Source organism: Schistocerca serialis, chromosome 9 (assembly GCF_023864345.2).
Source record: "Schistocerca serialis cubense isolate TAMUIC-IGC-003099 chromosome 9, iqSchSeri2.2, whole genome shotgun sequence".
Classification (NCBI taxonomy): domain Eukaryota; kingdom Metazoa; phylum Arthropoda; class Insecta; order Orthoptera; family Acrididae; genus Schistocerca; species Schistocerca serialis.
The window spans coordinates 394,340,927-394,413,015 of NC_064646.1; the positions used below are offsets into that span (position 1 = coordinate 394,340,927).

At 41.8% G+C, this 72,089-nt stretch overlaps 1 protein-coding gene across 1 annotated transcript; it reads right to left on the reverse strand.

Moving 5' to 3' along the window:
- Nucleotides 1-4,386: 4,386 nt before the first annotated feature.
- On the reverse strand, nt 4,387-42,088 carry LOC126418912 (aldo-keto reductase family 1 member B1-like). The gene is made up of 7 exons (XM_050085934.1): nt 41,930-42,088; nt 18,850-19,017; nt 11,275-11,391; nt 10,143-10,334; nt 8,850-9,053; nt 7,611-7,759; nt 4,387-4,668 (listed from the first exon to the last, which is right to left on the reverse strand). The coding sequence occupies exons 1-7, from the start codon at nt 42,002-42,004 to the stop codon at nt 4,626-4,628; spliced, it is 948 nt and encodes a 315-aa protein (XP_049941891.1). The 5' UTR covers nt 42,005-42,088; the 3' UTR covers nt 4,387-4,625.
- Between the last annotated feature and the right edge of the window lie 30,001 nt (nt 42,089-72,089).

The window sequence follows — 72,089 nt, forward strand, 5'->3', positions numbered from 1 at the left end:
GTCGCAGGTTCGAATCCTATCTCGAGCATGGATGCGTATGATGTCCTTAGGTTAGTTAGGTTTAAGTAGTTCTATGTCTAGAGGACTGATAACCTCAGATGTTAAGTCCCATAGCGCTCAGAACCATTTGAACCATTTGACCTTCATTTTCTAGTGTTCACAGCGCAACTCGCTGTCTCCAAATGACAAAACGACAATATGTAAACTCAAACAGAAACAGTGGACTACGAGTAAACAATGGAAATCGATAAATAAACCCGTAGCAACCGGAATACCAACAAGCAAACCAAAAACTCTACAAATTTATGCACCAAACAAATAATTTTTTATGAAGGTTATTTCAAAAATAATTAGCATAACGTTTTTGATTTTCAGTACCTACATGTTCTTGTCCCCACGCTTTGGCTTCTCAGTCTCAACGATATAGATAACAGTACAGTGGATGGAACCACACCATAGTGGTAATTATACAGAGTCCAGACCAACATGTGGCTTCTGAAGAGAGGCAGCAACTTTTCCAGTAAATGCAAGGGCAACAGGCCAGCTGATCTGGACTTCCAACACCAACAAACATGGTCTTACAATGTTGGGATTGCAAACAACTTGAAAGGTGTCGCCACTATACACTGATTAGCCAAAACATTATGACTACTGCCCATCGCGACGCTGGGTGCCGTCTGCTGGTTTTGTGGAACGTCACGCGATAAAAAAAATAAAAATAAAAAAATTTAAAAAGATATGGTAGCGGAGCAGACAGGAACGGAGGATCACCCTAGCGAAGATATGGACTGCAAATGGGGAAATCCATTGAGATAAGAAACATTGACAAAGGGCACATTATTATTACGCAGAGCCTGTGAATTAGTATTTCGAAAACGGCGAAGCTAGTCGAATGTTCACGAGCCACGATGAGCCACAAAACACCACTGTTTCCTGCGCATATACCGCGACATCAATATGCGATATGATTATCATGCATACGTACACAGGCCGCACAACGGATTGGCATACTGTGGATCAGGAGGTCGATCAGCTGCTCGGGTATAATCTCCCATTCTTGCACCAGTGCCTCTCGGAGCTCCTGAAGTGTCCTAGGGGTCTGAAGACGTGCAGCGATGCGTCGAACGAGAGCATCCCAGACGTGCTCGATGGGGTTTAGGTCTGGAGAACAGGCAGGCCACTCCATTCGCCTGATATCTTCTGTTTCAAGGTACCCCTCCACGATGGCAACTCGGTGGGGCCGTGCGTTATCATCCATCAGGAGGAAGGTGGGACCCACTGCATCCATGAAAAGGCGGACATACTGGTGCAAAATGACGTCCCGATACATCTGACCTGTTATAGTTCCTCTGTCAAAGACATGTAGAGGTGTACGTGCACCAATCATAATCCCACCCCACACCATCAAACCAAGACCTCGATACAGGTCCCTTTCAAAGACGTAAAGGCGTTGGTATCTGCTTCCTGGCTCACGCTAGATGAAAACCCGGCGAAAATCACTCGTCCGTGAACATAACCTGGGACCACTGTTCCAATGACCATGTACTGTGTTCTTGACACCAGACTTTAAGGGCTCTCCTGTGACCAGGGGTCAGTGGAATGTACTTTGCAGGTCTCCGGGTGAGTAAACCATGTCTGTTCAGTCGTCTTTAGACTGTGTGTCTGGAGACAACTGTTCCAGTGGCTGCGGTAATGTCTCGAGCAGGGCTACCTGCAGTACTCCGTGGCCATCTGCGGGCACTGATGGTGAGATATTGGTCGTCTTGTGGTGTTGTACACTGTGGACGTCCCGTACTGTAGCGCCTGGACACGTTTCCTGTCTGCTGGAATCGTTGCCGTAATCTTGAGATCACACTTTGTGGCACACAGAGGGCCCGTGCTACGACCTGCTCTGTTTCACTAGCTTCCAGTCGCCCTAGTATTCTACCCCTCATAACCTCATCAATATGTGTTCTTTGAGCCAATTTCAACATACAGTCACCATTAGCACGCCTGAAAACGTCTGCACACTTACTCGCTGCATCGTACTCTGACATGCACCAACACACCTCTGCGTATGTGGACTGCTGCCAGCGCCACCGTGCGACGACCGCAGATCAAATGCACCGCACGGTTATACCCCGAGGTGATATAAAGCCGCAAACCGCTCACCAGAGCGTTGTTTCACCATGTATCAGCATTATTCTTGATTTATGAGCATGAGTGTATAAAAACATTCTCTTCCGCATCCGAGCCGTTCTCTTTGTTCTTTATTGGTTTTTGTCCACCCTGGGTATTTTATTTCCCCGGTATCCACCATATCTGGTGAGCACTCCCCTATCCGCCACTTGGGGATGCGCCCGATGGGGGACCAGCAACCCCTCACGTTTGCCTGCGCAGAGTTGGACCATTTCTAACTGCCTATTTTCTTCAGATTAAAATTAAAGAATTTGTAGAAAGATATGAACTTAAGCAGGTATGACGTGATCAAATTGAAAGACAGACGTTGTTGAGTATTCCAAAGAGAACAATAGACAAAGATGAACTGAAATAATGGGAAGAAATACAACAGAGACGAATAGGGAGCTTTGAACGAGCGATGGTAGCAAAGAAACAACTAAACAAAAAGACAAACCTAAGGAGAAATTCGTAAAAAGCACACGAGATACATGAATGTAATTGACAAAAGGAAAAATATATAAATACAGGAAATGAAGCAGGCTAAAGGGAATACAGAACTTCAATATATGATGTTGACAAAAAGTGCAAAATGGCAAAGCGGCATTGGCTAAAGGAGAAATGGGTCAAATGGCTATAAGCACTATGGGACTTAACATCTGAGGTCATCAGTCCCCTAGAACTAGAACTACTTAAACCTAACTAACCTAAGGACATCACACACATCCATTCCCGAGGCAGGATTCGAACCTGCGACCGTAGCACCCGCGTAGTTCCGGACTGAAGCGCCTAGAACCGCTCGGCCACAGCGGCAGGCTTAAAGGAGAAATGCGAAGCTATATAAGCATGCATGACTATGAGAAAGATAGAAGGCTCTGCTGGAAAGTATTGCCTCTCAACTTTTTATATTAAAACTCTTAAATCTTTTTAAATAAAAGAAACGTTATTAACATTCCACATCTTTATTCCATATATCGACATACTTGCAGCCCTGTGTCGCTAGAGGGCTCCGAATTGTACCGTGTAACATGGCGGTGTGTAACGTAACTATGTCACTGCGTGAGAAACAGTGTGCTGTAATCGAGTTCGCGAATTCGAATAGTCTATCAGCACATGGAGCCTGACAGTTATTAATTTATTCACAATGCGTTTGAGCACTCAGTAACAAATTTATGCACTAAATGTATATGAGGTTCATACCATATATCCTTGTGTAAGTTTTGTATGTATGTAAACTACTGCCGGCCGAGGTGACCGAGCGGTTCTAGGCGTTTCAGTCCAGAACTGCGCTGCTACGGCCGCAGGTTCGAATCCTGCCTCGGGCATGGATGTGTGTGATGTCCTTAGGTTAGTTAGGTTTAAGTAGTTCTAAGTCTAGGGGACTGATGACTTCAGATGTTAACTCCCATAGTGCTTAGAGCCATTTGAACCATCTGAAGCACAAATTTCGCTTAAAATAGCGGGTACTTCCGTCTAGATTTGATCATTCAAAGTTTTGAGATTAATGTACGAACTTTGATCTTCAACAGTCACATCATCAGACACACTTGCAGACCTCATTTCAAATTAAAATTACTTAAAAACAAAATAACCTATGAATGAAACAAAGTCTTTGCTTCGTCATCGAGACTCTAATAGCAATTAAAGTAATTTTCAGAGCTGTCACATCATCCAATCCTCAAGCTGTGCATTACGTTTTAAACGATTCTCGTACGTAGGATTACCTATACTATATCTTGAAAAACTGATATACTATTTCCCAGCAAACACAAAACAATAAATGTGGGTACTTTCGGATATTTTAAGAGCTGCTGTGAAAACTTTCGAATAGTAATAGTAAGCAGTGAAAAATAATTCAGAAGTTTATCCGAAATAGTTCCTTTACAATAACAAAGTATTGTGGGAGGATAGCAAGTATTAAGAAAAGAAATCAAGAAGGGCCATCTATAATATGGAGAAAATGTAACATTAAAATGGAGTTAAGTGGAAAAGAAACTGACAGAGAAAATCACATCGAAATAAACGGGGAAAATGTACACACCAAAACGACGTCTTTTCACGTAAAGAACTGTCGTGGAAACTGAGTTCTGACACACCCACCTTACATCTCTGTAATGGATACTTGGCAGCTGCAATGTTATCATGTTTATCAGCTAAGCAGTCAATTTTCCACTTTAAAAGTAAGTTAAGACAATATGGGTAGCACTGAGAGGAGTGATAAAAAAACTGTGATCTTTAAACTTCTTTCTTTTATGTAACAGGTGAACAAATGTGGTAAACATTAAATCTGAGTGTTCTTTATACGTATGTCATCACGTTTTCCATGAAAAACAAGGTAATTGTGCGTTTTATAGCTGAATCCAAATGTTTTGCTACAGTCCTGATATAATATTATCACATCTGCTAATAGCAGCACAAATGCTTTGAGGCTCATTCATGTGTAGTCCACATACTTCTTGCACTTCACCTCAGAATTCGGCGTGGAATGGGTAATGTTTGTCATGGCCAGCCCTGAACAAAAAAGAAAAATATTATGGAAACGTCGATCATTTAACTTTCTTCAAAGCACATAGTGATCCTGATACAAGTACCACCAAGTGCTGCTCTACACTATAAAGTATTATAAATTATATTATAAACGCCCAGCCTGCTAATAAAACTTTTTGCTTATAAAGTTAAACCAGCAACTGACATCAGAATTGATATACACATTAACAAATGCCTAATTACCAGATATTTGAACATGATTGTAATACTCGTTACTTACATGTACTTTCAGCGTATAAATGCCCCTCCTTAGAACAACTAAATCAGACAAGTAATCACATAACAGTTTGTATAATTTGTAAAAATTAGGTAGCAAATTTGAAGTCTTAAGAAACATAGAACTTAATACTTGGTAGCTGTAATTACCTTACCACGTTGGACTAATACTGTTATAACCGAAGTAACAGTAGTAGGTATGAAGTAGTAGGTATATATAGCGCGAGAGCAGAACTATATCTGTATAAAAGTGATTTATATGCAACGGAATGGACCGATAGTAACTCAGGAAGCTACAGTTACAGAGAACGATGTGAAAATAAGATGAAAGAATGGCTTTGTCCTCCAGTTTTTGGATGTTCAGGACGAGGTAAACATGAAAAATGTCATAAATCCGTGTGTTTACTTTTTGGTACCGATTGGTGATTGTTACAGCTATAATTATTGTTGTTTGTACCAAAGAAAAGTTCACAGTAAAAGCTACTGCATGCAATCAAGGTATTTTTTTATGGAGAATGCAGAATTTAGTCATTTCGATCTGTCTTGTAACAGTGATTGTAATTCAACAATGGAAGTACTTTCTTGGTGCACTGAGCAGCTGGAAGTAGAGGAAACTGCAGCCACTAAATCTCCAGATGACGCGTAGTTCTATTTGCTCTTCAACACTGATGGCATCCTATTGGAGAAAGTACTGCATTCTGGATGTAAAATACTCCCTCCATTCACATCTTCGAGAGGGAGCTTTACAGCTGGATGTTGCCATCAGAGAAAAAAATTTAGTGTTCTATGAGTCGGAGCAAGGAATGTTAAATCCTTTAGTTGGTAGATAAGTTACAAAATTTAAAAAGAGAAATTGATAGGTTAAAGTTAGATGCAGTGGGGATTAGAAAAGTATGTTGATAAGAAGAACATGATTGTGATGAAAATAAGAGTATCTTTGTTTTCTTTTTTTTTGGGGGGGGGGGGGTTTCGGGCGAAATTATCAGTCATTTTTGGTGTGACCTGTCTTGACTGTCTCCCGTGTGTCAGCTTCTTCAACTCAAAGTAGCACTTACACTCAACATCCTCAATAGATAGTTGTATATATTTCAACCTTTGTCATCCCTTACAATTATTCCCCTCTACACTTCCCTCAAGAACCATGTGGGAGTTACGCTCTGATACCTTAAGGTGTGTCCTATCATCCTGCCCTTTCTTCTAAACAGTGCCCACATATTCCTTCCCTCTCCAGTTCTGTGGAAAACCTCACGTTTTGTCAGTCCACATAATTTTCAACATTCTTCTGCAGCACCTCATCTCAAATGCTTCTATTCTCTTCTTTTCCAGTTTTCTCACAGTCCATAGTTCACTACCATACAACACTGTGCTCCAGATGAACACTGTCATAAATTTCTACCCCAAATTAAGACTGCTTTCGTCCAGGGACGCCCTCTTGGACTGTACTAGTCAGATTTTTACGTCCTTCTTGCTTAGTCCGTCATGTATTATTTTGCTTCCATGGTAGCAGAACTCCTTCAGTTAATCTAATTTGCGGTCCTCAGTTTTGATCAATTTCCGGCTAACTCATTTCTAATGCTCCTCATTACTTTCATCTTTCTTGATTTATTTTCAAACCGAATTCTGTGTTTAATTCAGTTCATTCACTACGTCCTGTAATTCTTCCTCACTTACAATGAGGATCCATTTCTCCAGTAATTCAGTATCTCACTTCTTTCCACACTGATTCTTCCTGATGATTCTCTTAACCTTCAGTCTATTATTCATCATTACTAAATAATAATCTGTCTGCATCTGCTTCTGGGTACGCCTTACAACCCATTACCTGATTTCGGAATCTCTGCTACATTATGATGAAATCCAAGTCGTACTTTCCCACCTCTTCACTATTTTTTTTTTCAAAACATACGCTGTGCAGTCACATTAATGTGACCTCTTGTCAAACACCTGAATTAACAACTTTTGCAGCGCGGACCGCTCCGAGATATGCAAGAAAAGTGTCAGTGAGGTTCTGTAAGGTACCGACAGGTATGTGGAGGCATACAGACTCCAGTACCATGGCCAGTTGGGCCGTGTTTCTCGGTTGAGGAGCCTTGACACGAACAGCCCAATCAAGGTGATCCCACAGTTTCTTGAATGGGTTTAAATCCGAGGAGTCTGATGGCTACGGGATTACGGTAAATTCATCGTGATGCTCTTCAAACCGCGCACATGCACTGTGACCTGGGTGACACGTTGCATAGCCCTGCTGGTAGATGCCATCGCGCCGAGAAAAAAACAAACTGCATGCAGGGGTGGACATGGTCCCCAAGGATAGATGTATACTTGTGTTGATCCACTGCGCCTTCCAGAATGACGACATCACTCAGGGAATGCCATGAAAACATTCCCCAGACTATAACGCTTCCTCTTCCGGCCTGGATTCTTTCAACCCTTCTCGAAAAAAGGTTATCAGATTACTATCAACAGACGTAAGACAAGGGAAATGTAATGTAGTCATCAGTTTAGCAATGGAGGAAAGTGTTGCTGTAGGAAAGTTGAGAGACAGAGAGAGACCAGGGCTTGGCTAAAGCTTCAGATAATAGTACACAGCAGTAGACCACAACAAGAACAAGGGATATTACAGCATCTACTACCAAAATCGTCAACAGAAACACTGGTATTTAAAATTAATGTTAGTGATTGAAACTTACTCAGCAAAAGGGAAGATTCTGTAGTTCCTGTTGAATGTCTTGATGTAGGCCATGTCATCATCACTGAGGTTAAAATCAAAGATCTGGATGTTTTCCTCAATTCGACTTTTGTTGTAAGATTTTGGTATTGGCACTGTACCCAGTTGAAACTGCAACAAAAAAATATTAATTTTTTCCTGATTCATATAATAAATTCTCCTCCCCCCACCCAATCTCTCTCTCTCTCTCTCTCTCTCTCTCTCTCTCTCTCTCTCTCTCTCACACACACACACACACACACACACACACACACACACACACACACACACACATTTGCATATTCTTCTCTCCTCCCAATTCCTGTCTCATACCTAGAATTCGCAGTTGCATCTCATCTCCTCTCAAATGCAGGACTACCAGAGAAACTAGCAATTGGTTTTCCTGCAATAGCATTTTCAGAATCATTCACAGTGTAAATTTATACAATAAACGTTTAATCGTTTTCGGTTTCATTACCCAGAAGCTCTGCTCCAGGAGAAGGCAATTTGAAGTTGTTCCATGTTTGTTTTGTATCACCTGCTTTCTCCATCTAGATTACCTTTTCAAATGTATTCTCCACATTATAAACAACATTCTTTGTTTTTTTCTGTTATAACAACGAGTGCATATTGTTAACATCAATTAAGAATTTCAAAAATGTTACTGCCGCAAGGTTAAGTGCATTCCTGTCTGCTGAACAATCTATATAAGTTACTGGTAAATAAATTCTTCAATAATGTGTATACAGTTTTAACATACATTGTGTTTATCTGTCTAGAAGCAAATTTTGACTGATTTCTATTTTCACTATCTTACTGTCATGAACACAAAATAAAGCATTTAACAAGCTTGGAAATCGTAAGCTTCTTACTGTTGCGTCATTTTCTGTCTCACAATCTAAGTACCTGTTAGGTGTACCTTTCTTACCTATCTACAGTCTAACTCATTTCTTTCACATGAGCATGTATGTAAAAGAGGGTAGTTTAAATCACACAAAGATGACAAGAAACCAGACATATAACTTGACAATATGTTCGAATTAGAATTCAAATGTTTTTAGCTGGAAAGCTAATTAAGGGCTGTGTGAAACACAGAACAATACAGCTTACAGAGTATGAGAAATTTACACATTTTTATTTCACTGTATAAGAACAAACCTAATAATGCTAATCCTGATTTTTACTATTAAATGAACTCGATACTGAAGCTGTTATTCCTTACCACATATCTAAGAACAACTTGAGCCACTGTTTTCTTGTATTTAGCAGCAAGTTCTTTGATTTTTGGATGTTCTAAGAGTGGCACTCCACCATCTGGCATCTTCATAGAGGGATTTGCAAGTGGGCTGTATGCAGTAATAAGTATGTCTCTCTGCTTGCAAAAATCGATCAATTTCTGTTGGTTGAGGTAAGGGTGACATTCAACCTGTATTAACAGACAATTCACATTATATGTATACCATTACAGGTCACTAAAATTGACCACCAGGAAATGAGTAGATATTGGTATAATACATATATACTTTGTTACTTTATATTTAGTGGATAGTATCAGATAGCTGTATTTCAAAACATTACACAAAAAAATAGTCCAAATGGCTCTGAGCGCTATGGGACTTAACATCTATGGTCATCAGTCCCCTAGAACTTAGAACTACTTAAACCTAACTAACCTAAAGACATCACACAACACCCAGTCATCATGAGGCAGAGAAAATCCTTGACCCCGCCGGGAATAGAACCCGGGCGTGGGAAGCGAGAACGCTACCGCACGACCACGAGCTGCGGACAAAACATTACACATATATTGTTTTTGTGCACAATGAATTCTTGATGTTTGAGATGTACCTTGCTAGCACATCACCAGACACAGATGTGAAGTTATATAATGTGTAACTATCTTACACATAAGCGAATACTACACATATTAAAGTTGAAATTTAAAATTCGCAAATACCTTCACTTTTCACAGGATCACATGATTGCATATGATGATCCATCCCAATGAAAAACCTTCTGGAATTTTGTATTCATTTCTGAGGTACCATAGATCAATATTGCAGCTTTCAAAGTGCACAAAAGAAACAATGTCACACCACATTTAACAAAAAAGCTACTCATTCAAGTAACTTACAAGAGGGAATCAGTTATTTGATCACAGAATACATTGAAATTAAAAGCTTGGCTGGCTCTGTACGATCACTATTATTGCTACATTAGGTTACATGTAAATATATTTTTTCCTATCAGTTTTAATTTACAAACTGAAGTATTACTGTTCTGTACCTGGCTCATGATATACCATACCCATCCAGATAAAAATATTGTTCAGTCGCTTATTTCAACAATATGCCCATATTGTTCATATTAAGAGCAGTTTTAGGTTGATAAAGAATCAGGAACTGCATGACTGGTTAATCATGGTTGTAAATGATAAAGGAATATAAGCAGTTCATTAAGAACTACTCTTCGTTTTTTATGTGATAAAAATTGGCATGTTACACTATAACATTACCTGATTGGTAACTGGTTTGATTGAAGCTTTTTCAAGTACTCTGGTGAGCTGTTTGCTATTGAAATTGGACACTCCAATGTTCTTTGCTAGACCTAAACGAACACACTCTTCCATTTGTTTCCATGTGTCCACATAGTCGATGTCTACTGTAGCTGCAGCTCCATTTTCTGTTGGGTGATTGTTGTCTCCTTCCTATTGTAACAATTAGATCATTTCATACGCTATTGTCAGCTCATAATGTAAAGTAATAACACAAACCACACATTTTCAAATCGATATTTTAATAAATGAAGCAGTATTACATAATAAACACTTTGAGGCTAAGTTGGAAACACACGAGTTTTTCAAGTCGTGGTAAAAAGGAAAAAATTATGAAGAATATAATTATAGTATTAAAAGGTCTGCACCTGTACAGAACAGAACACTGGAGGCAGGAACTATATTGTAGGACTAGGATTAAAAGAGAAAATAAGAAAGAGTACTGATGGAGGCAGAAAGGAATAGATATCAAGCGCCCAACATAATGAACACTCAGATGCCACAGGTGTATTAGTACAGTCATAACATGTACTATTCCAAGAAAGCAGTGTTTGAAGACAAAATATAGCAAATAACAAGGTATCATTTTGTACACATCATAATTTTTGTTAAAAAAAAGTGACACACACTGAGTAAATTACTTTACCTACATAACATGCAAATTCTACTTGTAATGTGCTTGCAGTAAGAATGATGTAACACTACAAGGATAATACATGTGGGTAGTGACAACAGGGAGAGGAGAGGGATGATAACATTCTAGATAAACTGGAATAATTAATTGATATGAATAACAACAAAGACACTCAACTCAGAGGGCCAAAGTTTTAGTTACTCTGAAGAAGAATGTAAGTCCAATATTTCAATGCTCAGTGTTACTCAGGTACCTTCTCACTGATCAAAACCTCTACTGTCTGACAAGAGATTATCATTACTTATGTCTTTATGAAATAATTTACATTTTCTCCTCTACATTTATATATACATTTTTACACTTACGAATTAATTTGCATCTCATTGCTTTTTACATTTTTTTCCAGATAGCTATTTTGTGGCAGTGATTTTATCATTGAATATTTCTTGTGCAGCTCACCTTATATGCAAAAGGCCAATGCATTAAATACAAGTCCAGATAATCCAATTTAAGATCTGCTAAACTTTTTTTAAGTGTTGGTACAACCACCTCTGGCCTGTGACGTGTATTCCACAACTGAAACAAGCAGGTTTCTGTTTTTTTATTGAATTTCTTACCAAACTGCCGATCACTTAAACAATTTAATTAAATAAAACATAAAAAAGTCTAAAAATATATTTGCAAAATGTCTAATTTGAAAGTTCTTGCAGTGTAATTGACAGACTACACAAAATATATTTCTCACACTAATACATCAAGAAAGAAACTCTTTAGGAGCAGATATGAAAAGCTGATGAGAATAACTGTTAAGGAACTGTGTCAAGGAAACTTTCACTTTTGTTTATTCATACACATAACGGTTTTGTGATTAATGAGATGTGTGAAATTAAGGTGCATAATGGTATACATTATCTGATTACCTACCTTTATTTTCATCTTTAACTAGGCAAATGTGCATAAAAGCTTAGCATGTGACCAAGAGTCAAAAAATCATACAGTGTGTTTCCTTTAATATTTGTGTATCAAGTTAGATTTACAGATTTCAGTTCCTGATACAAAACTTTTTTGGTGTTATTTCACATACTGTACTCATGTAGATCATATTTTTAATATATGACTACATTCATGACATAGACGATATCATAGAATTTGCTATGGAACCTGGTGACAATATAGAAACTCCAAAAGTGACCTGTCTATTTATAGTCTTGAGAAGCACAGCTGTTAATCAAAAATACTTGGGAGTCACTCTGACATTCAAAACCCACTGCAAGAACACCAAAATGAAAATCTCCACTCGAAACAACCTACATCTACATCTACATCTACATTGATACTCCGCAAGCCACCCAACGATGTGTGGCGGAGGGCACTTTACGTGCCACTGTCATTACCTCCCTTTCCTGTTCCAGTCGCGTATGGTTCGCGGGAAGAACGACTGTCTGAAAGCCTCCGTGCGCGCTCTAATCTCTCTAATTTTACATTCGTGATCTCCTGGGGAAGTATAAGTAGGGGGAAGCAATATGTTCGATACCTCATCCAGAAACGCACCCTCTCGAAACCTGGCGAGCAAGCTACACCGCGATGCAGAGCGCCTCTCTTGCAGAGTCTGCCACTTGAGTTTATTAAACATCTCCGTAACGCTATCACGGTTACCAAATAACCCAGTGACGAAACGCGCCGCTCTTCTTTGGATCTTCTCTATCTCCTCCGTCAACCCGACCTGGTACGGATCCCACACTGATGAGCAATACTCAAGTATAGGTCGAACGAGTGTTTTGTAAGCCACCTCCTTTGTTGATGGACTACATTTTCTAAGCACTCTCCCAATGAATCTCAACCTGGTACCCGCCTTACCAACAATTAGTTTTATATGATCATTCCACTTCAAATCGTTCCGTACGCATACTCCCAGATATTTTACAGAAGTAACTGCTACCAGTGTTTGTTCCGCTATCATATAATCATACAATAAAGGATCCTTCTTTCTATGTATTCGCAATACATTACATTTGTCTATGTTAAGGGTCAGTTGCCACTCCCTGCACCAAGTGCCTATCCGCTGCAGATCTTCCTGTATTTCGCTACAGTTTTCTAATGCAGCAACTTCTCTGTATACTACAGCATCATCCGCGAAAAGCCGCATGGAACTTCCGACACTATCTACTAAGTCATTTATATATATTGTGAAAAGCAATGGTCCCATAACACTCCCCTGTGGCACGCCAGAGGTTACTTTAACGTCTGTAGACGTCTCTCCATTGATAACAACATGCTGTGTTCTGTTTGCTAAAAACTCTTTTGCCACACAGCTGGTCTGATATTCCGTAGGCTCTTACTTTGTTTATCAGGCGACGATGCGGAACTGTATCGAACGCCTTCCGGAAGTCAAGAAAAATAGCATCTACCTGGGAGCCTGTATCTAATATTTTCTGGGTCTCATGAACAAATAAGGCGAGTTGGGTCTCACACGATCGCTGTTTCCGGAATCCATGTTGATTCCTACATAGTAGATTCTGGGTTTCCAGAAATGACATGATACGCGAGCAAAAAACATGTTCTAAAATTCTACAAGAGATCGACGTAAGAGATATAGGTCTATAGTTTTGCGCATCTGCTCGACGACCCTTCTTGAAGACTGGGACTATCTGTGCTCTTTTCCAATCATTTGGAACCCTCCGTTCCTCTAGAGACTTGCGGTACACGGCTGTTAGAAGGGGGGCAAGTTCTTTCGCGTACTCTGTGTAGAATCGAATTGGTATCCCGTCAGGTCCAGTGGACTTTCCTCTATTGAGTGATTCCAGTTGCTTTTCTATTCCTTGGACACTTATTTCGATGTCAGCCATTTTTTCGTTTGTGCGAGGATTTAGAGAAGGAACTGCAGTGCGGTCTTCCTCTGTGAAACAGCTCTGGAAAAAGGTGTTTAGTATTTCAGCTTTACGCGTGTCATCCTCTGTTTCAATGCCATCATCATCCCGTAGTGTCTGGATATGCTGTTTCGAGCCACTTACTGATTTAACGTAAGACCAGAACTTCCTAGGATTTTCTGTCAAGTCGGTACATAGAATTTTACTTTCGAATTCAATGAACGCTTCACGCATAGCCCTCCTTACGCTAACTTTGACATCGATTAGCTTCAGTTTGTCTGAGAGGTTTTGGCTGCGTTTAAACTTGGAGTGGAGCTCTCTTTGCTTTCGCAGTAGTTTCCTAACTTTGTTGTTGTACCACGGTGGGTTTTTCCCGTCCCTCACAGTTTTACTCGGCACGTACCTGTCTAAAACGCATTTTACGATTGCCTTGAACTTTTTCCATAAACACTCAACATTGTCAGTGTCGGAACAGAAATTTTCGTTTTGATCTGTTAGGTAGTCTGAAATCTGCCTTCTATTACTCTTGCTAAACAGATAAACCTTCCTCCCTTTTTTTATATTCCTATTAACTTCCATATTCAGGGATGCTGCAACGGCCTTATGATCACTGATTCCCTGTTCTGTATATACAGATTCGAAAAGTTCGGGTCTGTTTGTTATCAGTAGGTCCAAGATGTTATCTCCACGAGTCGGTTCTCTGTTTAATTGCTCGAGGAAATTTTCGGATAGTGCACTCAGTATAATGTCACTCGATGCTCTGTCCCTACCACCCGTCCTAAACATCTGAGTGTCCCAGTCTATATCTGGTAAATTGAAATCTCCACCTAAGACTATAACATGCTGAGAAAATTTATGTGAAATGTATTCCAAATTTTCTCTCAGTTGTTCTGCCACTAATGCTGCTGAGTCGGGAGGTCGGTAAAAGGAGCCAATTATTAACCTAGTTCGGTTGTTTAGTGTAACCTCCACCCATAATAATTCACAGGAACTATCCACTTCTACTTCACTACAGGATAAACTACTACTAACAGCGATGAACACTCCACCACCGGTTGCATGCAATCTATCCTTTCTAAACACCGTGTGTACCTTTGTAAAAATTTCGGCAGAATTTATCTCTGGCTTAAGCCAGCTTTCTGTACCTATAACGATTTCAGCTTCGGTGCTTTCTATCAGCGCTTGAAGTTCCGGTACTTTACCAACGCAGCTTCGACAGTTGACAATTACAATACCGATTGCTGCTTGGTCCCCGCATGTCCTGACTTTGCCCCGCACCCGTTGAGGCTGTTGCCCTTTCTGTACTTGCCCAAGGCCATCTAACCTAAAAAACCGCCCAGCCCACGCCACACAACCCCTGCTACCCGTGTAGCCGCTTGTTGCGTGTAGTGGACTCCTGACCTATCCAGCGGAACCCGAAACCCCACCACCCTGTGGCGCAAGTCGAGGAATCTGCAGCCCACACGGTCGCAGAACCGTCTCAGCCTCTGATTCAGACCCTCCACTCGGCTCTGTACCAAAGGTCCGCAGTCAGTCCTGTCGGCGATGCTGCAGATGGTGAGCTCTGCTTTCATCCCGCTAGCGAGACTGGCAGTCTTCACCAAATCAGATAGCCGCCGGAAGCCAGAGAGGATTTCCTCCGATCCATAGCGACACACATCATTGGTGCCGACATGAGCGACCACCTGCAGATGGGTGCACCCTGTACCCTTCATGGCATCCGGAAGGACCCTTTCCACATCTGGAATGACTCCCCCCGGTATGCACACGGAGTGCACATTGGTTTTCTTCCCCTCTCTTGCTGCCATTTCCCTAAGGGGCCCCATTACGCGCAAACTAGCGGGGACACAGTGGGGATCACATCCACAAACTATTCGCAGTTCTGCAATGGCACTGTGTTTTTCTACTGATGAATATGCTTCTCCAGTCTGGTACAGGTCATCTCATGCCAGACAAGTAGACATTGCTCTCAACGAAACCTGCAGGTTGATCACAGGTTGCTTAAGACCTACCCCAACTGATAAGCTCTGCTGCCTGGCTGGAATAGCGCCACCATGGATACGCAGAACAGTGGCTGCCAACAAGGAGAGACTGAAAGTGGAACAGGACAGTGCCCATCCACTGCATGGACATAATCCACCACAGCAACGGCTGAGATCGCGAAAGAGGTTCCTGAGAACATTTGAGAAGCTCACCATTTCACCAGAGAAGGCAAGGCTCGAGTTATGGAAGAAGTCGACGCCTCACTTTCAGACGCCAGAAGTTGAAGAATTACTACCTGGACACAACGAGAGCTGGCTGGTGCGGAAATCTTTAAACAGATTACGATCAGGAGTTGGACGATCCAGAGACAACCTAAAGAGATGGGGCTTCATAACAGAAGATACGTCCAGTGATTGTGGACAAGAACAAACCACAAGCCACATGCTCCAGTGCCTTTTGTGCCCTACATCCTGCACGAAGATTGATCTCCTGCAAGCCACTCCAAGCTCCTTGGAGGTTGCAAAGTACTGGGCACATGTAATATAAATACAATTTGTGTGTATATATTTATTGTTGTGTATGGCAACTGTAAATTTGTATGCTTCTGATTCGAGAATAAAAATAATTTTCATAACGAGAACTGGATCATATTCTTATTTCCTACTTCTTCTTCTATGTGCATACTGTGCAAGCACTGTAAAGGGCGTCCTATTTATCACTATTAGGATTTTTTCCTGTTTGAATCACTTATTTTATGTGCCACGCCTCAAGTTTTCCTCAGTGCATTCTCTCTCTTCCCTTACCAACCATGTAAAGTGCCCTCCGCCACACACCGTTGGGTGGCTTGCGGAGTATACATGTAGATGTAGATGTAGAAATGTACTTGCTTTTTTCTTTATTTAGTCTCATTGTTATCCTCTGTTTTCTTACTGTTATTTTCTGTTTCTTTCTGTTATTTTCACATTATTTTTCTTCTCCTACCATACGTTTTCGCTCTTCTCCGATAATGTTCTGTTGCAATTTCACGTCATTCTGGCCAATGGTGTTATTTCTATAGCGATTTGAAAGTTTAACTGTAATTATAATCACCCTGTACTCTCATATGACGAGAGGTGGGAATACGTAATGCAGAGGAAATGAAACAATGATATTATGTACCAGATTTGACTCACAAGGTGATACATTCTGAGATGTGGCAGTGATATGTCCTCTGACTGACCTCGTTCATTTCGAAGTTCTTACAGTTTGGATTTACAAAAATTCAGAAAGACGAGTAATCAGTTAGAAACATAAGCTGTGGAGGTGCGGGTTCTTGTTTAAGGGAGAGTTATGCAAACCACATCATTATCCGAGCTTGGGATCAAGAGACATTTCAATTTCGATTGATTGCTATAAGCAGAATTGACAGTAGCGGCCGATGGCAGCAAGCAGCCATTGTTGCATGGTGGGACGGCGGAGCACCCGAAAACGTCTTTATGTCGGCAGTTCGGAACGCGCCGTTACAAAGTCTGCGAGGCTAGAGTAAGAATGTAAAACGTGCAAGTACTAAACGTTAGACGTAGGTTGCAGAGGCAGACACCTCTTGGCGATTAACAGGTGGATCTGTCCCGGGCTGTGCGACTCAAGGAAGAAAAAGTAGTCCACCAGAAATTTACGTTACGTAAGAGTTAACTTGGATGTAAAATTATTTCAAGTATTGTCACCCAAAAATAAGTGTCTCCATTGAGGGAACCGATATAGGGCGCTATATTTGCAACAAGGGAAAATACTGGGTGATTGCAATTAAAGTACAGCTACTCACAGAGGACTAGTGTGGGCTGTAATTATCGTATCGCAGCGAAACTTGGTAGATATTCTAAAACGCTAATGCGGAATCGATTTACACTAGCTTTTGGCTCCCAGGTGCACGTCGGGCACTATGAATGCAAGAAAGGCTGCAGAAGTATTTCCTTATCTAACGGATTACGTAAAGGTCAGAAGAGATCAGACATATGAGAAACGCATAATATTGATTTTATTAGCAATTTCTGCTTACACAATTTGTTTAGCATGAACGCCAGTGACGAAATGCTGCATCTGTATAACGATGTCATCAACAGTTGCCCGCAGCAGTTCCAGTGGAACCTGATCAACATGTTCCTGTACATTGCCCTTCAGACGAAGACCCGTTGTACGCCTGATAACAGCGTTATTTTAGAAATCCCCAAAGCCAATTTTCTGTCATGCACGTAAGAGAGTTTCACTAACAGTGCACAGACTCCTGTCTTCATAGTCATGCTGTTCACTCACGTTAGGATCTGTCAAATAACAGTGTGGATGTCATACTGTCACATAAATGCTGTATAGCACCTGATTTGCTCCTGGCGACCAAAATTGGAAATAATTTTTTCCAGCATAAATCGGTTCTGCATTAACGCATTAGCTTATCTACCAAGTTTTGCAGCCGTATGATAATTACAGCGCACAATAAACTCTGTGAGTAGCTGCACTTTAATTATAACCAACCAGTATTAGTAGAGTGGATTGGCTGATGCCACTGAAGCCCAAGAAAGTTAGAAGTGAGGGCGACGGACGAATTGCTTGGGAGAACTTATCAGGTGGTTGTGGAGGTAGGACGTCAATCAAATTGGAGCCCCCATTTCGCTTGGGTAATGAGCTCTCTCTTCGCTCATTTTAAGCTGAGAACGTCTGATTAAGTACATACACGTAGGAAGCGTTTTTAAACAGTGTTGATAAAGTGTAAAATGGTACAATATATTGAAGACTTAGACGAAGGTAGTGTAATGTACAAATCTTACGTTGTGCAATGCGCAAAATACCATCGATAATCTTGGAAAGGATGAAAAATCAGTTGCATAACAGATTTATTAGAACCCTTGACATAGGTTTCGGTGATTAGAAAATTATCTTCTTCAGAATGAAATTGTAACACCTAGAAATTACACATTGGCTACAAAAAGATCAAGTAACACAGATATAGCAGATGCGGATAATACACAATGGGCTAAGAGTGCACACACACTTGTTATATATTGTTTTGAAAACGTACGTTACAATAAAGCGGTTTGCCTCTCGTCAAGGGCAAGCACTTAAGAACATTTTCTAACCAAGGCGTAATTTTTAGGCGTTACAGTCTCCTTCTGAAGAAGATAATTTTATAATTATTGAAACCCGATTGGCTCACCTTGCTGGTGATGAACATGTCTTCCCGCTTCACTGTTCCATCAGCAAATTTCTCCTGAAGGGCCTCGCCTATTTCCGTTTCATTCAAGTAGACAGCTGCAGTATCAATATGGCGATAGCCCACATTAATAGCATGTTTGACTGCGTCCCTTACAGCTCCTGGAGTTGCCTGTAACATAAAAAGTGCAACACTACGTTTAACACTAAGCTGGAGTGTGGAGAAAGATAATGACACCTTTAGTAGTGAGTTATGGTTCATCTGGATCGCTTATAAGGAGCACTATTCGCGGTGTCCCAAAAGAAAAGTCTTACAGTCCAATAAATTATCATCATCATCAACAAACAACCACAACATCATCATTATTAGACTCAAGGGCTGCTAGAAGAGGTCTTCTCCATTAATTTCAATTTTCTGCTCTTTGTCACCAGTCACTTCTGATACCATTCTTTCTCAAATCTTCCTACATTCCATCACTATATTTTCCGTGACCTAACAGATGCCAATAAACCCTGTAGCTTTACAGGCTAATGACATCAATCTAAGACATTCATTCAAATGACACTCTTCTCCTGTCATGGTATATATTTCCTGTTTAGACCCAGGGAATTTCGATAATCAATTATTTATCAAACTAATAATTACGACATCAGTAGCTATGTAATGCACTGGGCCAAATGCTTGCCTTGAAATCTTCATTTCAAATATGAGCAAACAGTTGTAGACTCGTTACCAAGTATGTATGCTCCATGTTTCACATGCATATAACACTTGAGATGTAACTGACTCAACGAGGAAAAAGTGTAGTATCTGACACCATGATGAATTACAGTATACTGTAGTATTACCTTGCTAATCCAAACAATGTTTTTTTGGGGAGGGGGGGGGGAGACAAGGATGTAGTATTGTATTTTAGTGTGTTCCATAGTAGAATGATGACATATCTGAGTGTAAAAGAGTTTCTATTTAATTAATTTAAACACCAAACCATAGGTTTGCTAATCATATTTGGTTAATAATAGCAAAACATTGTATTGTTTCCTTCATTCCTTGATTTGATATAATTTCATGAATTTTGCATAAAATAACATGTTCAGGAAAAACTGAATTGTTGTGAGAAAAAATTCGTTAAATAAGTAATATATAAATGTTGTAAAATGTTAAAGACCATATTATACAAAAGATTTTTAAGGAAAAGTAACATGTGACTGATATGAATACTTGATTATCTATGTCTAAATGACATGAACTTGTAAAAAGATTTTATTTATAGTGCAGTTTAAGTCGGTCGTGCTATGAACGTTTCTTTCTGATGGATCTGATACACCACCCAATCACAAAATTCTTTGTTTAGGACAGTTTAATGTCTATTCGCACTTGAAGGAATGGGATGGGACAGCAAGACAGTCCACAATAAATTTAAAATGGTGGCATCACACAGATTGTCAGTGGAACAGGCCATCAAGATTAAGGTTTCTCGAAAAGAAAGTCTTAACGTTGATATAGGCGGGGTATGGCGGCATTATCTGCATAGGAGATAACCTACAGGAATACTCAACTTACTACTTCACGTTGTGGTAGTGGAGATCATGTTTTTGTTTCTTCTTAGTCTTTATTTTTTGTTTGTATCGTTTTCGTGATATGTTGCAAAAATTCCATGAGGGCTGTGATATTTGTCCTTCGAGCCTTGACTCAGTTGAGCATAAATATCAGCTTAAGAAATTGAAGGCACATTATACTGTGGGCTCATCCATGCAGCTGCTGTCCACCTACTTACTAAATTGCAAACTGTGCATAAAACTCGCGTTCAAATCAGTGCTAAGATTATGCATTTATATTTCACTAGGGGTATAGTAAGACAGGTTCTACACCAAGGTTTAAATCTTCATCCTTTTCACTTCTTAGTTGTCATTAATAATACTGCTGAATATCCTACCTCCACGTCTTGTTTACAAATATTGAGCTGTAGCACCGGTCCTTTGTCTTATGGAAAAGACTGTAATTAACAGGGCTCAAATGAGATTCGAGGAATCATAGGTGAAATCTCATATTCTCTTAATCATATCTTAAACACTAATAAAACAAAAGAACAGTTACTAACATTGAAAACTGCCAGATCACATCATTAGGAAGCAGAGGGCACGTGCATTATGTCAGGGATAGACAATGTTAAAATTAAATTACTATGTATTGTAATGTATCAGGCAAACCCAACACCTTCCATGAAAAATCTGACATGATAAGCAAATCCAGTAGTATGTCACATAGCTCCGAATAAATCGGGACATTAAATTAACCAAAGTAATACGAGTAACGAGTGAGGAAGTGGAATACCACAGACTAACACAAGAATGCCTAAATGCATGTCATACCTTCCCACCGTGAGACAGATGCAGTTCCGAGGGGAGAAACGAGAACAGAAGCCGAGAGCAGAACCATGTTAAGCTGGAAGGCCCTACGATAAGGGACGGACACCCACGTCGCCAGCTAACCGCTAGGACCACCCCCCAGCCCATGTTAAAAGCTAGAGCCCTCCAGAAGAACAGTATAGATCTTACGATAACACTAAAAGGACCACACCAGCTACAAGTTTTAGCGTGAGACTTTTTCGCGTCTCTGTTACGTTGCAAACCTTAAAAACATTGCCCCACCACGAAAAGTATAACGTTTCTCATTGGATAGACAGAATTTTTGCAGGCAGAGCTTAAGGTTAACATTGAGACCCTGATTGGTCAGATGAAAACACAGCCAGATAGTTTTTTAAACCAACTTCGGTAAATTGTAGTAAGGAAAAGTTAGGGGAGAGTTGCTTCCGAGACGGCGAGGTGAGCGGAGCTGTGCTGCCCGCCCCCCCCCCCCCCCCCTGACGAACACCGACAAGGTAATGAACGCACACGATGGCGCATAACAGCGCATAAAGCTTCACTCAGAACTGCAGAAGACTCATCTGTTACACCCCCTTTTTGCGTAATACTAGTGTCGATCGTCAATTAAAGCTCATGGTGTTCACATTTGCCACTTGAAGTAAAAATCTGAAACGCGATGATTTTTCTGTTATATAGTTATTGAGAAGCCACATCAGCCACTGTAATTTACGACAAGTTAGATAAGTAATTAAAGATAATTGAGGGTCACTGTAGACCATTTTGATAGTTTTCTCTTTTCTGAAACTTAATTTAAACCTAGATTATAGATGTGATATGGCATAGGTCATCCTTCGATCCATTGTAGAACTTGGAAACCCATTCAGGGAATATTCGTTCACATTTTTGTTGAACGCAGTTGGTTTTTACCATCCTGTATTAAAACATTTCCTTTTATCAATAGTGCAATTTATAAACAATGTTTTGTGAGTAGAATAAATTTTCCAATGGTAAACTTAACTACTTTTTCGACGTTATTTTACCAGCTCACTAAAAATAGGAAAGCCTTGAACCCCTTCCACTAAATTTAGTTAGTATTAAGATTCTTTTACAGGGAGTGCAGTGGAGCTGACACTGAAATCATTAAGTATTTGGTTATATCATCGCTAGTCTCACTGAACTCTTCTGAACTCTACATGTCATTTGTGGTCTGGCGTCTCCTTACCAGCAACAGGTCCCAGGTTCAAACTAGTCAATTCCCTAAAAAACACGCTCAGAGCGTCGTTGCACGAAATTGGTAGGGAGACACGATATAGAACAAACAGACACCACGCAGAATGTTAGAGTATCTACGTAGAAAAAAAAACAGTACACCAAAAAGAAGACCACTGCAACCATGGCCGAAATAAGGGTTTCACCAGTAATGGTTTTTTATCATGTGACACTGCACCATAACGAGAAAACTTTTATGTCAACTGACTCTGGCTGTGGAAGCCTACGCAATTATATTACATAAAAATCTCTACTGAGTAATCCTCGTTAAGTATACAGGGTATTAGGTTGTAACTGCAGATATGCTGATCATTGATACCATAGTATGTACGCATTTCAGCGTGTTAGCTGTTTTTTCTCCACATCTAACAGTCTTGTCACAAACGTATCACGTAAATTACTACCTAATGTTTTCTGCACCTATGTTCATTACGCCTGTCAGTATAGACTACTGTTTTGCGTCCAAATGTCTACACTTCACCAACTGACTTACTGCCCTAAATAAAATAAGCATTAATGGCTTGCTCTTGCTACGTTTACTTGGAGTTACCAACCAACCTAAAATCATTCAACTCTTAATGGCTATTATTATTAGTCTGTAAATGAAGCAAATTCTGATGTAATATTGTCCAATACACTGTCCTCTGTCACCAATAAAAATATCTCCCCTTACATCCCTAACAGACTGCATAAATGAGAAAACTAATAGTGTCCTTCACTTGCTCAGCTAGCTATCAAAAGTAGTTTCCAACAAACCACTGACAATTCTTATATTGTGGTAGAGTTCACACATTTCTTCATTATGATGTGGAAGTGGAGGGATTTGATATATTAATGAAAATCACAACAACACTAGAAATAAGATCAATTACTGCACACACAGAGCTGAAGAATAATAGGCCATAGTGTGCTTATGAATGGCCAAATATGGTTTATCAATCTACCAATCACAACACGAACAAGTGAAGCAAAATTATTCAAAATAAAATTGAGATCTCACGTTGAAATCACACACCTTACAACAGTGGCTTCCATGTCTCAAAGATAGAGATAAGAGTACCATAGGTGCAATCATAGTGGATAATATCTGTAGAGGGGCCAGACTAATAACTGGCTCTTGAGGAAGGACAGCTACTTTTGCTCAGGCAACAGTCCACATGATTGACTGGTATTGCCATGCAACATTAGCCAACGTGGCTTTGCTGGACTGGTGTCACAAACGGTTCGAAGCAAGAGGAAAGTACAGCCATCAGTTTTCACGAGAGTATGCAGGTCCACTGTACGCCTTAATCATGGTCTCTTGTGAGATGTAATATTCCAGGAGTAAAACAGACTCCATTGGGATCTTCAGGTGGGGCTACTAAGGAGGGTGTCATCATAAGAAAAGAGAAAATAAATCTAATGTTCTACTGATCAGAGTGTGGGAAGTTAGAAGCCAAAATCAGGTAAGAGCCGTAGAAAACTTCAAGAGAGAAATGAATAGGTGTATGTTATGGTGGGAATTAGTGGAATGTTATAGCAGGAGGAACAAGATTTCTGGTCAGGGAAGTACAGGGTCATTAACACACAATCGAATGAGGGTATTGCAAAAGCAGATTTAATAGTGAATAAGAATACAAGAATGCAACTGAACTATTATGAACAACATACCGAACACATAATCGTGACCTAGACAGACACCAAGCCAAGCCCCCATCATAGCCGTACAAGTTTATAGTGTGTTCAAAAAAGTATCGCATATGTTGAGCGGTGGTAGTATTGACCAAAGAAGACAAAATGTCGTGTAAATATGGCTCTAAACTGCATACCTTAAGAGCTATGAGCACTTGTTCATCTTTGCTGTTGTGAAAAACATCTCTTCTACTGCAAACTCTTTGCTGTTACGAACGACTTACAGTAAGCAGTAAACAAATAAGCACAGATTCATCTGCTATTGTCCATGGATAAAGGATGCGGTAAACATCTGTTAGTGTCGTTAGGGTAAACTGTGGTCACGGTTCTGGCTAAATGCAGTTCATGCACTAGTTTTAGCGGAACCATTTCGGTTCTGATAAATTTGTGAAACGCTTTTACCTTGTAGTGTTATCTTTGTCCTTGTCAACATAATGGAAGCTTATTTTTCCACATGGGTAATGGGAGATATGACACTCCATTATGGCGTGGTAAACGGGAGCAACCATCAAGTGCATGTCTTGTATGCTGAAAAATATCCACAATCCAGAGCAGAGTACCATCTGCACAGTTAATCAGCCGTCATTTCCAGCGCCTAACAGACTATGACTCTGTATCTCTAGCAATGGTGGATCAAAGCAGGACTCACACTATTTGTACTCCTGTTGTTGGACGAGTGAATACTGCAACGAGTGGAAAAAGATCCAGGATATATTGCATGTAGGGGTTCAATATCCATCGTACTTAATCATCCTCTAGTCTGTGTGATCCTCCAGAAGCAGTTGCTATACTGGTATAATGTATAGTGTGTCCACGGACTTTGGCCACAAGATCAGCCTGCCTGATGCATACCCGCAAGCGGTTGAAGAATCAAGGCATCAGAGACGATTTTCAATCGATGTGTGGGCAGGAACTACTGGCTATAGACAAACAAGACATTACGTACTACCAAACAGGTTGATTCGTGCAAGGTATTGTCATTTCCTATCAAACGACTTGCCTGTCCTGCTATAGGAGGTACCATACCAACAATGGTTAAAGATTTGTTTCCTGCATGATGAAACATCATTATAGTAAGAGAGACATTCAGAAACGAGATTTTAATCTGTAAAGTATTTCCAGGGCAGATGTGTTAACACTCCCTGCAATCTTTCTCAGACGGTTGTACAAAGAATCTAATCGGTAAAAGAAAAATTCTACCTTATTTTTAGATTTAGACGTCAGCTTCATGATGAAGCTAATGGAAATATTTCTTTTTAATAGTGATATTTCCATTTAAGTAAGACACTGTGAGAAATCCGAATAGTTCGCAATCAAAATTTGGATCGCTTTGATTTTGTGTCTGGTGAATATTACACGATATTTTGCTGCGTAGAAAGTTAATCTAATCTACTGAATTTTTCTTTAGACTTGGAAAGAGGTCTCTATCCGTCTTGAGTCTCGAGAAAAAGGGGTTTATGTAACGCTTACCCTTCCGATATACCACATGTGAGAATGAAATATTCATAACACGCCTCACAGCGCGTATCGAGATATCGAAACGAGATTTTAGAAAATGATAGTACACAAAGAGAAGAGTATTTTGCGATGTGGTTAACAACGTCCTTATCTATGGTGACACAGAAGAAGCTATATTTTCACTTTGTTTTTTTCTTAATTTTTCAAGCCATTATACCGTAATTTTTAAAAGTTATGACACCTAGTGAAACGAGAATTTTCTAGTATGAAAAACACGGAATTCCTTCTCTTATGTTACTTTTTTTTTTTTTTTTTTCATCAGTCTACTGACTGGTTTGATGCGGCCCGCCACGAATACCTTTCCTGTGCTAACCTCTTCATCTCAGAGTAACACTTGCAACCTACGTCCTCAATTATTTGCTTGACGTATTCCAATCTCTGTCTTCCTCTACAGTTTTTGCCCTCTACAGCTCCCTCTAGTACCATGGAAGTCGTTCCCTCATGTCTTAGCAGATGTCCTATCATCCTGTCCCTTCTCCTTATCAGTGTTTTCCACATATTCCTTTCCTCTGCTATTCTTTGTAGAACCTCCTCGTTCCTTACCTTATCAGTCCACATAATTTTCAACATTCGTCTATAGCACCACATCTCAAATGCTTCGATTCTCTTCTGTTCCGGTTTTCCCACAGTCCATGTTTCACTACCATACGATGCTGTACTTCAGACGTTCATCCTCAGAAATTTCTTCCTCAAATTAAGGCCGGTATTTGATATTAGTAGACTTCTCTTGGCCAGAAATGCCTTTTTTGCCATAGCGAGTCTGCTTTTGAAGTCCTCCTTGCTCCGTCCGTCATTGGTTATTTTACTGCCTAGGTAGCAGAATTCCTTAACTTCAGTGACTTCGTGACCATCAATCCTGATGTTAAGTTTCTCGCTGTTCTCATTTCTACTACTTCTCATTACCTTCGTCTTTCTCCGATTTACTCTCAAACCATACTGTGTACTCATGAGACTGTTCATTCCATTCAGCAGATCATTTAATTCTTCTTCACTTTCACTCAGGATAGCAATGTCATCAGCGAATCGTATCATTGATATCCTTTCACCTTGTATTTTAATTCCACTCCTGAACCTTTCTTTTATTTCCATCATTGCTTCCTCAATGTACAGACTGAAGAGTAGGGGCGAAATGCTACAGCCTTGTCTTACACCCTTCTTAATACGAGCACTTCGTTCTTGATCGTCCACTCTTATTATTCCCTCTTGGTTGTTGTACATATTGTATATGACCCGTCTCTCCCTATAGCTTACCCAAACTTTTTTCAGAATCTCGAACAGCTTGCACCATTTTATATTGTCGAACGCTTTTTGCAGGTCGACAAATCCTATGAAAGTGTCTTGATTTTTCTTTAACATTGCTTCCGTTATTAGCCGTAACGTCAGAATTGCCTCTCTCGTCCCTTTACTTTTCCTAAAGCCAAACTGATCGTCACCTAGCGCATTCTCAATTTTCTTTTCCATTCTTCTGTATATTACTCTTGTAAGCAGCTTCGATGCATGAGCTGTTAAGCTGATTGTGCGATAATCCTCGCTCTTGTCAGCTCTTACCGTCTTCGGAATTGTGTAGATGATGCTTTTCCGAAAGTCAGATGGTATGTCGCCAGACTCATATATTCACACACCAACGTGAATAGTCGTTTTGTTGCCACTTCCCCCAGTGATTTTAGAAATTCTGATGGAATGTTATCTATCCCTTCTGCCGTATTTGACCGTAAGTCCTCCAAAGCTCTTTTAAATTCCGAATGTAATACTGGATCCCCTATCTCTTCTAAATCGACTCCTGTTTCTTCTTCTATCACATCAGACAAATCTTCACCCTCATAGAGGCTTTCAGTGTATTCTTTCCATCTATCTGCTCTCTCCTCTGCATTTAACAGTGGAATTCCCGTTGCACTCTTAATGTTACCACCGTTGCTTTTAATGTCACCAAAGATTGTTTTGACTTTCCTGTATGCCGAGTCTGTCCTTCCGACAATCATATCTTTTTCGATGTCTTCACATTTTTCCTGCAGCCATTTCGTCTTAGCTTCCCTGCACTTCCTATTTGTTTCATTCCTCAGCGACTTGTATTTCTGTATTCCTGATTTTCCCGGAACATGTTTGTACTTCCTCCTTTCATCAATCAACTGAAGTATTTCTTCTGTTACCCATGGTTTCTTCGCAGCTACCTTCTTTGTACCTATGTCTTCCTTACCAACTTCTGTGATGGCCCTTTTTAGAGTTGTCCATTCCTCTTCAACTGTACTGCCTACTGCGCTATTCCTTATTGCTGTATCTATAGCGTTAGAGAACTTCAAACGAATCTCGTCATTCCTTAGTACTTCCGTATCCCACTTCTTTGCGTATTAATTCTTCCTGAATAATGTCTTGAACTTCAGCCTACTCTTCATCACTACTGTGATCTGAGTCTATATCTGCTCCTGGGTACGCCTTACAATCCATTATCTGATTTTGGAATCTCTGTCTGACCATGATGTAATCTAATTGAAGTCTTCCCGTATCTCCCGGCCTTTTCCAAGTATACCTCCTCCTCTTGTGATTCTTGAACAGGGTATTCGCTACTACTAGCTGAAACTTGTTACAGAACTCAATTAGTCTTTCTCCTCTTTCTTTCCTTGTCCCAAGCCCATATTCTCCTGTAACCTTTTCTTCTACTCCTTCCCCTACAACTGCATTCCAGTCGCCCATGACTATTACATTTTCGTCCCCCTTTACATACTGCATTACCCTTTCAATATCCTCATACACTTTCTCTATCTGTTCATCTTCAGCTTGCGACGTCGGCATGTATACCTGAACTATCGTTGTCGGTGTTGGTCTGCTGTCGATTCTGATCAGAACAACCCGGTCACTGAACTGTTCACAGTAACACACCCTCTGCCCTACCTTCCTATTCATAACGAATCCTAAACCTGTTATACCATTTTCTGCTGCTGTTGATATTACCCGATACTCATCTGACCAGAAATCCTTGTCTTCCTTCCACTTCACTTCACTGACCCCTACTATATCTAGATTGAGCCTTTGCATTTCCCTTTTCAGATTTTCTAGTTTCCCTATCACGTTCAAGCTTCTGACATTCCACGCCCCGACTCGTAGATCGTTATCCTTTCGTTGATTATTCAATCTTTTTCTCATGGTAACCTCCCCCTTGGCAGTCCCCTCCCGGAGACTATTTCGTCTTCTGGGTGACGGACGATACTCGCACCTATCTCGGTGCGGAGGCGAGCCAGACATGCGTGACCGGACCATAATAAAGTGTCCTGACTTCGATTCCCCGTCCGTGTTGACTCGTCGGATTCGTTCATCTGTGACCGATGATGCCTTGTTATCACCAGTGCTGCTTCCCATACCTTGCTAAGTTGAAGTCCCGTGTCTCTGTTGATCACGTCGTTAGTTACACGTACTTCGAGTGCTTCTTTAATTATGGAGTCTCAGTACGTGGAGGCGGACGACAGGATCTTTGTCTCTCTCCAGTTTCACACATATTTGTACACATATTTCATCGGTATCTATAGTGAATTTCGGCCTGCAGTTTCATCTGAATCCCGAGGAAACTTTTAACTCTACGTAGTTAAGAAATGTGCAAAAAATCGTGGTCAACTTTTGAACTTTTCAGGTATGACAATGCAGCAAACACCTTCTACATTACCAAATAGAAAACTCTCTCCTACATTTACCTTTTACGTTTGTAATGGGGTAAGTGTTTCATCTCATTTCTACACATTCACTCACATTTCTTCCTTTTTTAATTGTATTTATCGCAAGAGATAGGGTATAAATTGAAATTTGGGACATTCTGAAAGTAAAATTACTTTTGTTTTAAAATAGTTCTCCGGAAATAAATGATGTCGCATTCCAACTCAACCAGGAACAAAGAAAATACCAACAGGTTATTTCTGAATATATTTAGGTAGCACACTCTACTTTTTCCCAACTCAACTCCAGGGGCAGTACGGATATCCTAGTCCCACAACATAAAAAAATGAGTCATGTGTATGCCAAATTTGGTTGAAACTGCACCAGCGATTCCTGAGATCTGCTTTTATGGCACCTCTTTTCACCCTCACCCTCAGCCATACCGGTGCTAGGAGTATCTTACTGTTGAACTAATTTTTGTTTTTCCAGGAATCAAGTGACAGGTGTACCAAGCATCTTCAGACGTTACAGAGAGGTGCAGATACGTCACCGTCTCCGCAGTTTGGTGGCCAGCGGAAGCGTTTAAACTCAGAAGAGTGGTCCTGGAGCCACTCTCTAGCTATTCTGGACATTTGAGGTGTTCCATTGTCCTGCTGGAGTCCGTCAGAATGCACAATGGACATGAACGGATGCAGGTAATCATACAGGATGCCTATGTACGTGTCCCCTGTCATAGTCGTATCTAGACGTATGAGGGGTCCCATATCACTCCATCTGCACACGCTCCACGCCATTACAGAGCCTCAACCACCTTGAACAGTCCCCTGCTGACATGCCAGGTCCATGGATTCATGAGATTGTATCGATACCCGTCCACGTCCATGCGCGCCATACAATTCGAAACGAAACTCGTCCGACCAGGCAACATGTTTCCAGTCAGCAACAGTCCAGTGTCGGTGTTGATGGACCCAGGCGAGGCGTAAAGCTTTGTGCGTGCAGTGATCAAGGGTGTACGGGTGGTCATTCGGCTCCGGAATCAAACATCGATGATGTTTCGTTGAATGGTTCGCACCCTGACACTTGTTGATGGCCCAACTTTGAAATCTGCAGCAATTTGCGGGAGGGTTGCATTTCTGTCACGTTGAACGATTCCCTTCAGTGGTCGTTGGTCCCATTCTTGCAGGATCTTTTTCCGGCCGCAGCGATGTCGGAAATGTGATGTTTTGCCATATTCCTGACATCCACACTACACCAGTGAAATGATCGTACGGGAAAATCCCCACTTCATGGCTACCTCCGCGATGCTGTGTCCCATCGCTCGTGAGCCGACTACAAAACCATGTTCAAACTCACTTTTTATCTTGATAACCTGCAATTGTAGCAGCAGTAACCGATCTGACAACCGCGCCAGACATTTGTCTTACTTAGGCGTTGCCGACCGCAGCGCCGTATTCTGCCTGTTTACATATCTCTGTATTTGAATACGCATGCCTATACCAACTTCTTTGGCGCTATATAGACTGGGTGAAAATATTCTTGGCCAAGGTTGTTTGGTAAATTTTCCACCCTGGTGAGAAATGAAAGAAACAGCAAGTAACGTCCAACACACAATGAAGGTTAGATTTTCTTTCAATGATACCGCAACTTTACTACCAGAATCTGGTGGATGTTAAAATCATGCGATGACTAATTTGAGTGCACCTAGACCGGTCACTGAAGTCAAAATTAGTTTGGAGACAGACTTAATTTCGACGTCACTAGACATAATTTTTACTGCAATGGACAATTCCCTTCCCGAATAATCTAAATTTTTTTCCACTACCTTTAGGATCTCATTATATATCTGAAAACTCCTATTTCGGGCTTCAACCAATTGTGTGTCTCATTTGAGTGCAACAGCTGTCCTGGAAAGAGGTGAATTCTAGGACTTTGTTACGAATATTTCGGCAGTTAACTTTTAGATCATTATATTTTCTTTGTACCTTCTTCGCGATCCGAACGCCTATATTTGAGGATAGTCCTCATAAATTTCGTGATAGCTATAACTTTCCGACTACTGAAGTCAACTGTTTGGCGTTACATAGAATTCCACAGCGTTAGGCGCAAAAAACCAAGATATTGATGGCGTTCGTGGGCGCAATACTAAAGTAATTACCTACGTACGCGACGCTTGCAGTTGTGTGACACTATGTGAGAAGTATAAGTTCGTGTTGCAGCCGCTGACTTTGCATAATCCACATGCGACAGACAGCAGCCTGTGATCCGCATCTTTATCACTGGTTACGTGTCAGCGGCAAACGGTCACAGCAGTATTATATAACGGACAACAAGCACAACGGGCGTCGCTGTCCACTCGAAAAAAAAAAAAAAAATACAGGACTGCATAGGAAAATTTCAGTCGATCCGTAGCGCATTACCAATCAGCTGGCATAATTAGGAGGCTGAAAGACAGGAATACTGAAATAGACTTTCTGACAATTCTATATGCCCCATTAGTGGTAGAGAACACAGAATAGACTGTTTAACAAAGTCATCACACTGCTAGTATACAGCAATTACTTCAAGTCATTAGGGCGAGGATTTTGCCACATGATCGTACGCAAAGGGATGCGAGTATTTCAGTGTGAGTGATGCTCGATACGTTTTCATTTATCGAGATACGAAAGTAACTATTTTGGTGAAATATTGTTCTTATCAACGGATCTTTCAACAAACTGTGAAGAGAGAAATACAGTGACGTAGTCGACGCAATTCGTAGCAGACACTTTTGCAGAAAAACATAAAAATGTGATAAATGTGAGGCAGAATCCTTTCGAAGCAATCAAGGTTCATTTTACACACACTTGTAAATACAATCTAAAAGGCCAATGTAAGATAGAAATTGCAGTAGCCCGTCACATCTACAGATGAGACAATACCATGGGGTGGCCCTACGTACTTATGGCTGCACATTGCTTTAAAGCTGGCGCCTCTATGGTAGCAGCCCCTGTAAATTAGCAGACTATTCTTTACAATTGCTTCTTGTTCTTAATTTCTATCGTGTCCGGGCAACAGTTGCTTTAATGCTAAATATTACAGTGCTCTCGTGAATAACACAGTGCCAAGAAGACATTGGCAGCCGTGTTACTGATCTTAAAAGCCTGTTTGATCTAGTAATATGACACATTTGGCCTAGTTAATGTAACTTTCTTTTTATTACACTTTTCGCGTGTGATGTGAAAAGACTGCTTACGTAATTCGGTATTTTCCTTAATATGGAATGACGAAACTGAAGTTTCGTCTATGTCATCTTCCCGAAAATGCTGAGAATATATTTTGCTACGTCAGGACGGTTTCCATCTTTACTTCTCACAGCAGTCAACCAGAGCGCACTTGGAGCTGCAGTGATAGGAAATTCAAAGTCAAATTACAGAAATAAAACCATTACAGTAAAAATAAACAGCACAATTAAAATTCATGTACATAAAGGGAAATGTCGCTTTAACTAGTCCACGTACGAATGAAATGTGATTCCTTTAGACTTAAGACTATAATCAGAACAACCAGTACATCTGTAAATGATTCAAGCTGATGTTTTTTATTAAAGCACTTCCACCAGAAGCTTACGTTTGGTGCCGTTAATATGGCGGACATCGACTTCAAGTTTGTGACGTCATGACTGCTCGCCTTACCACACGTCCATGGCCAAAACAATACGACCTCCTACTTAATAGAGTGTTCGTCCACCTCCAGAATACAGTACAGCATTGATTTTGAGAAGCATGGGTCCGTATAGTCGTTGAGAGGTTACCGGAGGTACGTGACACAATATGTCTATCCACAGGTCACACAATTCCCGTAGATTACCGATCGGACTTGTAGGCGCGGACCTCAAGGCCGATAGCGTCCCCCATGCGTTCTGTCGGATTCAGGTAAGGTGAATTTGAAGACCCAAAAAACAGCTTCATTTTCATGCTCCTTAAACTAATGGTTCTGGTCGATTTTCTTCCCCGTCCTTGCAGTATTCGAGCTAATGCTCCTCCTCTAGTAACGTCTTCGTCGACGAGACATTAAATCTTCTATCTTTTTTATTTTTCGTATAAAAGGCGAACTGAAAAATAGTCATCTTGTGAATGTTGCAGTTCTTCTTACTTCCGTGGATGCTAAGAAAATTGGGGAGGAATTCCGCCTCATGAGAGACACTTTTGTAGTTTTGTTTTCAGCCAAACATGTTTCAACACTTTTTATGATATGTTCAGTGGGTTTCTTTGTTTATTTTTCTTCTCACATAAAGCTACTGGATGTTTATGCTAACAGCTTCAGATCCATTGCGCTATTGCGCTACTGCATGTCATAGTTTAGTTTTGATGTTGTGGTGGTTTTACATTGTTTGTGTCCCCAACATCAGAAACTATAACAAACTATACAGGGAAGTCGGAAATTTCCGTTACAGACTTCTAGGGCCTGTAGAGGGAAGTGAGTACATCGTATTTTGAATGCATACCTGAGGAGCTATGCATTTCCTCTATTGAGCAAGTGTTCACAGCTGTTAAGGTACGCACTTTAGAGCCCACGTTTTTGGACATTTTTTCTTGTTTTTGTCCATACAACCACCTCTGAAAGTTACCAACCCTATACTCTTCGCAACACAAGAACCGGTACGTGTATTCAACTGTCAGAGGCATCAGAACGGCTTTCGTTTATGACTTTCGACTCGTTCGTTTCCGGTACAGGGATCCTTGCTTCAAATTAATACATTTACCGTTCTCCATTAACCTAGAAAGTCTGCACCATCATCACGGAACCACTCCGTGTGTACGTACATTTACAGACGCCCGCACCTATAACTTTGACGCTCTGTAGTCTCGTTGGGTGACGTTTCCGGACATGATTTCCTATTCAAAATACGATGTACTCACTCCACTCTACAAGCCCTAGAAGTCTGTAACGGGAATTTCCGACCACCCTGTAGATTTCGTAGTAGACCTAAAGTTACTAACATAAACATCAAATAGCTACGTGTGAGAAGAAAAATAAACAAACAACCATAGTGAAGATAGCACAAAAAGTGTTAAAAATGTCTAGGTAAAAAAAAAACTACAAAGGTGTCTTGCATAAGACAGAATTGCTCTCCAGTTGAAAAATCGTTCATCTCCTTAGAGACAGCTGCGAAACAACCTCTTGAAGTTCCTAAAAATATTAACTGAATACGACTTACGAGCCGTTAACGACACATCAAGTTCTCGGCAAAGCTGACACGCCCTTTGACCGCGTTTCCTTCATTATAGCAGCGATAGTCTATCTACACCTTTGTTTCTGCGCTTATTCAAATGGTTCAAATAGCTCTGAGCACTATAGGACTTAACATCTGAGGTCATCAGTCCCCTAGAACTTAGAACTTCTTAAACCTAACTAACCCAAGGACATCACACATATCCATGCCCGAGGCGGGATTCGAACCTACGACTGTAGCGATCGCGCGGTTCCAGACTGAAGCGCCTAGAACCGCTCGGCCACTCCGGCCGGCTCTCTGCGGTTATTCTCCAGTTCTTTACGACTGTGATAGGCGACGAAAAAACCACATATAACTGATCTATTCTGAAGACCCCTAATGTTGTCAGATATGGGAAGTAACCTCACCGCTTTCTCGTGCCGCTCCCCTCATGAGGAGAACCATTGTACCATCTGATATTGATCTTGGAACGACGGCAATTGTTCCCAATAAATATTTCGCCAAATGTTGTAACTGTACAACTTTCCTTTTGAAACGGGGTGTTGAGAGCTTCGAAGCACTGTTACATCTTCTTTATGAAATGCTTGTAAGATAAACAATTTTCCTGAAGACTTTTGTCAGTGTCAGTGGCTGTGGTAGTCTGTCACCAGCACATCGGTTGGCAAAGACGTAGCAAGAAAATCGATAGTAGGCGCTGGACCTAGTGCGCCTATCAGGAGAGAGGCCAAAGGCAGACTGGCAAGCAATGCGCTGGCAACGCCCTCTCGACCGCAAGTATGTAGATCGCTGCCGCGGACCGGAGGACTCACTCAGTTACTAGCTTACCATTCTCTGTCTCGGTCACTGTCACTTTAACTCACATCCTAGTTTGGCATCTGTCATTCATCACTTAGTGTGACTCGTACTTCACCAGCAGTGAGGCTAACATGGATTATTAGTGAAGAGCTTGTACCACAACACATGGACTCTTAAAGTTAAGTAGCTTCCTGCTTATGTAAATAAAGAATCCTGTTAATACAGGTGTGCAGTTGTGTTGTAGAAAGACGATACCGGCCACCATACAACATCCTCTCCCTTGATCCCTATGGTACAAGACTCTACAGTCAGCACCTACAAGACCACATGGGTCACAGTTTGAAGGTCTGCCTAGCTCACATTTGTGACGCTCTTGCTATCCTACATATAGTTTCCAGTTATAGTAATCTTTGATTCCCCTACTAAGGATTCATTAAAATCCAGACAATCAGTTCAAAAAAGCGCCTAAAAAAGACATGGAGGTTCGACACAAGGAACAACGTACCACAGTGCTCTCCATAGTATGGATAGGAAAATAAAAACAGTTCTTTGCAACTGAAATATGTTTCTACTTTATTTTAACACTAACACGTTTTTCGCCTGGGCTCTCAAGGCATCTAATACAAATAAAGTGCTATGGTATACAATATGCACATAATTATGCGACATAAAACAGAAGAACATTAATTAGAGAAGTAGTTCTTATCTTAGCGGTGATATACTAAACCATACGTATATACATATATACATATGTATGTTGTTGTTGTTGTGGTCTTCAGTCCTGAGACTGGTTTGATGAAGCTCTCCATGCTACTCTATCCTGTGCAAGCTTCTTCATCTCCCAGTACCTACTGCAACCTACATCCTTCTGAATCTGCTTAGTGTATACATCTCTTGGTCTCCCCCTACGATTTTTACCCTTCACGCTGCCCTCCAGTACTAAATTGGTGATCCCTTGATGTCTCAGAACATGTCCTACCAACCGATCCCTTCTTCTGGTCAAGTTGTGCCACAAACTTCTCTTCTCCCCAATCCTATTCAATACTTCCTCATTAGTTATGTGATCTACCCATCTAATATTCAGCATTCTTCTGTAGCACCACATTTCGAAAGCTTCTATTCTCTTCTTGTCCAAACTATTTACCGTCCATGTTTCACTTCCATACATATGTATGTACATATATCATTTCCATAGCCCAGGTGACATAGCTGTACAAAATTCAAACTGGGGAGATAAGGACCATCTTCGTTCAGTCCTGGACTGTTAAGACAATTCTATCGTCCTATTTGCGATTTGTTTTGCGAGCTTTCCACAATCATCTAATTGATTGCTGGTAATGATTACGCAAACAACCCAAAAATGTAGGATTCATAATACATTTTGTTCAACAATAATGCCATTCAGTGTAAAGTTTTATTAGCAAACAAGTACAAGGCTCAGTCAAATGAAAACGAGACAGACGGAAAAAAGTACCGTAAGTCAACTGTTTATTACTTCACAACTGTTAATACATTTATGCCCCTGTGAAAGTCGGCAGCTAGTATTGTTGCCTTTGGATCAAGGGGTCCCGCGTTCGATTCCTGGCCGGGTTGGGAATTTTTTCTGCTTGACAACTGGGTGTCTGTGTTGTCCTCATCATTTCATTATCGTCATCATAATTCCTACCATTTGCTATATAGGACTGTGTAAAAAACTTGGACTGTGTAAAATTTGGGACTTTGTATGGGCACTGATGACCGCGCAGTTGAGTGCCCCACAAACCAAATATCATCATCATCATCATCATCATCATCATCACCCACTGTGAGAGAAGCCAATCATTGTCTTCATAGAAAAATGTTCGCGATTGCCTACGGAACCCTGATTGTACCCAGGCGTGCACCTCTTCTACATCTACATCTACATCTACATTGATACTCCGCAAGCCACCCAACGGTGTGTGGCGGAGGGCACTTTACGTGCCACTGTCATTACCTCCCTTTCCTGTTCCAGTCGCGTATGGTTCGCGGGAAGAACGACTGTCTGAAAGCCTCCGTGCGCGCTCTAATCTCTCTAATTTTACATTCGTGATCTCCTCGGGAGGTATAAGTAGGGGGAAGCAATATATTCGATACCTCATCCAGAAACGCACCCTCTCGAAACCTGGCGAGCAAGCTACACCGCGATGCAGAGCGCCTCTCTTGCAGAGTCTGCCACTTGAGTTTATTAAACATCTCCGTAACGCTATCACGGTTACCAAATAACCCTGTGACGAAACGCGCCGCTCTTCTTTGGATCTTCTCTATCTCCTCCGTCAGACCGATCTGGTACGGATCCCACACTGATGAGCAATACTCAAGTATAGGTCGAACGAGTGTTTTGTAAGCCACCTCCTTTGTTGATGGACTACATTTTCTAAGCACTCTCCCAATGAATCTCAACCTGGTACCCGCCTTACCAACAATTAATTTTATATGATCATTCCACTTCAAATCGTTCCGCACGCATACTCCCAGATATTTTACAGAAGTAACTGCTACCAGTGTTTGTTCCGCTATCATATAATCATACAATAAAGGATCCTTCTCTCTATGTATTCGCAATACATTACATTTGTCTATGTTAAGGGTCAGTTGCCACTCCCTGCACCAAGTGCCTATCCGCTGCAGATCTTCCTGCATTTCGCTACAATTTTCTAATGCTGCAACTTCTCTGTATACTACAGCATCATCCGCGAAAAGCCGCATGGAACTTCCGACACTATCTACTCTTTGTCCGAATCAAATCGACAGCCACAGCCAAAATATGAAAACTGCATGGGGCTGACCAGGACTATATTGCGGATGTGTATGGGCTTCCCAGCGAAACTTCTGCAGTGTAGTCGAAATATCCTTCGCATCATGTGGGGTTGGGGGATTGTACTGCAATAGAATGATGTCGTCTGTCAACGTTCCTGGGCGTTAGGACAGACGGTTTGGACCGATGGCACACTTCAATTTTTGTGAAGTTTCCACAATACAGCATTGCGTTAACCGTGGCGTCGTGTTATAGACAATCAATGACCAAACAAAGAGAAAGGTCTTTATGACTTTCCTGACGTGCCTGTTATTTAGACTACGCTGCATACCTTCGTTGTGAAGCCCTACAATCCCAATCTCTCCCCATGAGATTTCCATCTTTCTGGAGCTTGAATGAAAGGTATTCGTGGCAGTCGATTTGCTTCAGAGAAAGAGGTACACCCCTGGGGTATAATCATAGTTCCATAGGCAACTGTAAACATTTTTCCATGGAGGCGTTGATCGTTTTGTCTCACAGGGGGATAAATGTATTAACAGTTATGGCGATTAGTTTTGAAATAATAAGCAGGATACTTACTATGTTTTATCTATCTCGTTTGATTGAACTGCCCCTTATTTTGTAGATAACGTCAAAACTGAAGCATATATAATGTTAGGTTGACATTCAAATTAAATAGTAGAAGCAGGAAAGTTATATATATATATATATATATATATATATATATATATATATATATATATATATATAATGACTGAGATATTTTGTCAGATGTCCCATTTATCTTGAGCACCCTAAATAACTGTTTGTCCAGATGAAAATTACAAAATATTTCAACCAAATGTTCTTTGGCCGTCAGGGGGACATCAATCAGCATGATTGCCTTCTTGTAGCTTTGTTTTTTTACGAAGATATGAACAGCGGTATGATTTTTTAAAACGATACCCTGTATTTTTATTCGGTAATTCATTTCCTCTCCTAAAGACCTATTCCAAAATGTATCACAGTGTACTATTCACTGAAACACAACGTTATTGGTTACACAACACAACAATGACGTTGTTGGTCCCCGCACTTAGTGGAGGTACTTGGGGTAATGGAACACATCACGTGCTGACGTTAACAGAGGACAATTGTAAACATAAGTAGAATGCACACCCGTCTTTCCGTCAACCATCGTCAGTTGAAGAGTTGTGTGAGTAGAACGTACACCAACGAAGAGAAGGTAGAAATGCTACTCATCTATGGGGAATATAAGTTAGCAGAACAATAATTGCAATACTGTTTTCTTATGTACGGGTACATTTAGTACAGTAGTTTAGTGCTTTTAAATACTGTTGTGTCGAGTAGGCACACAGTAAAGGCTGTCCTTCCTACAAACTGCATCGACATAACGTTCCTTTTATTGTTGTTGTTGTTGTTGTCGAAGGTAAGCGAAATGCTACGCAGGCAGCGGAACTGTACAGAGAGCGATATTCTGACAAGAACTCACCTCCCGGACGGATGTTTTCTCGCATTGTTGCGACCCTTCAGAAAACGAGAAGTTTCAACCCACGACAACACAATCGTCGTAGCACTCGCACAGACGAAGCTGCCCAAGTTACTGTTCTCGCTTCATTTGCTATGAATCCACATGTTAGCACGCGACAGCTTGAACACGAGATTAGCATACCTAAAACCAGTGTACATTGTATTCTCACACGTCACCGGTTCCATCCTTACCATGTACACCTACATCAAGAATTGCATGGGAATCATTTCCAGAATTGTGTACAGTTCTGTCAGTGGGCACAGAAGCAAACCCTCGCCAACCCGAACTTCTTCTCCAATGTTCTATTTACCGATGAATGTTCCTTCTCAAAGGACAGGTAAGTACAAGGAACATGCATTATTGATCCAGCGGCAACCCACGATAGCTTAGACAGGTGGAACATCAGCGACAATGGAGAGTTAACGTCTGGGTGGGATGCTTGATACTACAATTATTGACCCTTGTTCCATTAATAGTAGTCTAAACGGGACAGCGTATGCCAACTTCCTCAGACGAATTCTTCCTCCTCTTCTGGATGAAGTGTCGCTAAGAACCAAAATGCTTATGTAGTATCCAGCACATAATGCCTTGCATGCACGTCGTGTTCTGAACCCAAGGTATCGTGCCAGATGGATTGGTCGAGGAGGAACAGTTACTTGGCCTGCCAGGTCTCCTGATTTAAATCCTCTGGAATTTTTTTCTTTGGGGATGCATTAAAGACGTTGTCTATTGCGATATTCTAACAACTCCAGAGGACATGCAGGAACGTATCGTGCTTGCTTGTAATTCTCTTCAGCAGGCAACACTAGATGCAGTAAATAATTCTTTCTTCTGCGAGTGCACCAGTGTATCCGTTCCAGGGTCACCATTTTGAGCACGTTTGAATGTTCTGCTCCTGGGCAATGGTACAGGAGAGTCAAAGTCAATTTTGTGTTATGTTTTTACTTGGTTTTCATTTGTTTTCTGACAACTCCAGCAAGTGGACGAGTTTGTGATCCCGGGCTCAAAGTCAATGTTGTGTTATGTAATTAATAACTTTGTGTTTCAGTGAATGGTACACTGTGATACATTTTTAATAGGTCTTTAGGTTGAGCAAATGAATTACCGAATAAAAAATACAGCAAATGAATTACCAAATAAAAAATACTGCTGTTCATATCTTTGTAAAAAACAACGTTACAACGAAGGCTGCCATGCTGATTGATGTCCCCCTGATGGCTAAAGAACATTTGCTTGAAACATTTTTCAATTTGCATTGGACAAACAGTTATTTGGGGAGGTCAAGATAAATGGGAAACATTGTATGTATCTCCGGCAAAATATCTCAGTCGTTCTCACTCCTATTTTACTTACACTTTTTAATTTGAATGTCAGTCTAACGTTATTGGTATGTGAGCAGAGATATACTTTGTCAATATTTTATAGCTTTATTTCCTAGTACGTTGGCTATGTTTGTTATAATCATGTGAGAGTGGAATTTCAGATCCTAAACTCAAGCAAGACATCACCCACAATCATATAAGCAATAAAAAAGATGCACGTTGGATATACTAATGAGTTACGCTTGCCTTTTGGGCATCACAGTAATTTACCTACAAAAGTATATTGAGTGGATAAGCATCAGTCTTTAAGGAAACAATACGTTTAGTGTACGTCTTGTCAGATTTAGTTCTTGGGGCACGAAACGTCTCCAAATTCGCAGAATGTGGCATATCGAAAATGAAAATTTTAGAACTTTACCAACTATTGAATGGATTTCTGCAGGCGCCAGTGACTGGTAGAAAATTGGAGGAAGATGTCTAATGACGACCTCCGCGTCAGGCCGTTAAGGCTCAGTGGGTGTCTGCCGGCCGCCGTGTCATCCTCTGCCTTGTGACTTCGTGTAGATGCGGCATGATGGAGCATGTGGTCAGGACACTACTCTCCCGCAGTTTTGTGGACTTTCCAGACTGAGGAGCCACTACTAGTGGATCAAGTAGATCCTCAATTGGCATCACGAGGCTGATAGCGCCCCGTACAAGTCCTCTCACCAATGGTAGTCCCTGGCACTACCAGGAATCGAATCCGGGTTCTCCCATAGCAGCCATCTAAGCTAACCACTCAGTCACGGAAGCGGACGATGATGTCTAGTAGATCACAATAGACTACGTACTACAACTTTTCAGAAAGGAATCATCCATTTCCTGGGTACAGCTGATACTTTTGAACGGTCGGCTGACGCACGTAACATCAGCTACGAACTAATACAGAGACAGTGACAAGAAGTGTAAATGTGATGTTATGGTTTTTCTTCGTTGCCCATTTACCTGGAACGTGCCCAGACCGAAAGCTGGCATGGTGCGGCCATTGTTGAGCTTCACTGTTGGAGCGATCGTCGGCATGGTGCGCGGCTGCTGGAGATGAGAGGATCACTGTGCTAGTGTGGGCTCGGTGCGATGCGGACGGACCACCAGTGGCTGAGGACTGCGGCGGGGGACTAGTGAGCTGCGTGGAGGGGGGACGCTGACCTTGGCTGCAGATGCGTCCAGAGATCAGCGCCAAGTGCCGCGCTCTTAAAGTCAAGTGTGTGCGTAACCGTATCTCGATATTAGTTTTGCTTCGTGCTGATAGCCTCGCCCCCTAATGGAACTCGGCAGCGCGACGAACCAAAACTGTAACACAAGTAGGAGTTTTCAGACTCTTAACATTAACATTTTTGTTTTCCGTGACGTTTCGAGTTTCTGTAGTTTAACAACGAAATCTTTCGCGAGGAATCAAGAATGCTGTTGCCAAGCACAGCCTAACGAATAAGCACAAAATTTCTTTTGAGCAGATACGGATTATAGCCCACACTTCAAACTACTCGGACTCGTAAAGATATGGGATTCGTGTTTAGCAGGATGGCATCGAGCACTTAACGCTGGCGGATTGCAATTCTTTCTAACCCTGCTGGAGTTTTCGGGACGATATGATCTGGAAAGGAGTCTGTTCTTCTACAACGTTTTTGTATTTAAACGCTAGTGATCTAAACTTAGTGACTTTGTTTTTTAGTGCACTCCACGTTGCGTAAGGCTCAAATGAAAAAGAAATAGGTTTTCTCCACTTGGATGTAGCTTAATTTTTTACACTTCCCTCCCGTGGGTCTATATGACTCAGGGTATTAAAAAATACACAACATATACAAATATAACTGTTGTCCAACGAGCACGCATGCCCGTAATAGCAATTACGAGACCAGTTAAAGACACTGCTATATTTGTAACACGAAAGTTACTGGATTGGAGCAGTTTTGGCCTGAAGATGACGTAATCGTCGAAACTGGTAGGCTAGAAATAAACCTATATAACGGCGATTGGTATTGTTTTTATTCAATATACAAATACTGGTAGTAAAATCTTATTTATACGTGTCTGAGATATACACATAATTGTTTTTATAACAATGCAGGTCTTTCCTTCTTTATTGCTGTAATGCGTGACGATAAACAACAACGTAGGTCGCTTACTACGTTCTAGTTATCAAAGCATTATCGCTACTAGTAATGTTTCATCAGCTGTTGGGTCTGTTGGGTGCGGACGCAGTTCGTGTATCTAAGGTAAAGATTTCTGTGTAGGTAAAATGACGAAACGATTTCCTCCTGATGAGCAGTTGGAAACGTTATTAAATGCGTGTATGAATCAGGAGAATATTTGTAAATACGAAAATCACGCCAGTGGCGACAGCATTCATCCTACATATGCATCAGAAGAAACCTCACACGTTCGTACGTCACATATAAGCGGTACAAGTGATTGATTCAAAATGCAAAAATATTAACTGGAACTTAACAACCTTTTCCACAATTGCAAGAGCATCCAATGTAAACATCATAAAACTAACTCTGGGTACAGGAACATACGCTATATCCAGAATAAGCTATTATGAACGATTATAATCAGAGTATTGTGGTGGAAATGACTAATATTGAGGGTCAAAAAGTTTATGGTGACAGCTGGGGAGAACTACATCAAATTACACTTTAAACCTATATTGGTTTATTATTACTGGTTGGTTTGTATAAAACGTATGGTGGATCAACAAAGAGTCTATGTGATCCGGAAATGCCGTAATGTCACAGAAACGGTTTAGTTACATCTCACGTGCTACCGCTTGAATGACGAGTCTCATCGAAGAACACGAAGAGAAAAAGAAAAGCAAGCACTAATAAGAGTTCTGTGGGAAAAATGGGTGGAAATATTATCGAAATCCTCACACTACCGTTAATAAACACACAAACCTAAATTAAAAACTGTAATAACGCTAAATAATTTATGAGTATTATGCCCTTAAATACCAATGGGATCATTATGATCCGAAAGGGCATATGTGTATAGTTTTTTAAGGAAAGGAGCAGGGTTAACAATTTTCATTCTTTACGGAGAGCGGGTTGTTTCAGTCACGGTGAGCTGCTGGGAAGGGGAAAGGGGCGGGGAGGGGAGACAGGTCTTTATTAAGAAAATCTGGAGGAGGGCGAGGGTTCCACTTCCGGTATTTGTCTTGCAACAAAGGGAAACCTCCCGGAAACCTTGGACAGAACTAGAGGATGATAAATATTTTTCATTTAATTCGACGCAATACGTCACTTCATTTAACAATATGAAAGCCTAATGTATGTCAAAGTATACTTGTTGACGTGCAGCGCTTATACAGAATAAAGTCAATTACTTTCTCGACACGTACAATGTACCTATAACGCTATCGATCGCAGAGATGCTACGGCTAAGAAACAGCATAGGAGTAAGTCTCGTATTACAAGTCGTGACGGAAACGAAGACGGTAGGACTGACATTTCAGTATTGGTGCCAATGGTAACTCTGTAACCGGTGTATTTTTAGATCCGTCCAAGGTCTTTGGCGCTGTAGACCGAAGGTGTTGGAATTATTAAGCAATTTCAACTACTATGTGTTCTGTCCATATGTACAAAAAATATGTTTTAACTATCGTATGTGCAACCTATGCTTCCATCATGGATGCTAGCTCCTTGATACGTACATCAAACGCTGACAGTAATAATAATAATAAATAATGTCCCAAGGCGATGAACAAACAACCATCACCTGACGTGTACTGTTATTTCGCGAACCGTATCAGAAAGTTACGGTAGTACACTTAACTCAAGATGTTGGTACACAAACTTTATCGCGACACACAAACAGTAGCTGTGTATCGGCGTTACTCTTATCATAACTCGTGGAAAAAAACCGGGAGTACTATCTGTCGAGAAGATTACGCACAGCTCTGTCACTTATCCTGATGTGCGTGAACGACGTACCAATTGCAGTCCCTGTCTTTCCTGCACGCAATATGTGGTAGAAGTCTCCAGAGAGCCCAAAGATTGACCCCCGTGTAAGGTCAGGCTACGAACAGCAGTGCCTTAACCACGCACCGAGGATGCTAGCGTAATTTCAGTAATGGAGCACTCGACGCTTAGGTGACCGTCCGAAATCTGGTGGAGGAAGAACATTTCATCGCCAGGCCCGCTAGCTGCATTTTGGGAGGAATAGCTGTACAGTGGCTATTCGTAAATTCTACACCTACTTCTACATGCATATCCAGGTAGTCACCTTATGGTGTGCTATGGAGAGTACTTCTCGTTCCACTGTCATATCCCTCCTGTCCTATTCCATTCGCGAAGTGTGCGTTGGTAGGACAACTTTCGATATTCCTCCCTACTAGCTTTAACCTCCCTCATTCGTAATATGTTTTCTTGGAACGTACGCTTTCAGACTAACAGCAATAAACTCCGTGATCCACAATATCTCTCCTATTTCGTCTGCTTGAGCATCTCCTTAATGTTCTCGTTCTTACTAAACAATCACATGAGGGGACGCGAAGCTCTTCGCTGGATCTTGAACCACTTTGAATCCAGTATCGATTCTGGAAATGCTGTATTTCCACAAACGATTTCAGCTGCTAGGTGAACATTCCACCAGTTTTGATACGTCCTTGAGTTGTTAGGACAAGTCTTTTTTTTTAAGGAAATTATCTGCTAATCAGGACGAAGAAACTTTTTTTGCAGCAAAGGAGAAGAAAAAATGTAAGACTGTGGAAGCAATCGCCTGTGTCGTATTTGTTGACCTAAAGAGAATCAGTCATTGTGCTGATTAAATAGAAATAAGAACAGCTAACTTCCGTACGCAGTTCATTTAAAACGATTGACGAATGGAGCACCAATACCTGAGTGGGCCAGCAAAATCAATTAAGGCGTGTAAACACAATAGTGGAAAGTTCCCGAGATTCAGTTTTTGTCTTCCAAACTTGTGTTACGTGTAAATCTAGCATCAGGGTAGCTCATCATACAGTAATCAGAAGTATTTGAAAATTATCTCCTGTGTGTCTAACGTATGTTTTATGAGAATAATATCTTGCGCTGTGTAATAGTTTACTTTAGGAACTATATCTTAATGAACGATATAAGGATTAAAGTTTGAATATAACTGAATTTACCGTAGCACACTTCGTAGATAAAAGAAGTTAGTTGGAGGCAGATTGTGCAGAGCTCTCACACATCATAATTAACTGGATATAAAGGAAGAGCTAATGGGTGCAAGTACAGTTGTGGACACCCCTAGAAAAATACAAAAACTGTAGTCGCTTCCCCCTACTACATATCTACACAAAATACACCTCATTCCCAATTCAACGAAACATTGCCCACAAACATTCTTTCACAACCAGTCCCTCTCCAGTACCCTTCATGTACACTAAATTTCACCATAACCCCAGTCGCTCTCCTCTCGGTTGAATCAAAAAGTGAAATAAGTAAAAAACTTTTAAAAAAGCAGTGTACTTTATTTTAAATACTTTGATGAAGTGAAACGTAATCTTAACAACTTTTCCCGCAGTCAGCCTTACATATAACAGCTATTCGTGGCTGCATGACAGCAGACAGCAAGTATTGCACACTACTCAAGCTACACTTTAATTAAATACAATACCAAACTGTTTCTTATGAGAAAGAATAGAAAGAATCTTTAATTATCTATAAATGACACAAAATCATTGTATGAGTCCACCGTCATTATCACTAGCAAGTTTAACTGTTTGCCATGATAGCTATTACATCTTAAAAAATAAACAAATAAATAAATCTTTCGCGTTTCGGCCTCAGCTGTCATCAGAATCTATCAGACAAACATAACAAATGAGAAGCGATATTTAGATCGGCAAAGGAGAAAAAAGACCCACTTGCAATGTCGGGAATATACCACATACCATGCACATCTGGAAAAGTTTATGCCGGAATGACTGGACGATCAATCAACACCAGGATCAAAGAACATAAGCGACATCGCAGGTTGGGGCAGGACGAGAAATCGGCCGTGGCAGAGCACACACTGAGTGAGGCCGACCACGTAATAAAATTCGCCGACACGAAAGTTCTGGCCGTAGAGAAGCACTATCACACCCGCTTGGTCAGAGAAGCTGTAGAAACACAAAAACACGCGAATATCTTCAACAAGAAAGAGGAAAGCCTTATGGTAAACGGATCCTGGCTTCCCGTCGCAGGTAGCAAGAGGAGAACCGCACCGGAAATGACCGCGGAGAAGCCCTCGGACGTTGGCGCGCCAGGTACATACAGTCTGCGGCCGCGAGCTCGGCTTCAGTTCACCACCGGCAATGGAGGGTGAAGCTTTGACAATGCCAGCCACTCGTGTTGGCGAAACGTCAGTAAAATCATCAGATGAACGTCGGCCAAAGAACCCGAGACAGAAGCCGATAGGCAGTTTGTCAACAAGTGGCCACGAAAGCCTTTGCAATTTTGACATTTATACGACAATACATTGTATAAAAACAAAATAAAGACATACCACATTTAAGGGGCTACGCCCCTGAACGAGCTGCATTTTTAGCATTATCTTCACCCTCATAGTGCAACTGATCTGTAAATGAGAGATAGCTCAAACTTCTTACACACAATTAGGTTCATTAGTCAAATCATTCCAAAAAATCATTGAGATATTTATTATATTTTGGTACTGACAACAATATTTATAATAGTTTAAAAAACGGAACACTATTTCACTGCGGTACCATTTTCTTTGGAACCACTAACTCCACAGCTTGGAAAAAGAGTCAGAGTACACAAAACTTTCACGTAAGTGTTTTATGCCCTCAGTTTCCTTCCCTGATGCTGATCTGTGAAAAAGACAGGTAATTTATCTTACTACAACAAAAATATTTAAAAATGTAGCTCAAATATCACCGACGTCATCATCATGTTATAATTTTTTCAGGAAATAATAGGCAGGGGAGGAGGACATTCTGAATATCTGTACCAATTTTTGTGAGTTTAGCTTCAGTCATTTAGGAGATAAGTGTACCTGAATGATGAAAATTCAAGTTTTAGGTAAACCGCAAAAGAAGATTTACAGATTTATTAACTTACCACTATGCTCGTTTAGAACATTCCAGCTGAATACTCCAGTTGTCCTCCAGTTTCCTTATCCTCCATACTCCTTCTCTTCATTCTTTTCTTCATCCTTGATTCCTTGGTAGCAGCTTCTGCAGCTGTCTCTGCGTCATTTACCCACCGCTTATCAATAGCAGTTAGAGCTGATGCCTTATTCCTTCCTGTCTGGATGTTTAATTTTTTCATAACATTGATCCTTGACATTGCGCCATCATTGAATGTTATTATTGCATCCATTACACCAATCTTCAGCACTGTCAGCCCAACAAACACAGTTTTGGGTATTATCTACCATATACAGCAGTTGAAGCTTTCATTTGCATTCTAAGAAAGACCATGCATACATTTTCTAAGTAGATTTTTATTTTCCAGATCCCCTATATATAGGCCTAATTGCCTCCATTACGGCAAGTGGTAAGGAATGCTTGTGGGTATATTGTTTGCCTGCAGCAGTGCTCAATCAGTACTTGCACCACGAATCTTCCTCTTTTGGACATAAACCATACTGTGGGCTTTCATCTGTTGACAATCAGTGAAACCATGTTGGCCAAACATCTCGTCTCATGTTCTCCAAATCTCCTACATTTCTCCTTATTGCTAGTCCATAATATTGAATCAAAGAATCAGTTTCACCTTTTGTAAGATGACCCGGACCACCTATGTGTTTTCTGTCTGACAGTTTTTTTCCACTGAAGTCTTCACATAATTTTCTCAGCTGAGCTCCCATTCTTTTTTGTATATGGCCAACACATTCAAGCTTTTCTATCAGTGTGTCACCATATGGTCTGTCATTAACAACAGTAGTGTGCCCTTTACAGTCCCGATCCCCAAGTTAGCCTACATACCTCTCCCCACGACTGACCTCTGATCTTCTAAAAATGTTTAGAACTTCTTTCGTTTCCATGTTTCCACTTGGACCATCAAAGTACTTTACACAAACATGGGTGCAAATAAATTTACTTGAACAACCCTGTCAGTGCTGTGTTAGACATTTATAATCTAGTATCTTACCTGTTTCAATAGATGTGGCAGTAACAACCCAATTCCGAGAAGTATGACCTCTCATCTGCCAAGATCCATCAAATGCTGTTACAATATCTGTATTTTCAGACAAGGCTTCTGCTCCTTCTGGTGCTCTTTTCATTGAATGTTCACTTATACCACATAAGCCATTATGTATTAATTTATTGTATCTGTCAAACCTCAGTGGAGGTGTAGTGAAACCATCACTTCACAAAAAGACTGGGCAGCTCTCCTTCCCCTTCCAATACATCGCATTACATAAGCAAGCTGAATATTTACACTGTAATTTCGACTATCAGTTACTGGCGAAGTCATAGTATCACTGTGCATCTTATACGAGTTACAAGCAATCAATAACCGACTTGAAAGATCTTTCCTTGCTGAAATGTCCCCAGAAAAGTCAGTACTACTTTCACAATTGCAGCATTTACATTTCACAGCACTCTTCAAAAGTCTTGACAGCATATTTAGGTTCACAAGAACATTTCCGTCGTTATTGCTGCTCACAATACTGCTAGGCTTGTTCTCATTACATTCAGAAAGCGAAACATTACGTGTAGAAGCACTTCCTGTAGACACAGTTTCTGCGGGCGACTTTTGAAGCAACTGATGTGTACTATTCGGTTGTGTTTGGAACTGGTTGTCGCAAAACTTCCGTTTGCAGCTAAATTTCTTTACTCTCAGCATTTGTAGCACAGGAAACACACACACACAGAAACAAAATAACACACAATAACTACAACACCACACGTGTATGAAATTCCAAAATCATATAGTCTCGGATCTTTGTTTACATTCAAACCCTAACCTTCTAGACATGCCTGTACTTTGGTTCTGGAAGTCAGTGCCTTCTAGAATACACTTGCGTTAACGATCCGTAACTAACGATGGAAAAAACGAAAGAACAAAATAATGCATCGTTTATTCTGAAGCACTTCAAACTGACAGATGGACGTGGCCCCTGTGCAACATTACGTTCATTGTTAATTTTAGAATGGATGGAAAATAATAATGCCCATAAACTAAACACTTTTGAAATCAGCATGAAATGCTCTTTTCTATAGACCAAGAAAACTTTTTCAAATTTTTGGTCATTTTCACGAGCATATCCCCACAAAAGTCTCGATATATTGTATCTCGTCCGCCACACTATACTTGTACAATGACTAGTGCTGCTCAGTGAGAGAGCCTGCCTTAAATAACACCCTCTGGCAGTTAGGTGTCGATAAAAGCAGTAGGACTTCTCAAGGTTAAATACAAATTAAGTATACACTCATTTCATACATACAAATTAAGCATACAGTTATTTCATAAATGAAATAATTGTATTGTGCTTAATTTGTATTTAACATTGACATCCACTTTGTTTTTATTATTGTAATTGTTATAGAAATAATACTTTTCATTTCTTCTGTTTGAGAGATTGTGATGACGGATGTGGCCGAAACACGTAAAGGTGTATTAGAAAAAAAAAGATATAATAGGGATTAAGACGCAGAATTACATCGAATCTTTATTTAACTAGTAAAACAAAGTTCAGCATTAAAAGCATAATTAATTAAAAACTGAACAATGTCTCCAAAACTAAAAACATACCTAATTAAAAAATGAACAGTGTCTCAAAAACTAAAAAAATATCTAATTAAAAACTGAACAATGTCTCAAAAACTAAAAAAATACCTAATACTGTACTCCAAGACAAAACAAGAATAAATAGATACGTTCAAAGAAGTATATAAGTTTGAATATCCATGTAAACATGTTAACTGCTAATCAAACGTATGTGCTTAGCGATTTAAATTCTTGCCTTACTTGAATGAGTTCTTTCTCGTTCTTGTATGTGCAAAATGGTCATTTTTTAGAAAAATCAATTTTCATGTTCTTTCACGTTGTACGTGCCGGTCATTGTGGCCGCGCGACTCTAGGCGCTTCAGTCCGGAACCACGCGTCTGCTACGGTCGCAGGTTCGAATCCTGCCTCGGGCATGGATGTGTATGATGTTCTTCGGTTATTTAGGTTTAAGTAGTTCTAAGTCTAGGGGACTGATGTTAAGTCCCATAGCGCTTAGAGCCATTTGAACCATTTGAACTTTGTACGTGGGTCAATATCTTCATCTATACTCTGAGAATCATCTGTACTGAATCAGCGTGGCAGAGGAGACGTTTTATCCAGCTACGCGTTAAAGTTCTGTTTCTGGTCCACTTATGAAAGCCTGTAAAGAATGAATGTTGGTGTGCCTCCGAGCAAGCTGTTATTTTCATAATTTTGTATGCACGCTCTCCACTGGATAGATACGTAGGAAGCTGAAGAACATTGGTGGTTTCTACACTGAGAGATATGTTTTGACTTTTCCCACCATGTTCTTGAGAGCTGTACGGAGTACTGCGTCGACTTCGGTCAATTAAGAGTTTTGAAAACGTATGTTCCACTCTCTCGGCAGTCAAACAAACTTGCGACCATTCGCGCCAACCGTCCCCTGTTAATAGTCAGCCCAACAGACTAATCATACCTGACTCACTTTAGAACATAAGTATTATTTTTTAACATTCTTAACTCGGATATAGAAACCCGGTTATTGCAACAGCCGTAGATTCTGTCAGATACACCAGGACAGCTTTTAATAAAGTTCTTGTGAAGATTGACTGTGCTGAAAATAGAAGAGAAATGTAATGTGGAAACGTCATTAAAAAAGCTTAAATGCTTCATTAAAGACCATTGTCAGAGGAAGTAGATATGAAAAAACGTTATATTACTGCTTACTCGTTTACAACATACTTCACTCCTAAAAACCAGGAACTCAGTTGCGAGTGGAGTCAAACATTGGAAAAATATGTTACTTTAAACACAATTTCGGGCTCGGGCTCTCGTCACCTTCTCGTCCTCGCAAAGCTCATAGAAGTACTTCTCTACTGCCGCAGTTCATTTGTCAGGTAATCCACGCCCAAGCAACCACCTGAGCCGTTGCGCGATCGATAGCTCGCGCCACGTCTCCTGGAGTGCAAACTTTGGTTTGAAGAGGGCGTGACATGTTTGTCACGAGTTCAGTTGAGACTGTTTTCCAGGTAGATGCAGTAACTGAAGCAGCACGGACAGCGAGGTCTGTGCGGCAACTGGCCGGCTGTTTGTTCTGCTGCCCGTGTGGCTCACAAGTTGATCTGACTGAACACCTGGTCACGAGGGATCTGCACCGGAAACGGGAGTGGACACATCATTCCTTTGGCTGATCAGGTCTGGAGGCAAGCGGTGGATCGTTGCCATCCACACCATCTCCTGACGGCTCCAATTTTTTCCGTTGTTGTCAGCACGCAGCGGTTCTGTATGCTCGGTGAGCTACTGTTAGTTCGCTGCTTCGGTGCCGAGACCTCGCGACATTCGTAAAGACTGATCTTGATTTCTGCTGTAGCGTGATGATTGCGACTGGTTCGCTTCTTGTGCGTGTTTGCGCCCTGCTACTTCTATGTCGCATTCGGTTCAGCCGTCTGTTGTTGTTGTTCTGTTCCTGTGTCTGGCCAAGCGATTTGAGGAGCGTGTCGCTCTTATTAAAACATAATATCTTCCATTTGGTAATTACCATAGAGTTGTTATTTGATTGCCGGCCGAAGTGGCCGTGCGGTTAGAGGCGCTGCAGTCTGGAACCGCAAGACCGCTACGGTCGCAGGTTCGAATCCTGCCTCGGGCATGGATGTTTGTGATGTCCTTAGGTTAGTTAGGTTTAACTAGTTCTAAGTTCTAGAGGACTACTGACCTCAGCAGTTGAGTCCCATAGTGCTCAGAGCCATTTGAACCATTTGTTATTTGATTGCGTGTTTTAAATTATTGGAGTATTGTAAATTTCTTTAAATGTTTAATCCGTCATTATTTAAGACATTCAAGGTATTTTGTGCAATAAATCGCCAAGTCGCTTTCTTTAGTTATTTGAAGCCCGCTAGCTTAAGCACCTTAGCAGTGCAAATTTTGGAGGGTTATACATCCAAGCCACGCTTATGTTTACATAGGTGAGGTTCATCAGCCAACCGTACGCGTCTTCCTTGCACCTATGTTTTCTATACCACATGACGGTTAGGTATTTACTGTTTCCGCCTCGTGGCGTGATAATGTCGGTTGGCCGCTGAACTTCTTCACTATCAGGTGTAACATCTACATCTACGTGATTACTCTGCTTTTCACAATAAAGTGCCTGTCAGAGGCTTCGATGAACCACCTTCAAGCTGTCTCTCTACCGTTCCACTCTCGAACGGCACGCGGGAAAAACGAGCACTTAAATTTTTCTGTGCGAGTCCTGATTTCTCTTCTTTTATGATCATTTGTCTTATGTAGGTGGGTGCCAACAGAATGTTTTCACAATCGGAGGAGAAAACTGGTGATTGGAATTTCATGAGAAGATCTCGTCGCAACGAAATACGCCTTTGTTTTAGTGATTGCCACTCCAGTTCACGTATCATGTCTGTGACACTATCTCCCCTATTTCGCGATAATACAAAACTAGCTGTAAGTGGGGGTGGTTGTCTTGGCCAGTTGCCTTATTATCTTTCAGCAACTTCTCACAACTCAAATGTTCAAATGTGTGTGAAATCTTATGGGACTTAACTGCTAAGGTCATCAGTCCCTAAGCTTAAACACTACTTAACCTAAATTATCCTAAGGACAAACACACACACTCATGCCCGAGAAAGGACTCGAACCTCCACCGGGACCAGCCGCACAGTCCATGACTGCAGCGCCTTAAACCGCTCGGCTAATCCTGCGCGGCTTTCTCACAACTGTTTTGTCCGCAATGCCAACGTGTAATCTGATGACTTACGTTTTTACCTGTTTTACTTAAAAATTTCTTCTCTGTACATCAGGATATAATTTTACGTTTGTGCATTGGGGCATGTTCCCAAAGCCTGCTTAGGAAAGCAGGAGTGTGGTAAGCAGGTATTTGGCCTGCCCTAAGTAATTTCTGGTCCGTTCGTCCGGACTCACATTGGCCGACTTCTGGTGGTGTCATATCGAGCGACTTTTTTTTTTTTTCCTTTTAATGAACCCCTTTTCAGGTAAACTTCAACTAATCTTGTGTTTTAGTCAAACACATTCAAGAAATTTTTGTGGACTAACTATTTGAAGACTGATTTCTCGGAATCTTCGAAGAGATTGTTATGTAACTTCAGTTGATTAAATATCATCCTGCTCCTCTTATTACAATCTTCTGTAAATACGGGGTCTTCAAAAAGTCTCTCCGCAGTGTCGTATGATTGTTAGCCGCGCGTGCCGTATGTCGCAGTGAATATGGCGAAATGAAACTCCTATGAATGTGTACAGAATATCACTGCAGTATCGTTGTGCGTTTATTGTTTCGTTGAAAAATATGGGACCCACAATCCGACGTCTAGAAATTGCAATCCAAACTCCTATTTTCACAGAATGAAGTGGTTCCTCATGAATACACAATGGATTTGCAGTACTCCACATACGAGAATTTTGCGAGTTCGTGTTCCCGGATAAATGAAACCACGCCATTGAACCATTGACAATAATGCAGTCTCTTGCCATGACCAGTATTTTTCAGTTCTTGCTTTAGTGTCACTTTGTATGGGAAAAGTTCTGATTTTTTCCTTACAACTGTGTGGGCCGTTCCGACACTAACATCGATTTCCTGTGCGAGTTTTCTTACTGACTTGTTCGGACTCATGGACATTTTATCGGAAATATGGAGGATAACACGCAATCTAATAACAACTCTATGGTAATTACCAAATGGAACATATTATATTTTAATAAGAGCGACACGCTCCTCAAATCGCTTGGCCAGACACAGGAACAGAACAACAACAACAGAAGGAATTTTATCCTCAGACAAAACGCTAGGACGACCACATCTCCGTGCATCTGTCACTGAACCCGTACTTCGAAATTTGTTAATCAAATCTCGCACAGTATCGCTATGTGGGAGTGTTGTCTCCAGGAAAACTGAATTAAATGTTTGATGAACTGAAACTGTGTATTTACCGCCAGTTTTGAACGCTTGTTCGAATAAAAACACACGTTCTTCAATGGTTAGCATTTTAACAGTGACAAAAACGAAACAAACGATCAAAGGAACTAAACTTAAACGTTCACTTCAACACGTAACGACACACACCAACGATACTACTGACGCTGACTGAGATAAACGAAACAGTGGAATGCTGGGAGAGTCCACTGGAAGGAAAGTAACCCAGGCACGCGAACAATCATACGGCAGGCGCGGCTAACAATCATACGGCACTGCGGAGGGACTTTTTGAACACCCCGTATTTCAACAACGGTAAATAAGATTCGTATATTTTTGGAAAGAGAATAACATTTGTTGTAAATTTAAATTTCCGTACTTCATGTTCCTATGAACGAATTTTGGAGAGTTGAGAGCGAGTATTTGAATTAACACTATAACTTTTTGTTATTTGATCTCACTGAAATATTTGATAAATTGTTGATCGATTATTAGTAATTGCTCTTAAGAAATTTTATGTAACTTAACACTCTGGTCTTAATGTGTCGAGGTCCTGCTGGCCTAGTTGATAAAGTCGTTTTGCTGACAAGTGTTAGTAAAAATTTTCATATGAATGATGTTCAGCCATTATTTGACGAGGGCCTTCTACCCCAGGCATCCTTACGTCAGTAGTGCGTACCACCATCTTTCAAGAACGTTGAAAGTTTCGTCAAGTAGTTTACTGAATGATACTTTAGTGGTAGCCATTTATGACTACAGAGAAGAGACACATCGCAGTGGTAACACACTGGAATTCGGGAGAATAGCGATTCAAATTCCCGTACGTCCATCCAGACTGAGGTGTTCCATGATTTCCTCCAGAATCGCTTGGCGTAAATGCGAGGCAAGTTTCCTTGAGAAGACGCAACCGATTTCCTTTCCCATCCTCACTTTGAGTCTTCGATCCGTCTCTGATGACCTCACTGACGAAGGGACGTTAAACACTAATCTTCCATCTTTGTTTCTGAAAATTCCATTCCAGGCATATGCAGCTTGTCCATACTCCCAGACTGCAAGGCCTTAGATAGTGTCGTCTCTAGCGGTTTATATTGAATCTGAAAACGGTAAGATTATGTTTTTAAGTCCTATTGCAATATTAAGAAATTTTGTAGTAATTGTGCATATTTTGACATCAGCTGTGTTAGGCGTGGAAACCTTACTTACTGGTAACACATAAAATATATGCTGGACCGGGATTCGAAGACGAATTTCTCGCTTATCTCGCGACGGGTCTCCTAAACCACCCATCTTTTTTTTCCACGAGTCACGCGCGCCTTTGAACGGCGAAAAATTCGAACGTGTCCTCTAGAAATTGTTATATAGATTCCGTTTGCAGTTCGCTAAGATCATCATGTCGGCAAAATAAACATGTCATGGCTTGAACTTTCGAACTGGAAGACGGGTCATGCAAGGCTCTCTATAGAAAATTTGAGAAGTGCTTGTTTCTGGGATTGCGAACAAGTGCGCAGTGTTGATCATTAAGGTAGTCCAACAATCCAGTTCCAGTTTCTCATCGGGGCCAAGAAGGTTGAGTACGTATGGCCGCTATCCAAGTCACAGCGTTAGTTTTCGGTGCAGGGAAAACTGCTTTCATTGTCTGATGAATCTCCTTTGGGGTGACACCTTCTGCTGTCAAGAATTCAATGACTGCATGTTGCTTAAACCGCATTGACCGACCGTCTGCGCAGGGTTCCATACTTTACACTGTAACAACACAACCGTTCAATGCTAAGGCCTTCGGGCAACTGGAGCTGTAGAGAAGAGGCTACGGAACAAGCTAGTACCTCCCGCATACCACTGCTGCCAACTGTTGAATAGTTACGAAGGTGGAGGCATTACTTTTCAGACAATCCTCGTAAAAGGCTTATACAGCAAGCCTTGACGTCTTTGGCATATCCCATCATTACCCTGCATATAGCTAGTTTCTTCAGGATGGCCACCACAATGGGGTGGATGAGTAGGCAGGGCGACGTTGATGACAGAAGGCCCACACATCCTCAACCATCTGTCAGCAGTCATGGGCAGTCAGGCAGGCAACGTTTAATTTCCACTGGACACAATTGTGCCATATTCATTGGCGGGCGAGGTTGACATCGCAGATGTAGGCCTCGTGGTCAGGGAAAGCCTCAGATCAAACTTCGGCATATCAAGTGTCGCCAGCAAGGGAGCATATGAGGTAGGTGCGATCGAGGTGACTGGACGAGTGCGCCGTGTACCATGTAAAACCCACGCGAGTGGCATGGTCCTTTGTTCATGTGTCGACAAGCTGAAGTCGGTTGATGATAACAGAGAGAGCCACACACATGGAATATCGTGACAGTGGGCCCTTTTGTGGAGGACGATCATCCAAGGAACCCTCAAAAAGCGGCCTTACCTCGTCAGCAAAGAAGGTATGTCGTCTGCAACGTCGACTACAGCTAGGTGGTGTGTATACATTTAGGATGCAGACGCCAGACAGCATGAGTGGCATACCCCTAGCGTTAGGAAGGTACACTGCATCTTCTGCGGGGACCCTGTGCACAGGAAGGCGACCACTCTGCTACCATTGCCAAAGGCGTGAGAGATGTGGGCTGTGTAGCCAGTGGGAACACTCCATGGAGGAGTGCAATGCCGACATCAGCAGTGTAAATGGTGTCTCTGACCGCTGCTAGCTTATGTGGAGCCCGATTTGTGGCCAGATTCACCATTGTGATGCGGTAGAGCTGTGGATGTGTTACCTCTAGTAGCATGGAGGGATATGTCTGGCTGGCGTGAAACATCCAGCTTATCCACTATGGCTCCTATCACTTGGTGGAAGCTGGGTTGGGTGCCATCTTAGCGCACTCCCTGATGGGTGGGCCAGCATCCTGATCTTCTCCATTGTCGACATTTTCAGCTCAGGATATTGTAACCAGTGGTGGCCGACTGTCACACCCATCAAGGATTAGGGGTGGTGACACTGCCAAAGTGGCATCCAGAGAACCTCCCTCCACAGGAACCGTCGTTGCTGAGCAGGATCGCAGGAGGTGGAAAGGACACTCCTCAGATGAGACATCAGGGGCAGCCACTTCGGTCGTCGGGGCAGTCAAAGGGAGATCACTGTCTGGTATCGGATCCTGTGATGCCATATAAAGGAATGTATCATCAGAAGGTGTTCGACTCCGCCACTTTGACTATCGGGGCGACCTCTGATTTCGGAAGTGCTGTTCGGTTTCGGAATGTGACCTTTCGTCATCCGACGTCATCCCTGTCCAGAGAAAAGCTGAGATAGACACCACACTAGGTTCGATGTCCATTGGACAAGCGCACCGTCCATCGAGCTCTGGATAGTTGTTGGTCTCGTCGCCATCATGCAAGATGGTATAGTGAGGTCTCATCCACACTGTCATTCCTGGGGAGGAGTGAAGGTGGAAGAACAGACACATCCTGAGGTCACGTGTTGGTGTTGTGCATGGCCAAGACGTAGGTGTCTGGTAAAGAAGTGATCATCGCTTTGGGAGCTGCGTCACCAGTTGAGATCTAGAGCAAATGGTTGTGGTGACATTCGAACATAACATGGTCCTCTTGTCCACATCGTGCACACATCCACAGCTGCCCATCATACATAATGATGGTTCGTACATCCTCTATCACCAGATTGGATGGAACGTGTTTGAACTGCTCGGTATTGATCTGTCACATTTTAGAAATATCTATTGCAGAACTTTGTTCTTTGCATTTCTTGCTCTTATAAATTATGTTTATAATAGCCTTAACAACGTCAGTTAATCTCTAAATGAGTATATAGTTCCTTATCTGCCAGCCCAATGTGTTGGATTTAGTGTTTACACCTTCCTTTGGAAATGACCAAGTTTTAAATCCTACCACGGTGGTATGCTGACAGAAGCAAATTTGTACATGCCCACAACTGTTTCGAAATACACAGCTGTTTCTTGATTAGCCTCTTAGCTTTCAATAACCAAATCTAAATTTTTAATTTGATTCATTCTATGCTCATCACTGCATCGCCGCTCATGGCGAATGCTTGGCCATAGCCTTGGCCTGAACGCTTTCTGACATCTATTCCCTTCCATTCTACAGTGAGGTGACAAACGCCATGTGATAACGATATAGATATACAGGGAGGTCCATTGATCGTGACCGGGCCAAATATCTCACAAAATAAGCGTCAAACGAAAAAACTATAAAGAACGAAACTTTTCTAGCTTGAAGGTTGAAACCTGATGGCGCTATGGTTGGCCCGCTACATGGCGCTGCCATAGGTCAAACGGATATCAACTGCGTTTTTTTTAAAGTAGGAACCCCCATTTTTTATTACATATTCGTGTAGTACGTAAAGAAGTATGAATGTTTTAGTTGGACCACTTTTTTCGCTTTGTGATAGATGGCGCTGTAATAGTCACAAACGTATAAGTACGTGGTATCACGTAACATTCCGACAGTGCCGACGGTATTTGCTTCGCGATACATTACCCGTGTTAAAATGGACCGTTTACCAGTTGCGGAAAAGGTCGATATCCTTTGATGTATGGCTATTGTGATCAAAATGCCCAACGGGCGTGTGCAATGTATGCTGCTCGGTATCCTGGACGACATCATCCGAGTGTCCGGACCGTTCGCCGGATAGTTACGTTATTTAAGGAAACAGGAAGTGTTCAGCCACAAGTGAAACGTCAACCACGACCTACAACAAATGATGATGCCCAAGCAGGTGTTTTAGCTGCTGCCGCGGCTAATCCGCACGTCAGTAGCTGACAGTTTGCGCGAGAATCAGGATACTCAAAAACGTCGGTGTTGAGAATGCTACATCAATATCGATTGCACCCGTACCGTATTTCTGTGAACTAGGAATTGCATGGTGACGACTTTGAACGTCGTGTACATTCTGCCACTGGGCACAAGAGAAATTACGGGACGATGACAGATTTTTTGTACGCGTTCTATTTACCGACGAAGCGTCATTCACCAACAGCGGTAACGTAAACCGGCATAATATGCACTATTGGGCAACGGAAAATCCACGATGGCTGCGACAAGTGGAACATCAGCGACCTTGGCGGGTTAATGTATGGTGCGGCATTATGGGAGGAAGGATAATTGGCCCCCATTTTATCGATGGCAATCTAAATGGTGCTGATTTCCTACGTAATGTTCTACCGATGTTACTAAAAGATGTTTCACTGCATGACAGAATGGCGATGTACTTCCAACATAATGGATGTCCGGCACATAGCTCGCGTGCGGTTGAAGCGGTATTGAATAGCATATTTCATGACAGGTGGATTGGTCGTCGAAGCACCATACCACGGCCCGGACGTTCACCGGATCTGACGTCCCCGGATTTCTTTCTGTGGGGAAAGTTGAAGGACATTTGCTATCGTGATCCACCGACAACGCCTGACAACATGCGTCAGCGCATTGTCAATGCATGTTCGAACATTACGGAAGTCGAACTACTCGCTGTTGAGAGGAATGTCGTCACACGTATTGCTATTTATTGCATTAATGTGGTATTTACATGTAATCGTGCTGTAACAGCATGCGTTCTCAGAAATGGCAAGTTCACAAAGGTACAAGTATCACATTGGAACAACCGAAATAAAACGTTCAAACGTACCTACGTTCTGTATTTTAATTTACAAAACTTACCTGTTACCAACTGTTCGCCATATGTTTGTGACTATTACAGAGCCATCTATCACAAAGCGAAAAAAGTGGTCCAACTAAAACATTCATATTTCTTTACGTACTTCACGAATATGTAATAAAAAATGGGGGTTCCTATTTTTAAAAAACGCAGTTGATACCAGTTTGACCTATGGCAGCGCCATCTAGCGGGCCAACCATAGCGCCATCTGGTTTCCCGCTTCAAGCTAGACGAGTTCCGTTCTTTGTAGTTTTTTCGTTTGACGCTTATATCGTGAGATATTTGGCCCGGTCACTACCAATGGACCACCCTGTACACAGACGACGACAGTACCGCGCACATGATGTATAAACGGCCAGTGGACTGGCAGAGCTGCCATTTACACTTATGCAATTCATGCGAAAAGTTTCCCGACGTGATCACCGCCGCACGAGCGGAATTAACGGACTTTGAATAGTATTTGGAGCTAGACGTATTGGACGTATGGGAGAAGTTAAGGAATTCAGTAATCCGAGATCCACAATGTCAAGAGTGTGCCGAGAACAGCAAATTTCGAGCATTATCTCTCACCATGGAAAGCGCAGTGGTCGACGGGCTTCACTTAACGACCGAGAGGAGCAACGTTTGCGTAGGATTGTCAGTGCTAATAGACAAGCAACACCGCGTGAAATAACCACAGAAATCAAAGTGAGACGTACGATGAACATGTCCGTTGGGACAGCGTGGCGAAATTTGAATACGGCAGCAAACGACCAACGCGCCTCTCCTGAGCTTGTGATCAAAGCGGTTGGATCCTAGACGACTGAAAAAGTGGGCTGCAAGCTGGCGGTAGCTCCATAATGATGTGGGCTGTGTTTACATGGAATGGACCAACTCCTCTGGTCCAACTGATCTGGCCATTGACGAGAAGTGGTTAATTTCGGCTACCTGGAGACCATCTGCAGCCACCCATGGACTTCCTGTTCCCAAACAACGATGCAATTTTTATGGATGAAAGTGTGCCATGTCACCAGGCCACAATTGCTCGCAATTGGTTCGAAGAATATTCTGGACGATTTGAGCGAACGGTTTGGCCACCCAGGTCGTCCGATACGAATCCCATTGAACATTTATGGAACATAAGCGAGAGGTCACTTTGTGCACAAAATCGTGCACCAGAAACCCTTCCGCAATTATGGACGGCTATAGGTGCAGCATGGGTCAGTACTTCAGCAAGGGTATTCCAATGGCTTGTTGAGTCCATACCACATCGAGTTGCTGCACTAAACCTGGCAGAAAGAGACCCCACACGATGTTAGGAGGTATCCCATGACTTTTGTCACCTCATTGTATATATTCAGTTAACTGATGTTCGCATCCTATTGCAAACTGATCTTCGACCTGGGTGTAGAAAGTACAAGGTGTGTTTTTTAAGTAAGTACCGTTTTGAAATTTAAAAGCGACGTGCTAAGATTTATTTTTACATGAAAGCCTGTACCTTAATCTACGCACTGACGCCATTACAGTCTGATTCTTCCTTGTTTACGTTGTGTACTGAGTGTTTAAGATGCCTCCGATAATCGTGACTCCCGCCGACTGTGACTGTTATAAGATTTCTTAGTGCTAAACGCCTAAAAGCGATCGATATTCAAAATGGCTCTGAGCACTATGGGACTCAACTGCTGTGGTCATAAGTCCCCTAGAACTCAGAACTACTTAAACCTAACTAACCTAAGGACAGCACACAACACCCAGCCATCACGAGGCAGAGAAAATCCCTGACCCCGCCGGGAATCGAACCCGGGAACCCGGGCGTGGGAAGCGAGAACGCTACCGCACGACCACGAGATGCGGGCGATCGATATTCATCGGGAGATCTGTGCAGTTTACGGAGAAAACATTATGAGTGATGGAATGGTAAGAAAGTATATGAGAGCATTTAAAGATGGCCGCACAAATGTGCATGACGAACAATGGAGTGGGCGTCCTTCGGTCGTTAATGAAAGTTTGGTGCAGGAAGTTGACAATAAGGTGAGAGAAAACAGAGGCTTTACGATTTCCTCCTTGCGGGATGACTTTCCTAATGTTTCTCGTAGTGTTTTGTATGGCATTGTGACCGAGCACTTGAATTACCGAAAATTGTGCGCACATTGGGTACCGAAAATGTTGACGGGTGTGCACAAGACCAAACGTTTAGACAGTGCATTGACTTTCCTTGAGCGGTACCACAACGACGGTGACGATTTCTTAACCCAAATTGTTACGGGCGATGAAACATGGGTGGCCTACGTCACACCAGAATCAAAGCAATAGTCCATGGAAGTTGAGCAGGGGCATCGTTTAGCTGCAAGACAATGCCCGTCCGCATGTGGCGAATCAGACCAAAGATCTCATCACACTTTACGATGGGAAACGCTAGATCATCCTCCGTACAGCCCTGATTTGCGCCCAGTGACTACCATATGTTCCTGCGCTTGAAGAAACACCTGGGCGGTCAGCGTCTTCAAGACGATGACGAAGTCAAGACAGTGGTGATGCAGTGGTTAACAAGTCAGGCGACAGACTTCTATGAGGAGGGTGTTCAAAAACTGGTACAACGTTATGACAAGTGCCTCAATATTGACGGAAATTATGTAGAAAAGTAGATTAAGGTACACGCTTTCATGTAAAAATAAAATTATTGAGATATCTTAGTACGTCTTTTTTTAATTTCAAAACAGTACTTACTTAAAAGACACGCCTCGTAAATGATTCGCAGATCTTTACAGCACATGATTTCCAAAGTAACCTTTCATTATTTTAACATAGCGAAAGATTTATCTTGGCTCAGTTTTACAAACTTTTCCAATTTCCATACCGCTTCGATGATTACTCATTTCTCCTATTTTATTTTTAATTCCAGAGCTCATTTATCGTCGGGGGCATTACCCACACCGTCCCAACTTAGTCATAGAGTCGCTGTGTAATTTCTTTCATTGAGTGTAAACGACATATGGTGACGTACACAAGTCTAAACAATACAGTGGTCTTTGCAACGGTCCGCGCCGTTGCTTAGCACCAGATCAATACGATCAGACTGGCGAGCAATATGAATGTATCCGTCCCCAGTCAGCAAACTCTTAAGAAAGCCGTGAAATACGGTCAGAGCACAGAACACCGAAAGCAGTCAGAAGGTAAGTGAGGAACAGACATCGACTGCACATTTCTGTGGGCCATAACATAAGTTCTCAATGATATGTATATTTAGTGAATACGGAGATCTTTGACCTGTGGTTAAATGCAGCGTAATTTGATTTTCCAGCCCACTCATCCAGACTGTTTGTCGAATTTTGTTGTGGCAGTTTGTGACTGAGGATCATAAATTTTATAAATCTTGAAATTGCCGGAAAATCTGAGTACTACAAATTCTGCTCCGTCCTATGAAGTTTCCATACCAAGTGATCTCTGAAAAGTCTAGCGTGTCACAGTTGTGTCGTGAAACACCTGTTTTCCAAGCATGTGTCATAAGAAATAATACATTTTTATAAAAAATTCGACCGATAAAGACGAATTTCAAACATTAAGCTGTATTTTTGGCAGAAAACTCACTTCCCTTTTACATCATCATTATGTCAGAAACGGAATGAAACTCGATTTGAAATTTTGTTTCTTCTTAAAGACTTCAATTCGTCTTTGGGTAGCGCCCAAATTTTCTTGTCTTCTGTTCTCCCGGCTATTGGATCAGCAGAGATCCCTGGAATTCGAGCTACTACTACTACGTTGATTCTTCTGACTACCAGCTTTGGAGATCATATGGTGCTGTGCCTAACAGGCCAGACGCTAGATTCGTCATTGTGTAATGCTGTATCTCACCGCGGTGATAAGTAATTTGTAGCAGTATCATTCATACATGATTTCTTACACCACTGTGTTCCACCACAGCTGGCACAAGAAGTGTGAATCGTTTGCTCTGAGAAGACCCTCCGTTGATGGAAGGAGCTGTTTCGGTAAAGCTAGTGTCGCTCGATACTTACTGTGAAGTGATGTCAGAATGACGTGTCTTCCATAAAACTCAGTTTGAACCTGAAACACAACAGCATTCTACAAATAAAGAACTTTGGAGACTCTATATTGGATTTCGTCGTATTTCTGTGTCTTGTGTTATAACTTGCATGTCATGACAGTATGCCATTTCAAGACAACGCCACATTGAATAGTTACAACAAACATGACTTTCTTACTACGATTTGTTATAATTAAATGTCAGTTAATGATACGACGGCGGCGAAAACGTTCAGGAGACCATAACATGGAAAAATACTGTTGTTAAAAGTTGTATGTGTGTAATGGTCAGAGATGTGGAGCTACAGAGTCACTAGAAATCTGTTCATCTCCTGTTATAGTCAAACATTATACATCTTTGCATTTGTAAAAGACTCTCGGGCTTTCTAATCAATGTAACAGAAGTATTTTCTACAATTTTCTATGTTATTTACACATAAGAGCATTCTCTCTCAGGAGTGAGTTTGTTCGACTTTGTGGCTTCGACATTTTTAATCTAGTTTATCATAAATATTTAGCTGTTTATTTCCGAATATGTCGCCCTTTCCCGTGGATGTGGTTAAGCAGGAACCTAAGAGCGCAGCAATGCTATTTAGGAACCTAAACGCACAGCTTAAATTGCTGCAAGTAAAACAAACAGTAATGACAATTACATTCTTACTTGTCACAAATATCAAGCGCTTTTTTAAGAGTATGTTCCGATTTCAGAGGATCTATTCGCACGTCTCACTGTCGTAAAATCCATGTGGCCACAATATTCGAAAGCAGTCAAATGTTCAAATGTGTGGGAATTCCTAAGGGACCAAACTGACATGGCGCCTCTAACCACGCGCCTCGAAAGCAGTCGAAATAATTGCTGGACAAGCACAAGTCGTTTTGAAGTTAGTTTCCAGTAAGCTTCGAGAGAAACTACCTTCTCTTATGTATGACTTCAGACCCATGTTCAGTTGTTTCTGATAGCTAACAATCTTGCCGCCCAATATTTTGTGCAGAGAATACTTTCATTGAACGTATCAATAAATGTAAACCATTTCAAACTCAGTTACATATAATAATTCTGTGATCCATTCCAAGTTCAGTTACATGTAATAGTTCTGTGATCTTTAATACTGCGTGCTGTGTGTGCTTTCATTGAAGAGTAATAGGCACACTGAATACATTGTCTGCTAGCTACAGGTAACTAAATGTTTCGCATATACACTCCTGGAAATGGAAAAAAGAACACATTGACACCGGTGTGTCAGACCCACCATACTTGCTCCGGACACTGCGAGAGGGCTGTACAAGCAATGATCACACGCACGGCACAGCGGACACACCAGGAACCGCAGTGTTGGCCGTCGAATGGCGCTAGCTGCGCAGCATTTGTGCACCGCCGCCGTCACTGTCAGCCAGTTTGCCGTGGCATACGGAGCTCCATCGCAGTCTGTAACACTGGTAGCATGCCGCGACAGCGTGGACGTGAACCGTATGTGCAGTTGACGGACTTTGAGCGAGGGCGTATAGTGGGCATGCGGGAGGCTGGGTGGACGTACCGCCGAATTGCTCAACACCGGGGCGTGAGGTCTCCACAGTACATCGATGTTGTCGCCAGTGGTCGGCGGAAGGTGCACGTGCCCGTCGACCTGGGACCGGACCACAGCGACGCACGGATGCACGCCAAGACCATAGGATCCTACGCAGTGCCGTAGGGGACCGCACCGCCACTTCCCAGCAAATTAGGGACACTGTTGCTCCTGGGGTATCGGCGAGGACCATTCGCAACCGTCTCCATGAAGCTGGGCTACGGTCCCGCACACCGTTAGGCCGTCTTCCGCTCACGCCCCAACATCGTGCAGCCCGCCTCCAGTGGTGCCGCGACAGGCGTGAATGGAGCGACGAATGGAGACGTGTCGTCTTCAGCGATGAGAGTCGCTTCTGCCTTGGTGCCAATGATGGTCGTATTTGTGTTTGGCACCGTGCAGGTGAGCGCCACAATCAGGACTGCATACGACCGAGGCACACAGGGCCAACACCTGGCATCATGGTGTGGGGAGCAATCTCCTACACTGGCCGTACACCACTGGTGATCGTCGAGGGGACACTGAATAGTGCACGGTACATCCAAACCGTCATCGAACCCATCGTTCTACCATTCCTAGACCGGCAAGGGAACTTGCTGTTCCAACAGGACAATGCACGTCCGCATGTATCCCGTGCCACCCAACGTGCTCTAGAAGGTGTAAGTCAACTACCCTGGCCAGCAAGATCTCCGGATCTGTCCCCCATTGAGCATGTTTGGGACTGGATTTAGCGTCATCTCACGCGGTCTGCACGTCCAGCACGAACGCTGGTCCAACTGAGGCGCCAGGTGGAAATGGCATGGCAAGCCGTTCCACAGGACTACATCCAGCATCTCTACGATCGTCTCCGTGGGAGAATAGCAGCCTGCATTGCTGCGAAAGGTGGATATACACTGTACTAGTGCCGACATTGTGCATGCTCTGTTGCCTGTGTCTATGTGCCTGTGGTTCTGTCAGTGTGATCATGTGATGTATCTGACCCCAGGAATGTGTCAATAAAGTTTCCCCTTCCTGGGACAATGAATTCACGGTGTTCTTATTTCAATTTCCAGGAGTGTATTTACGTCAGAATGTTTTCGAAAACCAATTTTGATTCTTTAAAATATAGGGAAAGACTTCACTTTGCCTGTGTTTACTAACTTTTTCATTTTAATTTTTCCTTGTTTCTTTTTTTCTCGTTTTTTTCTTTCAGGCAAGTCCTCAGTTGCCCCGCCCTAATTATGCGTCTGGAACACATATATCTTTGTTCCAGATACAAGCTACCAGAATAAAGTACAACAGGGATTCTGTAGGATATCTCATTACACAGCGCGCAGCAATGTTCCACTTGACAAAAAAATCTCTCTCTCTCTCTCTCTCTCTCTCTCTCTCTCTCTCTCTCTCTAACAAACACAACAGTGCTGTCACCCTAATCGAGTCCTCATTTCAACTTGCCTAACTGTTTCGATCAGCGTACTTTTGTTCTAGACATTCGTGTGAAAATCCAGGTGCTGAGGCTATTAGAGCACACAGTAAGATTGGTTACATACATGTAGAGTTAGCTTCCTCTCTATGTATTTGGCACCTGTGTGGCGTCACGAACTCAGCTGCATGACTTTTTGTATTATATCTGATCACATTTATTATTTTATACTTTACCATTTTGAGAGCTGTCGTTCTTGCTGCTTCTTCTAATCTTACTCATTTCCCCTCACTTTCTCTTCTGTTTCTTGCAATTACCAAATCATTCATAAAGGCTGTATGTTGTATTACTTGAGAAAAGGAAGGAAATAGGCAGTGTCTTTTCAAAGGAACCATCGTGGCAGTCACTTTATCCAACAGAGGAAATTAAGAAAAAACTGAATCAAAATTGCCAAACGTAGATATGGATACCACTCCCCCCAACTGCGATTACTTCATGCTAATCACTGCGTCATCTCGTTTGGTATAAAAAATGGTTCAAATGGCTCTGAGCACTATGGGACTTAACATCTCAGGTCATCAGTCCCCTAGAACTTAGAACTACTTAAACCTAATTAACCTAACGACATCACACACATCCATGCCCGAGGCAGGATTCGAACCTGCGACCGTAGCTGTCACGCGGTTCCAGACTGAAGCGCCTAGAACCGCTCAGCCACCAGCAGCCGGCTCGTTTGGTATATTCAAGGAGATTTGAATAAGGGAAGATCGCACTACCTATGCCGAGCACAGCCATTAACCGAAGCCAGGTCACCATGCTGCTGAGACCATGAAGTGAGTCTCGGTTAAAGTAGGCTTCTGTGAAACACTTAGCCTCATAGCTTTCATACGTCTAATAGGCAGTCATTTCTGTGCATTTATTTTGATTCTGTATGAAGTATCATTGCAGTGTAGTAAGAATACACACTTACAACCAAAAGTTATGAACACCAATATGGCGGCAGTGGCTTCACTTCCTCGACGTAAGGGCATATTCCCTTATTCTAACCTCCATTGGTACATTAAATTTGGAGAAGACAATAGAGTATACTTTATGGAGATGACACAGTGGTATGCAATGAGACTGCATCGTTCGAAAAGTAATGTGGTATGCTGGAAAACCGGCATATGATCAACACTAAACATAAAGATGGGCAACAGACCATCAAATTATTCAGATACCAGTACAGCTGGTAGTAAAAGGCTCTAAGACAGACCGGCCCAAAAAAAAAGTACGGTACTGAAATATATTTTTCAGTTATGTATTACACAATTTAAATTATCAGAAAGTATTACAAATATTATCCACACTGATTTAAATACCGATAGTTAATTTTTTTAGAACTGTTGTTATCAAGCAATGTTTTTGAAACAGCCGGACTTAAAACTGCCCCTTTAACGTCCAGTTTGGAGGCGTAAGGCTATGGAGCACAGCTAGTTGAGCCTGTAGTGTAGACATAGATAGAGATACTCCGGATGGAATGAAGCAGACTGTAAATATCAAATATTTACACTATGTATTGTGTAAATTCACACTATTAATACAACAGGTTAAGTTAATGTTTTTAATATGTTTATGCTCCTCCAAGAACTGACAGAATATCCCATAAAATCTTTTTGTTCCTACCATTGGTAGTTCTATCTTCTGTACTGCAGACATGCTAAGTTTGTAAATTCCTTGCTGGACTGTAATAGAACGCCGTAAGATACGTATTGACATCTAGCATGAACTACACAGACATTAGATGAAACATCGAAGTGACAAATGTGTTGTTACATCCAGGCTTGCCAGCGGCACTACCTTGATAAAGTGTCAGTTGTAAGGTTTTTTTTTTACCGTATTTGTATTCTGAAGGTTTTGTAATGTATGCATTCGACAGAACTGCTAAAAATACATATTTTGTGATATACAGCAACTGAGAGGGACAAAAGAGATCAACCACTGGATTCGTTCACAACTGTTAAATATTCAAGATTATCCACGAGGGACAGTTTAAAATGAAACAGCCCAGCATCACGGGATACATACACCGAACTGAAGTTCATTGAAAGAGAGATACGATGTCCACTTCGTCCACAAAGGGTATCGCCTGCGAAACTATTGTGCAACTCATTACTGAGCGTTGTTCAGGTTGCTTAACAACTTTCATTAACGGAAGAAATAGGGGAAATTTATGGGATAAATGCGGATTTCGTCACTAGTGTGCTTAGTCAGCGCCAGAGATTCGTGTAAATGGTGTACAGCTGTAAGACATTGTGCATTCGTTAAAGGCTTGCTATTACGAGAGGTACTCATAAAGTTTTAATTACCATCTCGAAAAAATAGAGCTATATCATTTATTTTTGTTTGTTTCAGGTAGGCAATATACCTTCATTTCTGGTGCATAATGAAATCCTTCCACCTCGGTATCATGGTGCGCTCCTACAGGAGCCAAAAATTTTCTTAGCCCATTAGACTAGATTAGACCACATTAGATTCAGTTTTAGTTCCATAGACTCAAAAATGAGGTGATTCTCGTGGGTGTGGAACATGTCAAAAGGTATAACATAAAACATTGGAATATAATACTTACTAACCTGTTCATTTGTCAGGAGAACATCAAAATAGGTGTGTGGAGCCTCTGTCGTGAAGCGCCATGTCTTTAAACTGATGTTCTTTGACTTTACTTTTAGTTCACTTTCTCTGTCTTGCTGCACACCTCGTTTGACAACTTCTCTTGTATTCGATTTGTTCAGTGTTAAAATAAATGTTCATTCGACTGCAAAAGTGTGTTATTGCGGTTCTGCACCACATAATACCCACAGTGGTGACCCCGATATTGTCATGGTGTGTTCGAGAATAATTTTGTGCTTCTTTTCATCATTAACGAACTTCTTGGGCCAGTCAACATTATCCTTGGAACAATGGTTCCACCATTGTCGTTTTGTGCCATGGTCTCGCACCCTATTAACTATGCTTGCATTTTTACTAGTGTTCCCGATGTACATTTGGTTAAAAGTGAACAATTTCCTGTCCCTGACCATGCCAGTGGCAACTTAATCATTACCAGCCCAACATGGCCACTGTCAAATGCTACTAGGCAGCAACGCCTACACTGCTCACACAGATCTTCGCCTCCCTGTACTGCATAAACAGGTGTTACGCAGCAGATTTTCTACGATGGCTCCGTTTCAAAAAGACAACCCTAAGACTTGGTTCGCATTGGTGGATCATTTACTGGATATTCTCAGGATTTCTGATGACGACACACGTTTTGTCTGCCTGGTGAGCCACCTCCATGCTCATCCAGTCCTCATTAGTGATCTGCTCCTCTCACCAACCACCTCGCCCAAATATCTAATGGCAAAAACATTACTCACTGAACGCCTTTCTTGCCCTCCAGCAGAGGCTATCCACCACATCATTCATGACGAACACCTCGATGACCATTCAACTACACAGCTTTGGCGGCGCCTTCATGCATTAATTGATGACCAAGCTCTACCAGATGCAGTGCTGTGGACCTTGCAGATGGTCAAGCTTCTGCCGAACCTACAACTTCACCTACTATCTCACGTAGCAGACCCTTTCAATGTTCGTCTACGCATGGCCGATGAGGCCCATCCAATCATTCGTCACTGACACCATCTGTCATGGACAACATCGCCTAACCTTTGGTTCCATGGCCTGCCATTAGGGGTCAGCACGCGCATCTCAGCAGCTCGACGACCTGCCAGGAGCTGCCTCCTGGCGGCCTACAGGAGGTACTGCCTGCGAGCTCCTGACAGCAGTTGACCTCGCCTGAGCAGCAGCCTGAGCGGTCTCAGTCAATGATACAGTCAGCTACATCCCACGGCCTCTCTGCACCACCTCGCCTCCAAACTTACCCGCTATGCTGGTACGATGCAACATACGGGGACACCGCTCGCAACTGTCGCACGCCCTATGCATACCCAAACGATTCCAGAGGGTGCGTTTAGGCGCCACGTCCTGCCATGATCGTTGACGGCACCTACCTTCCGATGCCGCACTGCTTGCTCCAGTGGCGCGATGTGTCTACATCATGGACCTATCATCGGTCATGTGCTTTCTCGTCGATGCCAGCGCCAATGTCAGCGCTATCCCAGCCAAGTGGTAAACATGCTTTCTCCTGCTAACCTCGCTTTGATAGCCACAAATCACTCTCCTATCACAGTCCTTGGCTCCATCAAGATGTCGCTTCACCTGTCACCAGTTGTGACCTTTCCTTGGACCGTCCATATCGCCAACCTTAGTGATCCTTTGATTGGGTTGGACTTTCTACACCACTACAAACTTTTGTCAGATCTGCAGGCGGCATCGCTCAGCCTTTGTCTCGTTCTACCGTCCTGTGCT

Excerpts from the sequence above, each read along its gene's own strand:
- LOC126418912 (XM_050085934.1), bottom strand. The coding sequence starts at position 42,004 with ATGCCGACGATCGCTCCAACAGTGAAGCTCAACAATGGCCGCACCATG. Across the intron at positions 9,054-10,142 it reads TCAAACCAGTTACCAATCAG|GTTGAATGTCACCCTTACCT; the intron begins GTAATGTTATAG and ends CTGTTAATACAG. Across the intron at positions 7,760-8,849 it reads AAGTTGTTCTTAGATATGTG|TTTCAACTGGGTACAGTGCC; the intron begins GTAAGGAATAAC and ends TTTTTGTTGCAG.